Source organism: Dermochelys coriacea, chromosome 5 (genome assembly GCF_009764565.3).
Source record: "Dermochelys coriacea isolate rDerCor1 chromosome 5, rDerCor1.pri.v4, whole genome shotgun sequence".
Lineage (NCBI taxonomy): Eukaryota > Metazoa > Chordata > Testudines > Dermochelyidae > Dermochelys > Dermochelys coriacea.
This window is the reverse complement of record NC_050072.1, coordinates 74,292,850-74,364,938: the sequence shown is the minus strand read 5'-3', so window position 1 is coordinate 74,364,938 and position 72,089 is coordinate 74,292,850. Positions and strand designations below refer to the sequence as shown.

The 72,089-nt window shown below is 42.0% G+C and overlaps 2 protein-coding genes and 1 long non-coding RNA gene across 7 annotated transcripts in view; 2 read left to right on the top strand and 1 right to left on the bottom strand.

Moving 5' to 3' along the window:
• The window catches only part of TICAM2 (toll like receptor adaptor molecule 2), an 11,380-nt gene extending 6,059 nt beyond the window's left edge, over positions 1-5,321 (top strand). For 2 of the 4 annotated variants that reach the window (XM_038402219.2, XM_043515440.1), the window contains exon 2: positions 3,882-4,631. In XM_038402219.2, the coding sequence (XP_038258147.1) occupies positions 3,929-4,600 (672 nt within the window). In that variant the 5' untranslated portion in view covers positions 3,882-3,928 and the 3' untranslated portion in view covers positions 4,601-4,631. Of the gene's footprint in view, positions 1-365; positions 917-3,881 lie in introns of those variants that run through there. The other 2 variants (XM_043515441.1, XR_006281767.1) reach the window with 2 other exon arrangements.
• Positions 5,322-23,639: 18,318 nt separating this feature from the next.
• LOC119855854 lies at positions 23,640-29,470 on the bottom strand. Its single transcript, XR_005293048.2, has 3 exons — positions 29,201-29,470; positions 27,174-27,470; positions 23,640-25,781 (listed from the first exon to the last, which is right to left on the bottom strand). It is a non-coding gene; the product is annotated as an uncharacterized LOC119855854 (long non-coding RNA).
• A 109-nt stretch (positions 29,471-29,579) lies between these two features.
• Positions 29,580-60,178, top strand: FEM1C (fem-1 homolog C). Of its 2 annotated transcripts, XR_006281766.1 has the most exons (4): positions 29,600-29,788; positions 30,609-31,325; positions 52,934-57,958; positions 58,092-60,178. XR_006281766.1 is itself a non-coding variant. In XM_038403308.2 (3 exons), the coding sequence occupies exons 2-3, from the start codon at positions 30,782-30,784 to the stop codon at positions 54,241-54,243; spliced, it is 1,854 nt and encodes a 617-aa protein (XP_038259236.1). In that variant the 5' UTR covers positions 29,580-29,788; positions 30,609-30,781; the 3' UTR covers positions 54,244-60,178. The 2 variants fall into 2 exon arrangements, 1 of the variants encoding a protein (XP_038259236.1); XM_038403308.2 differs by having other exon boundaries at positions 29,580-29,788; positions 52,934-60,178.
• Positions 60,179-72,089: the final 11,911 nt, after the last annotated feature.

Here is a 72,089-nt window from a genome sequence, read left to right as displayed (position 1 = left end):
AACTATTTGAATCTCAACGTCTACTGTCATTAAATAAATATCTGATCCCTGTAATTTCTTGCAACTGTGAAAAGTTAAATATTTAAAAATGCTTACAAATAAACATTGATGTTATCCATTGACATTATGAAAAAATATTCTGTCAAGCCTAGCTATAGTTAATTTTTATTGAAACTAAAGGAAACCCTGAAAGGAGGTTTGGTCTGGACACTCAACCCAGTGTGTGTGAGTTGCGGCAAGAGTGGAATGACTCTTTTGTTCTATTAAAATAATTAACAAATTATTAAGCAGCATTAAAAACTAAATACTGATATCTGGTGCAATTCAGAGAAGATATGCACAAAGCCTTCTGAGCCTAGATATATTTTGTAATATGTAACTTGTTTTTTTTCCCCTTCCTGTTACTGAAAAAAGTATGATAGTGTTGTGTAAACCTTCCCCAAATGCTTCTCCATTCTGTAGTTAAAAAGATAAAATGTTATTCTGGCAAAAGTTAAATTACAGAAATTGGGGCCAAATTGGCACTGTGTTCTTACTTAAAAAGTTTTAATTTTATTAAAAAAAAATCATGTGGGAGAATAAGAAATTACATCGATACATTCTCCCTGTGAAGAAACACTCATTATTGGTCTCTGCCAACAAAAATACATATTTGCCAAAGAGTGACTCGTAATAATCAGACCCTTCATGTTATAAGAATCTGGATAAAATCATCCTCTCCTCAGGGATACTGCTGGCTGAGTCTCAGCCCTACCTCTTCCCACTCTTGCTCAGTGGAGCACTGCCCCGTCCAGAACTCCAGGACAGTAGTTTCCTTCAGGTCCAACGGAAGAAGAAAATACCCAGAGCTGTAGCCTCACATCATCTGGACCTGATTCTGCTAATACCAGTGTAAATCAAGAGAAACTCCACTGAGGTCAGTGGAATTATACCACTGTAAAAACAGTGTTAAAACAGAATCAGGCCCTTATGTCTTAGGTGAGGATCTGCTGGATCTCAGACTCTTCTGCTCATTGAAATGGAATGGATCATTTTGGCCAAGTATTAATTCTGTAAAACATGGTGACATTTATTTAATATAGGTTTCAGAGTAGCAGCCGTGTTAGTCTGAATTCACTAAAAGAAAAGGAGTACTTGTGGCACCTTAGAGACTAACAAATTTATTTGAGCATAAGCTTTCGTGAGCTACATCTCACTTCATCGGATGCATCCGATGAAGTGAGCTGTAGCTCATAAAAGCTTATGCTCAAATTTGTTAGTCTCTAAGGTGCCACAAGTACTCCTTTTCTTTTTATATTTAATATAAAGGATGATGTACATGCTGATGCTGTGTTGTAAGTATGTGTCACAAGGTGGCGCTGTTCCAACTAAAATAAAATCTGTTCCACTATTGCAAAGAAAAGAAACTGAATACAAGCACTTAAAAAAAATTACAGCAGGTACGGGCAATGCAAGGGCAAACTGCTTTTCATTTAGGTATTTGCATGGTGGATCGGCCAAAATATTGGTTTAACTTTTTTTCTTATACTGTATCTGTTTGCAAAATTTGTGCAATTTTCATGCAACTTTTCAAAAACAATTTATTTACTCAGCACTGAGCAACGTTAACAACTCTGTATGTGTGCTGTGGAGGACAAATAAATTGTCATGGCAACAAAAGCTAGGTTAAAGCTTCTAGGGCATGTTAATAAACAGGAATAAATATCCTTTGAAATGTCAGTTTTTTAAGAATATTTTTCATTAATTTGAAATCAGTGGGGCTATTCACATGGTAAATGTTTATAGGATTGAAGCTATATGATCCTTGGTGAAATGATCCATTTCACAATATTACTTTCTAAAAAGCAAACATAAGATGACAATATAGCTCATCTATTTAATACAAGGTAGTGTTGTATTATTGCAGAAATGTGTGTGCTTTATGATGCTTTTGTCAATACGAGCATTCACTTATCAAAATAAATAGGAAAGCATTTTAATCAATAGATATACAAACCAGTAGTCCACCTTGGATGAATTTAATTTTATTAAAATCCCAGAAAAGGTATTAAGGTTTTTAGACACTAATCTACATATAAAGAGAAGTGTTACAGAACAATTCAGTAATTGACATATACCCCTTAATTTTCATTAGTGCTATATTATTAACAGATAATAATCACTTTAAAGTAGAAGTAAGTCTATAGCTTATGGCTGTGACATTTTTAATAGCTGATCGAATTCTGGTTACATGATAAAGCAGACCAAGTTTTAGTTAAAAGTATGCTGCTATCATGGGTCAGTGGTTTTAATGGGAAACACAAATCATCTTAGAGTGATGTACTAAAATAGAAAGTTAGCAATGTTCTCTTTCGGGAAAGAACTGCATATGAAAAAAACCAGATACTAAAATCCCACTACAATGATTTGGTTTGTTAGCTCAGGTCATCGTTTCATGAGGAATTACGAAATCGTTCATCTGTTTTTTTTCAGTGTATGTATAGATTTCTTGATCCCCTTCACTGTCATTCTGCTAGGGCTCTGTTAAAGCAGTCACTCTATCGTTAGTAGAACATCATGACTTATATGTCACTCAAGAAATATGGATGCCCCTTTATTGGAGCACACAGAAATTGAATCACATTCCTTGTCATGTTCCAAATGAATAGCTAACCCTTTGTACAACACTTTAAAAATATTCTGCACAATATCTGTTTTTTTAATTATTTATTCACTTGCGTCGATGATGAAAACTTAATCTTTTTTAAAAGTACAAAAAGGTTACCAGTTTCCCATTGCTTTCATTGTGCCATTTCATATAGGTTAGAGATGGGGAAGATCTATTACATTAAATAGTAAAATGTTAGCCAATACAGGATGGATCCCAAACAATTCATAGTGCTTTATCTAATTCAGTTTTAAAATGAGACTAGCAAAGAGTCCACCATCACTTCCTTCCAGAGACTATTTCATAACTTAATAGTTTTCACAACCAGAAGGGTTTTTTTCTGATATCCAGCCTAAATTGTTCTTTTCTTAATTTCATTTAATCACTGGGCATCATACCATTTTTACCCATTCTAAAAACAATTCCACTCCCTCCTTGTTTTTTACACTTATCATCATATGTTTATAAATTGTTATGATGTCTCCTTCAATTATTGTTTCACCAGTCTGTGCATACTTGCATCTTTCCTCCTCGGTCACTTCTTCTAGTTCTTTAAACATTTTTATAGCTCTTCTATAAGGCCGTATGTATAATACAAGTATGTGGCTATGTGGGTCTAATCCAACTTCCATAGACGTCTATTGGAAGCTTTTCATTGACTTCTGTGGGAAGGGAACCAGACTCTCCATTTGCATTGTATGAATCTACAGAAATAGAACTTTGTGGGAATATTTTTGGAATTTCAATAAAATTGAAGGTTATCAAATGGCTTTATAATCAACTAACCATTGTTGCATATAAATCCTGGTTTTCTGCAGAATTCAGTACATTTATGGGGGGAGCCTTGTTGCATAATTTAGATCTAATGGGCTCTTGCTCTTCTATGAATTTACTCCAATTTGCTGACATCTTTTTGGTGAACATCTTTAAGGTGAACACAGTATACAAGGTGTAATCTTACCAGAGATCTATATAGGTGGACAGTTAACTCCCTGTTCCATGACATGCTGCTACTGTAGCCTAAAAACACTTTGTTCTTTGCTGAAATATCGTATTGCTCGCTCATATAATTTATTGTCCACTTTTGCCACCAGGTCCCTTTCAGCATTTTTGCTATCTTTCATTAAGATGTATAATAGCCCAATTCAGACAGTTCAGGTTATTTCTGGATTGCTATGAATGCCTTTTTTAGGTTGTCATAAGATTCAACAGCTTTTTACTTTCTGTTTTTTAGAATGAAATGAGTAGATGTTAACCACGTGAACTCATCTTCTGACGTGTATGTTTATCATAATGGGCAACACTAAGTCCAAAAGAAATCCTCCCCCTCTACCAAATAACATAGAAAAGGATACCAATGTGAGTGCAGGCGAGAGAGACTTCAAGCAAAATCATGAATTGTGTGGCCTCTCTCTTGACATAGAAGGGATCTCTACAAATGTTCCAGAAATTCTCAGCAGTGATGAGGATCCTGAGGATGTGTTTTACAAGTTTGTGATTCTGCATGCTCAGAATGATGCAGATGAAGCCAGCCGACTCCAGCATCTGCTACAAAATAATTTTTGTATTAAACCTGGAATAATCTTTGCTGAAATGCCTAGTGGTAGACATTTCTTACAAAATTTAAATGATGCTGTGAATAGGTCAGCATGGACTATTATTCTGTTGACAGAACATTTCTTGAGTGAGGCTTGGTGTGAGTTCCAGTCTTATGCCTCCGTGATGAACGCTCTTAACAAACAGCATAAATATAACTCTGTCATACCACTGAGGCCACTGAATAATCCACTTCCAAGGGAGAAGACTCCTTGTGTCCTGCAAGCCATTAATGCACTGGAAGAAGATAGTCCTGGCTTTGCTAAACAAGTGGAGAAGATTTTCCAGGAGTCTAAATATAGGCAACAGCAAGCAATGTGGATGGAAGAAAGAAAGAAAGAAAGAAAGAATAAATGAGACACACTAGAGCTATTGGAATGATGAAAGACATGCATAAAGACAGTTAAATCGACAATTAAATTGAAGGAGGTAAATTAGTTGTCTTACTCATCTCAAGTATGAGAGAAACACCTTCTTTTGAGAAACCAACCCACAGAAAAGATGGTGGTAAGAGTTTCCCATAAAGACATTATTTTTATTACTTAACATCTGTATGTTTTCAGCAGTATTATCAAGATGTGGCCAATCATCACCTTGACCCCTTTATTTATGATATGCCACTTCCCCTACCCATATCTGTTTGTTTGGCTTCTCTTTATATTGTACGCTCTACTGGGCAGATACCGTATCTTCCTTTAAGTTTGTACAGCTCCTCTCATGTTGTAGCTGCTACTGGAAACAAATAATAAATAGGGTAGTACTAAACAGTGGCTGCTACTGAGAGCCAACAGAAGCGGCACAGGATGACATCCTGTAAGGAAGCTATTCTATTAATAACTATCTTTAGATCAGAAATATAAATATATGAAAAATACTTATGAGTGTTACAAAACCAGGGAAATACATTTGGCGCCCTACAAAATATATGCTCCTATTTTAAGAAGTAAGAATCTCAAAATATGTGTGCACTACTTTTGTCATGTTTGCAATTGTTAAAAAGCATATATTTTCTAATTATGCATCTTGACCAAATGGGTAGGTGCATTTTACAAATTAAAATAAACACACTCTCAATTTCTTTTGACTAAACTTGTTTTTTTTTCAAATCTTAAAGAAAAAACTGACAAAGTGATGCATAGAGAAATGGAATTTGGGAAATTGTGTGAAGATCTTAGAGATAAGATGTACCTGAAGAAGAGCTCTCTGTAGCTCAAAAGCTTGTCTCTTTCATCAACAGAAGTTAGCGAAAAGATATTACCTCACCCACCTGGTCTCTCTTAAAGATAAGAGTCATGCATTCATGTTGGAAAAGAAGGAAGGGAGAAATTTTAGAAGTTAAATCATTTTGAGTTATTTAAGTTTAAAACACTACCAGTATCCCAATTCTTAGACATATTTCCCCAGATTTATTAAAATGGATCTACAGTGGTATGTGTTTTTCCTGTACATGATAGGATTAACGCCTATGATTCAATTGTTTAAGTCAGATTTAAGTGCACTTGTGTAATGTTGATGAGGAGCGAAGGAAGTATTAATCCAGTAGTAAAGTCTTTGCTGTTTCTAGTGAAAGGGGAAGCATAACATTTGGGTATTTTAATATTTTTTAATACCCATTTCTGTGTCAGTGTTTCATTCTCTGAAATCACTTGTTCTGTGCAAGTGGTGACCATGAACTTCTGATCAAAACCTGTTATCCTTTGCTGAGGAGAAAAGACAGTAGGATTTGATCCTTGGCACAATATCTGTTCAATAGCAGTTGGACATTAGGAGATCCTGTGTTCTAATCCTGACTTGCTGCATGACCTCAGAGAAGCAATTTCTCCCGCTGCCTCAATTTCCTTCTCTGTAAAATGAGACTAATACTTCCATACTTTCCTGACAAAGGTGTTATGGAATTAGTTATGTCTGTACAGTGCTTTGAACATAATATATATAAATGCTGTTCACAATCAGGCCACATCAGCCTATCGTGGTAAAACCAAAGAGAGGTGAAATTGGGGAGGAAATCTCCATATGCATTCCTGCACGTAGCTCCCTTGCAACATCATCTTGCTGAGAAGGGGATTTGCCCCCATGAGGAGGAGGAGGAGGTATATCCACTCTAAACCCATCAGATCCCCATAGGGCCCTCTGCCCCTACACCATCTGTAGTTCTGGTGGCCCCATTAGCTAGTTTTACGCTTCCCCAATCCTAGGCCTTTGCCACAGACAGACCAAGAGCACCTATATTAAAGCAGCCTTCAGTTTGCTCTAAAATATAGCCAATACAATAACTTTCAGGGGCTGTTATGGCAGCTAGGAATCACCAAGACAATGGGAAGCTCTGGCTATGCACCCTACATCAACCAACTAGCAGGCTGTGATGTAGGAGCTGCTACAGTGGTTTTGTAGCACACTAGCTTTGGGCTGCTTTGCACCAATAGAGTTACACAAGGTGTCCCTAGTACAGCTGAGGATCAGGGCCTGTTTATTCATTATGTGATATTTATGATGTCAGGGACTCTTGACAACAGGGTGAAACTTCTTATTGGCTATGAATCTCTTGTCATTTATACTGTGTACCAAAACAAACGCCTGCTGGGAGACTCCTGCTGACTGACCAGGTACTAAATCTGTATGGAGGCTGATACTCAGCTTTGCTGAGTAAATGAATAAATACTATTGTCTAAGATTGAAATGTTGTCAGTCAGGCCTCTTAAGGTCTGGTAAGGTCTCCAGAAGAAGTCTTGCTCCACTTGGGATTTTCCTAGCCACTGAAGAACCCCTGAAATTCCTTAGTGACCTAGTACAGTGTCCAACGCAGACAATGTTGACTACAGCTGCTCAGCAACAACTAGAGCAACTGGCAGCATCAGATAGACAGCTAAGAGGAGAGTATGTAAAGACTGGATTTAGGATTATAAAACAAAACTGTGATCAGCATGAACAGCTTTCATCAACAAAACAGTGGCGTACACATTGAAATGCTCATCTGACCACGTAACTTCCCTGCTATGCTGACAAAATAAAACCACCTTGACAAGAGGCACAGATCTTTTTGCAATGTAGTTTGAGTGACACAGTAACAGTGTAGATACTATGCTTGTTTATGTCACCCTAATTGGCCTTCAGATGGTGTCCCACAATGCCCATCATGACCTCTCTGGTGAGCAGCTTGAACTCTGCTGCCCTGCATGCAATTCTCCCCCGTTTAAAGGCCCACAAATTTTGAAATTCCTCTTTTCATTTGCTCAGCCTGGACTGTTCATACAACATCTTCACAGCTGATCCTGCTGGCTTTCCACAACAGACGCACTCCTTCATGGAGTACACTGGAGCTGTTGGATCTGCTGGGTCTGTGGGGAGAGGAGACTATGCAGTTGCAGCTTTGCTCAAGCTGTAGGAACTTTTATATCTATGGGCAGGTTGCTCGTGGTATGTAGGAGAAGGGACATGAGAGGGACATGCTAAGATCAAGGAGCTGAGGTGGGCGTACCAGAAGGAAAGGGACATCAACTATTGTTCTGGTGCAGCACTAAAGATATGCTGCTTCTACAAGGAGCTGCACACCATCCTGGGCAATGGCCCCATGGATACTTCGGGGGATTGAAGACAGCGACCAGTGGAGTCTAGCCAATTTTTGACTCCAAAGGCGTCTAGCCAATACCAGCATTCCATGAAGCAGTGTAGTTGTAGCTGTATCAGTCCCTGAATATTAGACGGACAAGGTGAATGAAGTAATACCTTTTACTGGACCAACTTCTGTTGGTTAGAGAATGTCCTCTGACTGCAGAGGTGGTAATACGCCACTCTACCTTGAAGGTCCCTTAGAGTATGTACTAACTACTTATGCTAAACAATCTGTTCCACCTTGCATTTAGCTGTGATGCTGGAGAACCTTTTCCAGACCTGAGTAAGAGCTGTGTGTGGCTCAAAAGCTTGTCTCTCACTAAGAGAAGTTGGTCCAATAGAAGATACTACTTCACCCACCTTGTTCCTGACACTTAAGTGAATGTCTGGCTGGGAGTTAGTGTTACTGACTTCAGCCAAATCAAACTTCTGTTGTCTGTCATAAGCTGAAATTCTGTCATGATTCCTGTTCGGCACCACTTTCGGGTTGGACACATTCTAATGCCAGTATAATGCTATAAGATGCTCAAAGAGAAAAGGAGTACTTGTAGCACCTTAGAGACTAACAAATTTATTTGAGCATAAGATGCTCAGACACCCTAGTGATGAGTGTGGTATTAGAAAGGTACATAGAGATTTTTATGACAGGGAGATGAAAGTAGTATTTGTATGAAGACAAGCCCAACAAAGACCCATATTATCCAACTGTAATTATATTGTATGTATAATTATATATTTTGACTGACTATATTATAGATTATAAGTGATGTATTTTAATTTTCCTAAAGGCCTAACAAAGTGCTAAGGCTATAATTAACATAACTAGGCTATTTAGTTGGTAGTTTCTTTTCTAAAAATGTACCCATTACAAAACTTCTGGGAGCATGTAGAAAATACCTATCAACCAAACCAACAAATGGCATAACATGAACTGTCCTCATTACTATCTCACCTCAGCCCCCATTCATCTCTAAGACAAAGGGCAGAGTAAATACATAAGCCTTCCAGTGCTCCCTGAATATCAACAGACTCTAGCTCTGAAGGAACAGGAACAGGAAAGAATCCACTGATTGTCCTTCATGTGGGAACAAATGATACAGCTAGAGTCTCGCTGGAACGTATCAAGGGAAACTATGCCAGGCTGGGGAAGACACTTAAGGAAATCAAGGCTCAGGTGATCTTCAGTGGGATTCTGCCTGTTCCTAGAGAAGGGCAACAAAGGTGTGACAAGATTATGATGCTCAACAGATGGCTCAGGCACTGGTGCTATAAGGAGGGCTTTGGGATGTGTGACCACTGGGAAGCATTCATGGACAAAGGACTGCTCTCGGGATGGACTTCACCTGAGTAAGGAGGGAAATAGACTTCTAGGATGGAGGATGGTACAACTGATCAAGAGAGCTTTAAACTAGGAATCTGGGGAAGATGGTTGGGAGAGGTCCAGGTAATCTCCATGCCGGATTTTTACATTGAGAAGGAAGAAAACGAAGTAAGAAAGGATACAGCCGTGGGTAGGAGAATGGACATAAGGAGGAAGGGTAGTGTACATACCAGTCTAATAGGTGATACTGGCGGTAGAATGTCTGTGCCTTATCGGGAAAAGAATGTGAGCGATGTCAAACAGCAAAAATTAACATGTTTGTACACTAATGCGAGGAGCCTAGGTAACAAAATGGAGGAACTAGAGCTACTGATGCAGGAGGTGAAACCAGATATTATAGGGATAACAGAAACATGGTGGAATAGTAGTCATGACTGGACTACAGGTATTGAAGGGTATGTGCTGTTTAGGAAAGACAGAAATAAAGGCAAAGGTGGTGGTGTAGCATTGTATATCAATGATGGGTAGACTGTAAAGAAATTAAAAGTGATGGAATGGATAAGAGAGTCTGTCTGGGCAAAAATCACATTGGGGAAGAAAGCTACTAGAGTCTCCCTTGGGGTAGTGGTTGGGATGTGCTATAGACCGCCAGGATCCAATGTGGATATGGATAGAGACCTCTTTAATGTTTTTAATGAAGTAAATACTAATGGAAACTGCGTGATTATGGGAGACTTTAACTTCCCAGATATAGACTGGAGGACAAGTGCTAGTAATAATAATAGGGCTCAGATTTTCCTCGATACGATAGCTGATGGATTCCTTCACCAAGTTGTTGCTGAACCAACAAGAGGGGATGCCATTTTAGATTTGATTTTGGTGAGTAGTGAGGACCTCATAGAAGAAATGGTTGTAGGGGACAACCTTGGTTCGAGCTATCATGAGCTAATTCAGTTCAGACTAAATGGAAGGATAAACAAAAATAGATCTGTGACTAGGTTTTTGATTTCAAAAGAGCTAACTTTAATAAATTAAGGAAATTAGTTTGGGAAGTGGATTGGACTGAAGAACTTGTGGATCTAAAGGTGGAGGAGGCCTGGAATTACTTCAAGTCAAAGTTGCAGAAACTATCGGAAGCCTGCATCCCAAGAAAGGGGAAAAAATTCATAGGCAGGAGTTGTAGACCAAGCTGGATGAGCAAGCACCTTAGAGAGGTGATTAAGAAAAAGCAGAAAGCCTACAAGGAGTGAAAGATGGGAGGGATTAGCAAGGAAAGCTACCCTATCGAGGTCAGAACATGTAGGGATAAAGTGAGAAAGGCCAAAAGCCATGTAGAATTGGACCTTGCAAAGGGAATTAAAACCAATAGTAAAAGGTTCTATAGCCATATAAATAAGAAGAAAGAAAAGAAAGACAAAAAAAGAAGCAGTGGGACCGCTAAACACAAGATGGAGTGGAGGTTAAGGATAATCTAGGCATGGCCCAATCTCTAAACAAATACTTTGCCTCAGTCTTTAATGAGGCTAATGAGGAGCTTATGGATAATGGTAGGACGACAAATGGGAAGGAGGATATGGAGGTAGATATTACCAATCCGAGGTAGAAGCCAAACTTGAACAGCTTAATGGGACTAAAACGGGGGGCCCAGATAATCTTCATTCAAGAATATTAAAGGAGCTGGCACATGAAATTTCAAGCCCATTAGCAAAAATTTGTAATGAATCTGTAAACTCAGGGGTTGTACCGTATGACAGTAGAATTGCTAATATAGTTCCTATTTTTAAGAAAGAGAAAAAATGTGTTTTGGGTAACTACAGGCCTGTTAGTTTGACATTTGTAGTATGCAAGGTCTTGGAAAAAATTTTGAAGGAGAAAGTAGTTAAGGACATTGAGGTCAATGATAATTGGGACAAAATACAACATGGTTTTACAAAAGGTAGATCATGTCAAACCAACCTGATCTTCTTCTTTGAGAAGGTAACAGATTTTTTAGACAAAGGAAACGCAGTGGATCTAATTTACCTCGATTTCAGTGAGGCATGTGATACAGTTCCACATTGGAGAATTGGAGTTCCACATTGGAGAATTATTAGCTAAATTAGAAAAGATGGGAATCAATATGAAAATTGAAAGGTGGATAAGGAACTGGTTAAAGGGAAGACTACAACAGGTCACACTGAAAGGTGAACTGTCACACTGGAAGGAGGTTACTAGTGGAGTTCCTCAGGGATCGGTTTTGGGACCAATCTTATTTAATCTTTTAATTACTGACCTTGGCATAAAAAGTGGGAGTGTGCTAATAAAGTTTGCGGATGACACAAAGCTGGGAGGTATTGCCAATACAGAAAAGGACTGGGATATCATACAGGAAGATCTGGATGACCTTGTAAACTGGAGTAATAGTAATTGGATGGGTTTCAGAGTAGCACCCGTGTTAGTCTGTATTTGCAAAAAGAAAAGGAGTACTTGTTGCATCTGATGAAGTAAGCTGTAGCTCACGAAAGCTTATGCTCAAATAAATTTGTTAGTTTCTATGGTGCCACAAGTAATTGGATGAAATTTAATTGTGAAAAGTGCAAGGTCATGCATTTAGGGATTAATAACAAGAATTTTTGTTACAAACTGGGGACACATCACTTGGAAGTAACAGAGGAGGAGGACGACCTCGGGGTATTGATTGATCACAGGATGACTATGAGCCGCCAATGTGATATGCCTGTGAAAAAAGCTAATGCAGTCTTGGGATGCATCAGGTGAGGTATTTCCAGGAGTGATAAGGAAGTGTTAGTACCTTTATACAAGGCACCGGTGAGACCTCATCTGGAATATTGTGTGCAGTTCTGGTCTCCCACGTTTAAGAAGGATGAATTCAAATTGGAACAGATACAGAGAAGGATTACTAGGATGATCTGAGGAATGGAAAATCTGTCTTATAAAAGGAGACTTAAGGAGCTTGGCTTGTTTAGTCTAACCAAAAGAAGGCTGAGGGGAGATCTGATTGCTCTCTGTAAATATATCAGAGGGATAAATATCATGGAGGGAGAGGAATTATTTAAACTCAGTACCAATGTAGACACAAGAACAAATGGATATAAAGTGGTCATCAGGAAGTTTAGACTTAAAATTAGATGAAGGTTTCTAACCGTCAGAGGAGTAAAGTTCTGGAACAGCCTTCCAAGGGAAGCAGTGGGGGCAAAAGACATATCTGACTTCAAGACTAAGCTTGATATGTTTATGGAAGGGAAGATATGATGAATAGCCTAATTTTGGCAATTAATTGATCTTCAGCTCTTAGCAGTAGATATGCTCAATGGCCTGTGATGGGGTAGGATCTGAGTTACTACGGAGAATTCTTTCCTGGATGTCTGGCTGGTGAGTCTTGCCCACATACTCAGGGTTTAGCTGACTGCCGTATTTGGGGTCAGGAAGGAATTTTCCTCCAGGGCAGATTGGCAGAGACCCTGGGGTTTTTTTTGCCTTCCTCTGCAGCGTTGGGCACAGGTCACTTGCTGGAGGATTCTCTGCACCTCAAAGTCTTTAAACCACGATTTGAGGACTACACAAGCTCAGATATAGGTTAGAGCAGGGACGGGCAAACTTTTTGGCCAAAGGGACACATCGGGTTTTGGAAATTGTATGGCGGGCCGGTTAGGGGAGGCTGTTCCCCCTATCCGCCCCCCCCTTGCTTCTCGCCCCGATGCCCCCCCCGGGACTCCTGCCCCATCCAACCCCCCTGTTCCCTGATGGCCCCCCCAGACTCTTGCCCCATCCAACCCCCATTCCCAGATGGCCCCCCCAGGACCCCTGCCCCATCCACTCCCTCCCCCCACTCCCTGACCCCTGACTGCCCCCCACTGTCCCATCCAATCCCCCCTCCTTCCTGACTGCCCCCGCAGGACCCCTGCCCCCATTCAACCCCCATCCCCTGTGCCCTGTCTTCTTACCCCCCCAATCCCAGCCACACCCCCGCTCCCTGACCATCACCCCAAACTCCCCTGCCCTCTATCCAACCTCCCCTGCTCCCTGCCCCCTTACTGGTGTTCCAGGCAGCACAGTAAGGGGGCAGGGAGCAGGGGGGATTGGATAGAGGCAGGGGAGTTCAGGGTGGTGGTCTGGGAGCGGGGGTGTGGATAGAGGTTGGAGCAGTCAGCGGGCATGGAACAGGGGGGTTGAATGGGGGCAGAGGTCCCAGGGGGGCAGGTAGGAAAGGGAGGGTTGGATGGGGCGGCAAGGGGCAATCAGGGCAGGGGTTCCTGGGGCAGTAGGGGATAGGGAGAAAGGGTCGTTGGATGGTGCAGGGGTCCCGGGGGGGCAGGATGGGGCAGTCAGGGGCAGGGGTTCCGGGGGCAGTCAGGGGACAGGGAGCGGGGGGAGGGGGTAGATGGGGAAGGGGTCCTGGGGGAGGCTGTCAGGGAACAGGGGGGTTGGATAGGGCAGGAGTTCCGGGGGGGACATCAGGGAGCGAGAAGCAAGGGTGGGGCGGATAGGGGGCAGGGGCACAGCCTGGCACAGCCTCCCCTAACTGGCCCTCCATACAATTTCCAAAACCCGATGTGGCCCTCAGGCCAAAAAGTTTGCCTGCCCCTGCACTAGTCCCTCAGAACGCAACTCTGAGCCTGTTAGTAGGAGCACCTCATCTGACGTATATTGTCAGGATGATACATAAGGAAAGAGGTAATCTCTGAATAGCCAGCACCCAAGGGATTTATAGATATAAAATGAGAGCCAATGTAATCTATGGGGCTAATAAGCTCCCTACAGGTAGCACTACAAAGCAAGCAAACAGCTGCAATCTGCTGTAACTAAAGCTTCTGAGGGGTCTTCATGAGTAGCCCTATATAGAGTTTATTTTAGTAATCCAATTTGGAGAGCACACAGTAGGCATTCACACACTACATCAATGGGGGCGTAACTTAGATAAAGGGGGAAGTTGACTAAATTAATAACTACTGCAAGGCCTAAATAAGAGTAAAAGTTGTAACTCCTTAGTCAAATGTAGCTAGCAAAAGGTATTTATGGACACCACTGCCACCCAAGAATGCTAGAGAAGATAGAGATCCAGGAGGATTTCCCAGAGTACAACACTCTTTGACAAAGGATAGGCACAACTCCTCAATAGGCAGTTAAGTCAGAACGAGAATGACATCAGCATCTCTGATGATTCCTACTGTTGGAGAAGAAACTAGGCCAACCTGCCTCAGGCACCCAGATAGGTGAGACAGAGGGGTGGGATAGAAACTGGGAGAGAGAGGAATGGTATAAACAGGATGTTGAAAGTCCTCTCTATATTCCTTCACTCATTCCAGATGGCCTGTTGGGCTTTTGACAAACTGATGCCAGCACAACTTCCTCTATGGTGAGAGGAACTCTCATTCTCCCTACTCTACAGCAGCATATTTGGCCTCTGAGGACCAACCAGAATATCAGTATTTGGACCACATAACACCTACAAACACTGGGGTTGCTGATGCTTCTCAAGCCAGAATGCAGCTATGCTTCTGAACAAAGCTATCCTATCTGCGCCTACTCTGTTTCTCTAGGGCAGGGGTTCTCAAACTTTTTTGCTGGGACCCCCTCTGAAAATATTTCAGGCTGTGATGATCCCCACCCCTCAAAAATTCCATACCATGTTACCCTTACTTTTATGCAGCTGCTGGTGTCGGTGCTGCTTTCAGAGCTCTCTGCCCACCCAGCTCTGAAGGCAGTGCCACCATGAGCAGCAGCGCAAAAGTAAGGGTGGCAATACCATACCATCTCATGACCACTCCCCACCCTCATCCATCACAATAGCCTTGCAACCCCCTTCTGGGTCAGAACACCCATTTTGAAAAATGCTGCTCTAGAGACAGGTTTAAGTCATCACACAGTCAGAGCAGATTAACAGGCAAGCTTTTATTAATAATTTAACAGGAAGCTACTCCCAGACGGGTTCATAGGCTAACTGGTCATATGCTCACCTCCAGCTAGCTACTCCAGATGATTCAAAACAGGAAATGTGAGCAGAAAACTAAACAGTAAACAGAAATGAGCCAAAACAGCCCATTGCATGTGAGCTCTGAACACACACTGCATTTCCATATATGCTACTACCCACCTTGGTGCGTGCGCACACATGCGCACACACACACACACACAACCAACTGCTGTGAATTTTAATTTTTCGCTAAGAATATGAGACACACTAGTAAGTATGACAGTTTGAGAGGTCATGACTAGTATAAATTACTCAGCACTTGTGTTTTTGCAAACTTCCAATGACAGTTACAGCTGCAGATGTCTAAAATATAAAGACACTTACAGCAATCTGCATCTGAAGCCAAGGACTGAAATACTATCACAATGTTCTCAGTCAGTTGTTGACTTCTACAGGAACTGCAGTGTTTCAATCCAGATCGTTGCCTAGCAGTTGTATTCTGTTTTCTTTGCTCACTATGTTCATACTATGTGGTTCTTACGCTAAATGGAACATTTCTTTGATATTGTCCTCCTCCCCCAGCTTTTTTCTTCTTCGAATGATGTTTATTTCAGGAAAATTAAACTAAAACAGAATAACACTGCATGGGTGCTAGTTTTCAACTACAATGTACCCTATAGAGCATTTAAAGCTCTTTACCAGTTTACTGTGCTCCCTGAATAATCAGCTATGTAATTACTTTCTGTGGTGGAATTAATTTAGGGGTCTGTACCGATGCCAAGGGGGTTAGGTGTGTATATTCACATGCATCACAACTAATCTGGTAGATTCTATTGTAAGTGAAATGTCTGTTCTGTATTTAGAAAGCAGGAGGTGTTGGGTGTGGTTCTTTACCCACTATGAAAATCTTACATTTAACATGAAGATTTAATGCCTAGAGCTTTGTATATCTATATTTACATTATGGGGTATATCCCTTCACTGTGCTGGAGAGCAAGGAGGGGAGAAGGTGTAGGAGGGTGTTGCATATCAAGTAAGTGGTGGGAGGCAGAGGGAATCTGACATGGTGTACAAGACTGCTCAGACAGCTACGCTTCTGTAATTCACCAAGGACCATATCACAGTCAGTAGGAGAGTCTTTTGAAGGTAAAAGAATGTGTCTAGGATGCAAACATAGCAGAAAATTAGTCAAAAAACCAGGGGTGCTGGAACAATTTATATAGTGGGGTGCCAAAAGCCATTGAACCAACCGTGAACCTGGTATATAATGAAAACCACTTCAAGCCAGGCGGTGCAGCAGCACCCTAGTTCCAGTGCCTATGCAAACAACTTACGTGGTTCCTGCTTAGAGAAGCAGCAACACATGCTGAACAAGACAGTTTGGTAGTCCACCATAAACAATCCTGCCTTACTATGGCAAAATACCTCTTGCGCTTGATGTGGCAAGCAACATGAAAATATCACCCTGTGCTGCTGTCTGCCTCCAATAAGGGCACTATTTTATTTTAAAAAATTACTTTTTCAATATTAAAATTTGCTGCATTAAAACTGCACGTTGAGTTGCTAGACATATACTATAGTTGATATTTTCATAGCAATCTAGGGCAGCATTGCACAAAGAATGGGACTGCAAAGGAGTAGTTCAGGGGGTATCAAAAATGTACAAATTAAGATGAGTAAGCCTTTCACATTACATGTTTAGGGTTACTAGGTGGGGGAAGGTGGAGAATTGATTTCATTTTATCATAGTGGGGGCTCAGCTTTCAAAAGACAAGTCCTGGTCTAGAGAAGCCATTAATTTTATAGGTAGATATATGTCTAAATCCCCTAGCTTGCTTTGAAAATCTCAATTTATGTTAATAAACCTTCCAGGATTTTGAATAATTACTCCAGAAAAAAAAATACTGATCTTATGCAGTTTGACTACAGACCATAAGAATAGTAAGCGGAAATGTAGATTTATTAGACAATTTCAACACTCTGGAGTTTCTCTTTTAGAGTATCAATGTATCTGCCCTATTTGTACCTTCACGGAAACATCCATTTTACATGGAGCAGCATCAGTTTCACATGGTATATTTGAACAACCCAACAATGTGTATTACACAAGCCTTCTGCTACTAAACAAGTGTATGCCTTTTGGGGAAGTTCATCATCACTCCCACAACTGCATTGGTCATTGGGGCACCATCATTGATGAGTAATCAACCAATTGTCTCCACCCCGACGATTGTGTGTCAGTGCTTGGGTCTCCATGAAGTCCATTCCTGTCCACTCTTTTATGTTGTCAGTTCATCTCTTCTTCCGTCTACCTCTTCTTCTCTTCCCCTATACTGTACCTTGGAGAATGATCTTGAATAGGCCAGATGATCTTGTTACATGGCCATACCACTTCAGCTTGCGCTTCTTCATTGTCGTCAAGAGGTCTTCATATGACCCACCTCATTGGGTGATGATGTTGCGGACCTCTTCATTAGTGACGTGGTCGAAGTAGGAGATGTTCAGGATTTTATGGAAATATCTCATCTCTACTACCTGTATTTTCCATTCAAATTCTGCTGTAAGGGTCCATGTCTCACACGCATACAGAAAAATGGAGCTGACTAGTGCATGCAGCAGTTTCAGTTTGGATTCCAGGGAGATCATAGAATCATAGAATATCAGGGTTGGAAGGGACCTCAGGACGTCATCTAGTCCAACCCCCTGCTCAAAGCAGGACCAATCCCCAACTAAATCATCCCAGCCAGGGCTTTGTCAAGCCTGACCTTAAAAACTTCTAAGGAAGGAGTTTCCACCACCTTCCTAGGTAACACATTCCAGTGTTTCACCACCCTCCTAGTGAAATAGTTTTTCCTAATATCCAACCTAAACCTCCCCCACTGCAACTTGCGACCTTTACTCCTTGTTCTGGCATCTGCTACCACTGAGAACAGTCTAGATCCATCCTCTTTGGAACCCCCTTTCAGGTAATTGAAAGCAGCTGTTCTGGGCCACGGTGCTCGAAGCACCACAGGTCCGGCAGGAGTACTTTGAGAAAAACGAGGCTTACACACAGCTGTGAGTTATTGGCTTTACTGAAGGTTACTGACCCACTTGCAATGGGGACTTCAAGCTTTGCAGTCACGAAGGCGGGGAACCCAGCACACCGGAGCTCTGCCTGGGACGGAGTCCGACGGAGGGACAGACAGTCAGCATTAATAAGCATTACACAAAAACAGCTCATGAATATAAAGTTAGGTGCTTTTTAAAGGGGGGCTTTCTACTACTTGGCGAAGGGCCATGCAAAGCAGCTGTGTCCTTCAAGAACTATCTCCTACAATAACAAAGCAGCTGTGTCCTTTAAAAACTAACTTTATTCCAAAATAATGAAGCAGCTATCTATGTTCCACATTTTGGCTTGAGTAAGCAGAAGTTCCCTGGCTAGGCCGTAACAAAGTCTTCCGCAGTCCCTTACACTCCTTCCCTTGCTTTTTTGAGCAACGCTAAGACCATGAGGATGCAGTGCGGAGGAAAAACCGCACACAGCACTGGGAGACTAGGCCACGACCGCAAAGGCAGCAAAAAATACAAGCCAAGAAGACGGAATGAATACATAGATGCATTTACATTGTATTGGGCGGGACCCAAAGCAAACAAATCCGTATATGTAATAGTCTTATTAATTGTTTTCAGTAAGGAATAGTGCTGGACGAGGGTCAGGTCTGTGCAGACGCCGATGAAACAGGTCTCCATCACGGCACCCATGGCATACATACGCGGTAAGCAAAACGATGTCGCATTAATAGCACTTTGGGCTAACTCCAACCAGGTATTTACGGAGGAGGTGCTAGCTCTTGCAGCGGTGATTCTCAGAAGGAGCGCCACGACAAACAGGAGAGCGAGACCATGCGGGAATAGTCTTCCCCTTCCGGGAGTATGTATGCCCATCCTTCCCTGGTGGTGAGGACTACGGCAGCCTGCGATTTTCGCTGCGGTACCGTTCACCACACGTTAGCCAATACGTGCCACTCGGTCTCGCTCGGGGTGCTGGTTTCTAGACCTACGGGAGGTAAAGGGAACAGATTACACCAGACCTCCCCTCGCTCCCATTGCATTGGCCGCTGCATTCCAGTGGGCCTTGGAGGTTTTAGCCTTTGTGTGGGCGTCTACATGTCGCACGGCCAGAGGGGCTTGTCGGGCATAGCGCAGGAGTTGCTGCCAGAGCGCCGCTCCCCACAGGGGCCGGCCTGCAAGTTCTCAACCCTTGGCCTTCCACGCAGTTATTTAGGTCCGGAGGCCCTTGTATAATACCCAGCTGGCCATATCTATCAATGCCAACACATGTTGGACTCCTCCTCTCGGCCAGTGAATTGCTAGGGGTACATAGGGGCGTCGGTCCCCGTGTGTGGCCGCCACAACACACGGAACGGCGGACCTGCCACGCCCTCAATATGTGCGCGGCAGTTTCCACTTGGCTGGAGGAGCAAAGGGCTCCGCTGGCTTGGTTTGCTTCACACTTTTCTCCCCTTTTCCTTCGGCACTACGTTTGGTAGGGGGCAGCTGCATCCACCCCTTATATAAATTCGCCGTTGGCTTTCCATTGATTTCCTTGCGAGAGACACCAGCCTGCAAGAGATTTAGCCACAAGGTTTTTTGGGGTACCCGCAACTCCCCTTTCTCCTGTCCCCCACCTTGCTGCTCCTTTGCAGCCCATATGGCTCTTGGCCTAGCACCCGCCAAGCCGGCCTTCAATTGCATAAGGGTGGCTGCCAAGTCTTCCACGCGCCCATTTTCTGCCATGACAACTGCAAGGAGGGAAGGTTTTAACTTATCAGGGGCCAAGTGTAACACTGTGGCTTTAATCGATTTTGTCACCGGTACATTGTCCGGCCCCATCTCCCCACCCGTGGAGACAGCCCAGGCCATTCCCAATTGACGGAGGGCTTGCACCCCTTTTGGAATGGTCTTCCAGGGGCGCGCCTGTGCTTCCAATTGCCCCACCGAGGGGTAGGCCGCCTCCACTGCAGCCGCCAGCCAGCGGTACAAAGGGGCTTTCAACGTCTTGCCCCCCAGCCTGCGGCCACGGCGAGTTCGCCAATTGGGCACGTACCTGAGAGTTTTGCGATAGGACCCCCCAACTGTTGAAATTCATAAGAAAGCAACAAAACCGTGTTACCTGCATTGTCCTAGGCCCTCACGAGCCACTGCAGGACGCTCTCCCCGGGCTCCTGTCGGAACGTCTTCACAATTTTCTGCAACTCAGTTGTTTTAAACGTGCGGACAACTTCTGGTTGTAGGGTGCCTTTTTGCACCTGTAACTCCCGGACCAGGCTCGCCAGAGCCACAGCAGGGGACTCCCCCGCCCCCATCACCCGCCTCTCCGCCCCAGAGCGCCGGTTCGCTCGTAACCATTGTAACCTCTCTACCAGCTGCACAGGCATAACCCCCGCAGCCTGTTGAAACTCTGGCCAATCCGCTGGGGCAGCCCACTCGGCCATAATCCGCGCTACTGGCCCCCAGCACTCCGTCAGGGGCCATCCTGGTATGCGCTGTAGGGACAGCGACGGCTTCCCCACTTTCCCTACCTTTGGCCAAAGTAGCATCGCTTCTCAGGGTACCCTGCTCGCTGCGCCAAATGTTCTGGGCCACAGTGCTCGAAGCACCACAAGTCCGGCAGAAGTACTCTGAGAAAAACGAGGCTTACACACAGCTGTGAGTTACTGGCTTTACTGAAGGTTACTGACCCACCCGCAACGGGGACTCCAAGCATTGCAGTCACGAAGGCGGGGAACCCAGCACACCGGAGCTCTGCCTGGGACGGAGTCCAACGGAGGGGCAGACAGTCAGCATTAATAAGCATTACACAAAAACAGCTCATGAATATAAAGTTAGGTGCTTCTTAAAGGGGGACTTTCTACTACCTGGCGAAGGGCCATGCAAAGCAGCTGTGTCCTTCAAGAACTATCTCCTACAATAACAAAGCAGCTGTGTCCTTTAAAAACTAACTCTATCCCAAAATAACGAAGCAGCTATCTATGTCACACAGTAACCTCTCGGCTCGAGAAAGCGGAAGTTCCCTGGCTAGGCCATAACAAAGTCTTCCACAGTCCCTTACAGCAGCTATCAAATCCCCCCTCATTCTTCTCTTCCGCAGACTAAACAATCCCAGTTCCCTCAGCCTCTCCTCATAAGTCATGTGTTCCAGTCCCCTAATCATTTTTGTTGCCCTCCACTGGACTCTTTCCAATTTTTCCACATCCTTCTTGTAGTGTGGGGCCCAAACTGGACACAGTACTCCAGATGAGGCCTCACCAATGTCGAATAGAGGGGACGATCACGTCCCTCGATCTGCTGGCAATGCCCCTACTTATACATCCCAAAATGCCATTGGCCTTCTTGGCAACAAGGGCACACTGTTGACTCATATCCAGCTTCTCGTCCACTGTAACCCCTAGATCCTTTTCTGCAGAACTGCTGCCGAATCATTCAGTCCCTAGTCTGTAGCGGTGCATGGGATTCTTCTGTCCTAAGTGCAGAACTCTGCACTTGTCCTTGTTGAACCTCATCAGATTTCTTTTGGCCCAATCCTCTAATTTGTCAAGGGCCCTCTGTATCCTATCCCTACCCTCCAGTGTATCTACCTCTCCTCCCAGTTTAGTGTCATCTGCAAACTTGCTGAGGGTGCAATCCACACCATCCTCCAGATCATTTATGAAGATATTGAACAAAACCGCCCGAGGACTGACCCTTGGGGCACTCCACTTGATACCGGCTGCCAACTAGACATGGAGCCATGGATCACTACCTGTTGAGCCCGATAATCTAGCCAACTTTCTATCCACCTTATAGTCCATTCATCCAGCCCATACTTCTTTAACTTGCTGGCAAGAATACTGTGGGAGACCGTGTCAAAAGCTTTGCTAAAGTCAAGGAACAACACGTCCACTGCTTTCCCCTCATCCACAGAGCCAGTTATCTCATCATAGAAGGCACAGATGTTCTTGTTCCTCCAGATTGGCTTTAGCTTTTCCACAGTTGCTGTTGTTTGCGCAGTTCTTGCCAGAATTTCTACCTTTGATCCTTCATCAGTGATGATTGCCCCCAAATACTTGAACTGTCTCCGGTTCTCGTCCACTGACAGTGATATGTGAGCTGATCCCGTCACGTTTGTTTGTCTTCAGATTGGTTTTCTCTGCACTGATTTCCATGCCGTATTTTGCGGAGGTTTCATCCAATCGTTTCACAAGGTTGGCTAGTTCATCTTTGCTACCTGCCAAGCCGTCAATGTCATCAGCAAACCAAACATTTGAGATTGCTCCCCCCCCCCAATGCTGACTGTGAATATGTGATCTTCTAGGGCATCAGTCACTAGGCACTCCAAATAGATGTTGAACAGTACAGACGAAAGAAGGCAGACTTGCCGGACTGCAACAGTGGTGCAAAACCACTCTCCTATTGTGTCATTGACGATAACTGCACTGCTGGCCTTGGCATACAGTTGTTTAAAGGTAAGAATAAGCTTATGACCAACATTGTACTTCTTCATGGTTGTCCAGAGAGCATCATGCCTTACTCTGTCAAATGCTTTCTTCAAGTCAACAAAGATATGGTAGATGTCCTGCTGGTGTTGTAAGTACTTCTCACATAGAACACAAAGGTTGAAAATCTGTTCTGTGATACTTCTTCCAGCACGAAAGCCAGTCTGTTCTTCAGCGATGATAGTCTCCGCTTGTGGCTTCAATCTGTTCAATACAACTTTCAACATCACTTTGCTGGGATGGCTAATCAAGCTTATGGTCCAGTAATTTTGACACAATTGCAGGTTGCCTTTCTTTGGCAGAGTGATGATTAGTGACTGTGTCCACGTGGAGGGCCACTCACTGGTCTGCCAGATCTTGTTGCAGATCTTGGTGAGTACATCTATTACTATTTCTCCTCCAAATTTCATCAGTTTGGCTGGGATGTTGTCAATACCTGTAGCCTTTCCATTCTTGAGTGATCTGACAGCTGTCTCCACTTCTTCACGCAGTATTGGAAAACCCTCCTCCTCTGTTGAATCTGGGCTTTCTAGGACACTAGGGTCTCCATTTGTCTGGTGGTTGTATAGATCAGAGCAGTAGTTTGTCCACCTATTGATGATGTCCCTTTCTTCTGTAAGACTGTTCCTTTCCTTGTCATCAATTGCGTTAGCTTTGGTCCATCTTTCCTTCGTCAGATCTTTTACAATGTGGAAGGCTCATTTGCTATTTTTATTATTCATACACTCTTAAATTTTAGAGATTGTTTTTCGATCCATATCTCCTTAGCCACCTTCATTCCTTTCTTGATCTTTCTGCCAATCGCTCTGTATTTATCAGCTCACTCAATTTTGTTCTTGTCTTTCTTGAGTTCTCTTCTAATGTCACACATTTGTAGTGTTTCATTTGTGACCCAAGATTTTGTCTTCTTATGGTGTTTCCCAAGCATGTCCATTGCTGCCTCATTCATTACTGCATTGAAATTGTTGATCATTGTTTCTAAGTTAATCATACTTATCTGTAAAACTGGTTTAATGTGTAAAATTGTAGCATTAAACAAACAGATTGTAGGTTTTCTCCCAACCTCCCCCCACCCATTTTAAATATAAAGTACAACAGCATGAAATCAGACAGCAATATATTGTTATAACTTCCAAGCAGGCTGGAAGAATTTGGGCAGAAAGTGGTCAAAGAGAGCCAGTGAAGAATTTCCCTTATGCAGAGGAACTCTCAGCTGTTATAAAACTAGCAGAGAGGACTCCACTGACTCCTGTGTTATTTGTGCCCTTATCCCTAGGGGCAACTGTTTAATAATATAGGTGGTATAAAAACATATAGCTTCTTTTACATTTCACATGTGCCCAAACCTAACAGTGTTTGCATTTTTTGATCTGCTTTAAAAATTACTTCAGGCACAAACAGATAAGAGAATAGAAGATTCTGCTTGCTGTAGCTAGGACATATCCAGCATCTACTTCAGGTGGTGGTGGCACAAAATATATAGTCTGTAATTTACCCATGGTTTTCACAGGTGAGTGTGTTAATTAGTGAAGTTAGAATCTCCAGTAGCTAGACATGGAACTAACTCTCTTAGTCTCCTGGGACAAGGAGGATTACTTCACCCAGGTCTCTATGTCCTTTGGGCTCTGACTAGCATCCACTAGGACTGAAGAAATGGCAGCAAATAAGAAAGGATATTAAATTCCAGTTTCTGCCCCCCTGCCATCACAATTGCTCTCCCAAAAAGTTTTCAAAAATATACTCTTGAAGAGCTCTCCCACTGATTCATGCATTTCAGAGCCTGGCACCTCATCAGTTGTAGTACTATGGCCTAAGTTTTTGTTCTTACATTATTATTATTTCTGGGGAAACAAACAATCAAAAAATAAAAAACCTCCACCTTCTTTAAGCTGGAATTAAGGTTATAGGTACAAACTTACTTTCAGCTGCTAACTCACATTAAAAGAAGCTAAAAATACCTTAAGTATTTTCCTTTATCATTACTTTTCATGTAACCGATTGCTGTAGTTGCCACAGGGATAATATACAATCATAAATGGTAGACAAGATGTCTGGCAATTGAAAACAGAACAGTACGTATCTACAAGGCACACTCTATTAATATGTAGAACATGTTATCAGGGACCCCCTGATTTAGAGAATGAATAAATGCGAGACCAAGAATAACTCAGGGTGAGAAGGAACCCAGTGGCAGTGATGGAAATTATCACTTCACATGCTCTTGCTAACACCTATCTACAGCAAGAATACTGGGAGCATATCAGAGGAAAGAACACAGTGTGTCTCATAAAACTTTAAATTGAGGTCTTGAAGGGTGAAGTGGTAACCCCTGAATCTGTTCGTAGGATGGCTTGAGGTACAATAGACTAATACATTAGTCTGGAGAACAGCAAAATACATTAGATACAGCAAAATGGCTTTGGTAGATCCATTCTAGGTCCTAGTGGATCCAGATCACAGTAACTTTAATACAATTTGGCATGATTACTGGTCTCTGTTTTCTAGAAACAGAAGGCCACGCATTGCAAGTCAGGTACAATCTCAAAGGAATAGTGTGAAAGCTCAGGAATGGAATATCAGGGGATGATACAGGTCAGTATTTAGCAGGATTCTGAGAAATATACCTACAGCCCTATAAATTCTTCACTTTCATGAATACTACATTTATAAAGGTATTGAAAGAATTTAAAAAGATATATGGATGCTTACCTATGGAAAAGAACTATGCATGGGAGAAAAGGATAGCAGAAGGACTCCACACAGGTTGCCACTGCCATTTTCTTTCTTTCTTTCATTCATTCATTCATTCATTCATTCAAAGTCTGCACTCAGGATTTTTCAATTATTTTCTAAATTGTCAAGACAAATCCATTATTTCCCTCAGAAACTCGCTGCAACATTCCTCCAGTCTTATTTATACAATGACAGTTCTGTGTCTACAGTTTCTTACAATCCAGTGAAGCAATGCTGGGTGTAGTACTTACTACCATTATTATTCCCTCAGACGTCAACGGGACCACTTAAAGCAGTGTACAATGGCTCAGTCCTACAATGAGTTTCATGCAAGCACCGAGGTCTTCCCAAGCAGGGTTCATTACTGGATCAGGGCCTCTGAGGAGTAGGATGTGTGTGAAAGATGATGTCCTTCATTTTCTCCAGGTGATCATGTGGAATACTCTAAAAATTAGAAGACAAGACCTACTAGTTTCAGAGTAGCAGCCGTGTTAGTCTGTATTCGCAAAAAGAAAAGGAGTACTTGTGGCACCTTAGAGACTAACAAATTTATTAGAGCATAAGCTTTCGTGAGCTACAGCTCACTTCATCGGATCCGATGAAGTGAGCTGTAGCTCACGAAAGCTTATGCTCTAATAAATTTGTTAGTCTCTAAGGTGCCACAAGTACTCCTTTTCTTTTTGCGAAGACCTACTAGGTTACCTTATCTATCTCCCTGCCAGCACAGAACTGTTCCCTACAGTATATTCTTTGTATACACAATCTACAATCTAGACTGTACAGTATACAGTCTAACTTTAAATGAATAAAGCTGTAGACTTCCACAAACTTAGACGATTATTCCAATTCAATCGAACCTCATTACCAAAAGATCGTTGTTGATATTAAGCATATATTTTCCTTTGCTTAATTTCATCCCATTACTGCTCATGAAAACCCCTGAACCACCTTAAATATTCCTTCCCTCTCTTTCAATATTGTAGACAGTTCTATATTCCCCGTACTCCTACTTAGGCCTAATTTAGCAATTAGCCAAGCTATAGATATTTACTTCTTTTAATCTTGCCTCATACATTAATACAACTAGGCCCTTAATAATTTTAATTGTTCTTCTCTGAATTCCCTCCAATTTGTTTTAATCTTTCTGGTTCCAGGGTTCACAGAAATGTAATCAGAATTATAGGTGTGGTCTCACAAGTGCTGTTTACAAAGGAACTAACACCAGCCTGGTCTATGATATGTTGCCTTCTTTATTGCCACTATATTGCATTACAAACTGATATCTACATTACGTCCGTTGTCTCCCATAGGTCTTTTTTTGGTTTCACTACCATGTATCTATCCCCATCCCTTCTGTGGCTTACAGATAACACATTGGGTTATTACCTGGGTTGCCCCTATTCCCTTGTTCAAATGCAACCTTGTATCTTGAATAGGCCTGATTCTATTCCCACTGAAGCTAATGGAAGCAGCATTGGTCCTGTATCTGCTCCTGTCCCTCTTCTGTTTCCTTACCTCCGCCCTAGCCCCATGTCCCTCTCAGATTCTTAAAGGGGATCAACCGGCCACCCTAATCCTACCCTTCTCAATGCGCTCAAAAGAAAGTACTTCCACACCTTGAGTGAGGAGAGTATCTTGTTCCCTGCCCACTCTACCTCACCCAATTGCTGGACAATCTACATGGAGCCATTGTGGCCTCTGTTCTACTTCTGATCCACCCAATGGCTTGACACAATCCCCTGCTGCTTCTTGGTGTGAGAAAATGCAACAGGGTGAGATTGGCAGGAGGGGAGGTTCTCGGTGTGTTCACGAGAGCGATGACTATCTCTTTCTTACCTAGCATTGCATTCTTCAGAAGTCCCAGGTTAGCCGGCCATTTCTGATGGAGCAAACAAATCAGGCTAGCCATTATCCTCAAGGCTAACAAGCATTTCTGAATTCTGAGGATCCAAGTTTGCCATTTTTCGGGATTTATCTGGTGGAACAAATTCCACTGTGTCATAGCATTACCTCATGATGGTTACCTCATCCTGGGTGATTCCCTATCCACGATAAATTCAGAATTTGTAAATGTCCTTCAAGTGGATCTCCAAGATATGGGACAGACCTGCACAATTCAGAACAGGTAGTAGCCTATCAACAAAATAGACAATATTGAGAAAGAGAATGTGTAAATGCAAATGTTTCTACATGTATCAGAGATGCCAACCCTCCCTTATTTTTAGTAATCCTCTCAATTTTTTTACATGTTATTATAAAATTACTAACAGGATTAAATCTACTAATTTTGCAAGCACACACATATTTTATATATGTAATAGGTGTACTGGTCACTCGTCACCACTCAGGTCCAATGAACTCAGCAAACAGCGCTGCAGCTGCAAGGTTGTTTTTCTCTGCCGCCCCTGTGGCACATGTACAGACTGTGCAGTGAGGGTCTGATGGGAAGCAAGCTGTGCCAAATGGGTTGGGGCACTGCTTGATTCACCATCCAAGCCACAGGCTGCTCTCTTAACTACCCCATGTAGACCGTGCTGAACTATGTTAACACGCTCTCGGTAGCTAGAGCATGCCAGCAGGGGAAGCTGGGGTGCAGGAGAAGGAAAGAGGGAACATGATAGGAAGAACAGAGGAGAATCATCTCAGGAAGGGGGTCCAAGCCTGTGACTGGTCAAGGTAATTAAGGGCTCTAGGCAGCATAAAAAAGCAGCTTTCCTAGCGCTGATTCTCCCCTTCTCCTTGTTTGGGGGTGAGGGTCAGGTGCACACAAGGGGGCAGCTGGGAAGGAGCCAAGACCCCACTTGGCCATAGACAGGGATGCGGGGAGGTCCTGGTTTCTGTGGGAAGAGGGGAGGAAAGGGGTGGGTGTGGTCTAAGCAGCCTCCAATTCCCTCCCTACTTTTTTCATAAATATCCCTAAGTCTCAGAACAAGGCTGGCATTGTAGCATCCACTTGGAATTACAACAGAGCCTCACTATTTAAATAAATTTGTTAGTCTCTAAGGTGCCACAAGTACTCCTTTTATTTTTACTTTTTAAAGTGTAGTTAATTCTATGAAAGGTGCCAGATTGATAGCCCCAGAAGCTGCAGAGGCAAGTGTATGGATAGCAGCAGTGCAAACTTCCCCATGTTGCCCCACACTAACATTCTCCAATCATGATGTGAAAAGACCACTTCTAGGGCTAAGAAGAGAGTTTACTTTCTATGCTCTTTCAAATCCAGCCTCCTGCAAAGGCTGCTAACAAAGCTGACAGTCAGCACCTCCCCAGTTCCGTGAGCCATCCAGTCCCCTCACTGCATGCAGGCTTGCTTGAGTGCAATCCTGGATTCACATAGTGGCTAAACACACTGATAGTCACTACGCAAAATTCCAGAGGAACAGTCCAACACGATTAGGGTGACCATATATCCCATTTTGGCTGAGACAGTCCCTTTTTAAAGGCCTGTACCAGCTGTCCTGACTTTTTTGGCAAAACTGGCATTTGTCCCATTTGTGCTTGCCAACTGATTTTCAGTTGGCAAGAGCAAACGACAAATACACAGGTGGGTGGCGGGGGATCTTGGACCTGGGTCCCGCATGCGGAACGGAGGAGAGGGAGGCCTTAGGCTGGTCCTGTGAATGCAGGAGGCGAGTGGGGGCGGAGGGGGGAGGGGCTTGGGCCAGCCCTGTGCAGTGTTTCGTTTTCCCTTTGGGAAAATATGGTCACCCTAAACCCAATGCTCAGCTCCTACATTTCTGTTGCCTCTGTAGCTCTCAAAGCACTTTACAAAGGTGGAAAATCATCATTTTTCAGAAGGGGGAAACTGAGGCAGAGAGGGCTTAGGATGGAGCATGGCCTTGTCAGACCCCTCTCGTCCTTACCACACAGGGGTGCTGGAACAATTTGTATAGTGGGGGGTGCTGAGAGCCATTGACTCAAACTGTGGTTTGATGATCACCACTTCGAGCGGGGGTTGCTGCAGCCCCCGCTCCCTTGGCTCTAGCACCTCCGCTACCACAGGTCGGCTTCTGTATCCAGCGAGGGAGGCAGCACACGCGGCTCCACTGGACGCCCATTAGCCCCCTGGCGAGCTGCGGCTACGCGGGGAAGGCTCAGGCCGGCTGTAGCGAAACTTAAGCACCCTCGGCTCACAGCGAAACAACTCCCCACCTCTCTGCGCGCTCTCAGCCTAGCTTGAGCCAGGCTAAGCCCCGCCCCCCACGCGGCAGTCCGCCGCTCTTAGTGGCTGGCTGGGCAGTGGCCCCTTCCCTATTGGGGCTCCTGACAGAGGACACGAGACAGCGCGTTCGGCTGCGCCTGGGCGCTGGGCTGGGCGCTCGCCGAGACTCGTTGCTGTGGGGACTCGCCTGTCATGGAGGAGCTGGATGGGGCGCAGGTCGCGGCGGAGGCTTCCCGGTGAAGGCGGCTCCGGGGAGAGGGAGCCGGCGGGGCGTCCGCGCCTGGGGAAGGTAGCTCGGAGCCTGTTCTGGGCGGGCGGGGTCCCCGGGCCCCAGCCGACAGGGAGGCAGGTCCGGGGGCGCTGGCGCGGGGCTGGGAACCTGCCTGGGAAGGGGCGACGCGGGGCCAGGACGGGGGGCGGCGGGACTGCCTGCCCCGGGCGGGTGCGGAACCGAGGTCGGTCTCGTTCCCCTTGCCTGGTCCCAGCAGTGCCCCCGCGGGCGGTGAGCCGGGTGCATCGGCTCGGTCCGGGGGCTGCTTGGCGGAGGAGCCAGGCCAGAGAGAGAGGTCGGCGGCTCCTTGCCCGGGCTCGCTCCGGCAGAAGTTGGTGGAGCTGCCGCGGCTCCTTATACAGGCGGCGCAGAGGGGGGTTTTCCTGCAACCCGTGTGAATGAGACAGGGGGAGGATCGGCGCTCACTCCCGCCAGCCTCCCGAGAGGGGGCGCTCCCCAAAGCCCGGGGAAGCCCCCGAAGGTGGCACTTCCTTTCCTCGCGGGAGAATTGGTGCCGTGTACAGCACAGGCAGTGGGCGGTCATTTAGTGCAGTGGTTTTTCAGGCTTTTTTCCTTTGCGGATTACTACAAAAAACTCGAATGGAGGCCTGGGCCCCTTTGGGAATCTTAGACGGTCTGGGGACCCCCAGGGGTCTGCGGAGCACAGATTGGAAATCACTGTTCGACCTCTTTTCTCGGCCCCCTTAGTCATAGTCCACGGACCCTCCCAGGGTTGAAACCCGCTGATGTAGTGTATTAAAGAGGTTAAAAAAGAAAAAAAAAAAAAAAAAAAAAAAAAACTAAACGCCAGCCATTTCAGTTTTCTTTTCTCTTACAGATTGTTGAGCACAGTCTGTGCTCTGAATTGTTAGGACCGAAGATCAGAGTCTTCATGTTTGTTCACAGAGATAACACAGATCTAAGAAAAGGGTGTGGGTCTTCTGTTTGGACTCTGTAGTTCCAGTAGTCCCATTATCTGTGACACTGAAGGATAAAAGCGGCACAGACTAAATGGATCTAAAGACAGCAGTGTTCAATGCAGCTCGCGATGGCAAACTGCGGCTCCTTGCAAAGTTACTGGCAAACAAAACCAAAGAAGAGGTGGCCTTGCTGATGTCTGAAAAAACTAGTGGTGCTACACCACTTTTAATGGCAGCCCGTTATGGACATCTTGATATGGTGGAATACTTGCTGGAGCATTGCTGTGCTTCTATAGAAGTTGGTGGCTCTGTGAATTTTGATGGTGAAACCATTGAGGGGGCTCCTCCATTATGGGCAGCTTCTGCTGCTGGTCATTTGAAGGTAGTCCAATGTCTGTTGGATCATGGCGCATCTGTGAACAACACAACACTGACAAATTCAACCCCACTTAGGGCAGCCTGTTTTGATGGGCACCTGGAAATAGTAAAGTACCTTGTGGAGCATAAAGCTGATTTGGAAGTATCAAACCGACATGGGCACACATGCCTGATGATCTCATGTTACAAAGGACACAAAGAAATTGCTCAGTACTTGCTTGAAAAAGGTGCTGATGTTAATAGAAAAAGTGTTAAAGGTAAGCTCAATATCCTATTTTTCTTGTAGCAAAGTTCCTGAGACTAGTTGTTACTTTTTTTTTTTTTTTTTTTTTTTTTTTTTTTTTTTTTTGGTAGGAGACCCAAAATGTTCATCTGACTTCATAATGTAAATTGTTCAAAGTGCTATCAAGAAGTTTAAATTATAGTGTTATGTTTATAGTTTGTATGTAGTTTTGAAAGTTTTTCAGTTTGATCTTCCAGTGTACCTGCTAGTTCACTACTTAAAAAGAACAAGTTATTAAATTTCATTCTAAATCAACAAGTTTTAATTTATAAACCCCAGTTGTTAAAAGATCTTGCTACATAGAGTCATACTCCTGCCTAAAGTGTGTATGTAAAAAAACTAACCGGCTTTTTGCTGAAAAGGTAATGGATCATGTGATAACTTTTTTTAAATAGATAAACTTGTATTGGCAAAACAAATATATTGTGCATTGAATAACATTCACTGGCCTGCACTGTTAAGATCAGAATAGGGAAATGGAGGAAGTCTTTTCTATCTTTAAAATTTCCACCCCGATTCTTCAATTCTTCAGTTGATCTATTAGCTACAGTAACTAAGAAATGGAAATCAGCGTAAAAAATAAGGACCAGTGTGAGTGTGATCATGCCAAAAAAGAGAGTTTCGGTAAACTGGTGCTGTTATCGCAACAGATGTCTTTTTGCTTCTGTTTACAATGGTCCTGGCACTATTGTTCAAAGTGAAGACTTCTGCCTTTTTGCTTCGATCATAGTTGCATGGACCTCTTGTTCTAACTTGGGCATGTTGCTGCTTTTTAATTGCATCACCAGCGCATGTACTAATGTTGTATTGACTCACAAGGTGTATTGGTTAGTGCAGACTGCCACACATTTTTAACCACGGAAAGATGGTCTGTGTTTGGACATTCTGATATATGTCAAGGGTATTTCCCCTCAAAGCCTGTGTATGACATAGCCAGAAACAGGAATTAGAAGTACTACTTTTATTGTTAACAGTTTCCCAAACATGAAATATAATTTGACAATTTATACCTTTCTAGTTTATAGTTTATGGTGTGATATCTTTAGTACTTGTTAGCAGAAAAAAAGATGAACACCTAAATGACACTTTAACTGAAACAATGTGGGTGAGGTAATATCTTTTATTGAACCAACTTCTGTTCATGAAGGAGACAAGTTTTCGAGCTTCCCAGAGCTCTTCTTCAGATCTGGAGAAGGTAACCAGAGTGTCACAGCTAAGTATAAGGTGGGACAGATTGGTAAGCATAATGACTTAACACATGTTGCAAGAAACCACTTCAAATGAAGTGGGAATTAACACCTCTGCTTATCTGTTCTGCCAACACAAGTTGATGCACTAAAAGATATTACCTCACTACCTTGTCTCTCATATCCTGGGACCAACATGGATGCAAGAGCACTGCAAATATTCGTTAACTTAAAAACATGCTGTAGAACTGAAAATATGTAGGGAGTAATATAAAGAAAGCTAAATGCTAATTGGTGATAGAAATATGAGATAGATATATATAGTGGGCAGAATGTAATAACTTACTTCTGCTTCTAAGAAGAATAACTTCCAAGCCCCACTCATGAGTCACCATGGACTTGTGTATTGTTCCAATTATTTACTGGGAGTGATTACCACACAGCTGCGTAAAGGCCTGATGTATCATAAAAGCACCTATTTAGGCCACCCCTTTTTCTCTCTCTGCCAGTGGACTGTTAATGGTCTCAAATTTACTGGTTTCAGAGTAGCAGCCGTGTTAGTCTGTATTCGCAAAAAGAAAAGGAGTACTTGTGGCACCTTAGAGACTAACAAATTTATTAGAGCATAAGCTTTCGTGAGCTACAGCTCACTTCATCGGATGCATTTGGTGGAAAAAACAGAGGAGAGATTTATATACACACACACAGAGAACATGAAACAATGGGTTTATCATACACACTGTAAGGAGAGTGATCACTTAAGATAAGCCATCACCAACAGCGGGGGGGGAAGGAGGAAAACCTTTCATGGTGACAAGCAGGTAGGCTAATTCCAGCAGTTAACAAGAATATCAGAGGAACAGTGGGGGGTGGGGTGGGAGGGAGAAATACCATGGGGAAATTGTTTTACTTTGTGTAATGACTCATCCATTCCCAGTCTCTATTCAAGCCTAAGTTAATTGTATCCAGTTTGCAAATTAATTCCAATTCAGCAGTCTCTCGTTGGAGTCTGTTTTTGAAGCTTTTTTGTTGAAGGATAGCCACTCTTAGGTCTGTGATCGAGTGACCAGAGAGATTGAAGTGTTCTCCAACTGGTTTTTGAATGTTATAATTCTTGACGTCTGATTTGTGTCCATTCATTCTTTTACGTAGAGACTGTCCAGTTTGGCCAATGTACATGGCAGAGGGGCATTGCTGGCACATGATGGCATATATCACATTGGTAGATGCGCAGGTGAACGAGCCTCTGATAGTGTGGCTGATGTGATTAGGCCCTATGATGGTATCCCCTGAATAGATATGTGGACAGAGTTGGCAACGGGCTTTGTTGCAAGGATAGGTTCCTGGGTTAGTGGTTCTGTTGTGTGGTGTGTGGTTGCTGGTGAGTATTTGCTTCAGATTGGGGGGCTGTCTGTAAGCAAGGACTGGTCTGTCTCCCAAGATCTGAGAGAGCGATGGCTCGTCCTTCAGGATAGGTTGTAGATCCTTGATGATGCGTTGGAGGGGTTTTAGTTGGGGGCTGAAGGTGATGGCTAGTGGCGTTCTGTTGTTTTCTTTGTTGGGCCTGTCCTGTAGTAGGTGACTTCTGGGTACTCTTCTGGCTCTGTCAATCTGTTTCTTCACTTCAGCAGGTGGGTATTGTAGTTGTAGGAATGCATGATAGAGATCTTGTAGGTGTTTGTCTCTGTCTGAGGGGTTGGAGCAAATGCGGTTATATCGTAGCGCTTGGCTGTAGACAATGGATCGAGTGGTATGATCTGGATGAAAGCTAGAGGCATGTAGGTAGGAATAGCGGTCAGTAGGTTTCCGATATAGGGTGGTGTTTATGTGACCATCGCTTATTAGCACCGTAGTGTCCAGGAAGTGGATCTCTTGTGTGGACTGGTCCAGGCTGAGGTTGATGGTGGGATGGAAATTGTTGAAATCATGGTGGAATTCCTCAAGAGCTTCTTTTCCATGGGTCCAGATGATGAAGATGTCATCAATGTAGCGCAAGTAGAGTAGGGGCATTAGGGGACGAGAGCTGAGGAAGCGTTGTTCTAAGTCAGCCATAAAAATGTTGGCATACTGTGGGGCCATGCGGGTACCCATCGCAGTGCCGCTGATTTGAAGGTATACATTGTCACCAAATGTGAAATAGTTATGGGTGAGGACAAAGTCACAAAGTTCTGCCACCAGGTTAGCCGTGACAGTATCGGGGATACTGTTCCTGACGGCTTGTAGTCCATCTTTGTGTGGAATGTTGGTGTAGAGGGCTTCTACATCCATAGTGGCTAGGATGGTGTTTTTAGGAAGATCACCAATGGACTGTAGTTTCCTCAGGAAATCGGTGGTGTCTCGAAGATAGCTGGGAGTGCTGGTAACGAAGGGCCTGAGGAGGGAGTCTACATAGCCAGACAATCCTGCTGTCAGGGTGCCAATGCCTGAGATGATGGGGCGTCCAGGATTTCCAGGTTTATGGATCTTGGGTAGCAGATATATCATCTTTTTTTTTACCAGTATGCAGATATTATTTGTTCTTTGCTCTATTTAAACAACCATCCTACAGACCCCTACCTATAAGCATTTTTTTTCTCTCTGGTCTCAGCTCCTCTATCATTTTAATTTCTTCTCTTCTTCACTTTATTCAGTTCCTGCATGACTCATGACTTAAGCACAACAGTACAAGTCTCACCCCTTCAGCAACACCTAAGAGAGAGAATATTTTGTGAACAGGTGAAGCACACTGCTGGCAAAGGCACTTGGTATCAGAACTCTCTCTATTATGCCAAGTATTCACTTTTCCTATAGTATTGTGTCTCAACCATAATCTAAAGATGAGCGCTTTTAAAGCGATTTTTAAAGTGCTACAGCATAGCTGATCCTTGTGTTATGAAAAAAGTGAGTGTCAGATTGGACTTGTTATTACCCAGTAAAGGCTATTACATTTTTTTTTAAAAAAGTCTGTGTATACATATATAGTGTATTTTTATGTAGTATGCCCTGCCTTTTTTTGCTCTTTGGAAATACTCTACCCATTGCTGATGACATCAAATGGAGACTCTGCTCTCAGCTGTCTACACTGTTCAATATGTCTGTTGAAACAGTATTACATTAACATGCATTAGGGAATTTTTAGTGTGCAACAAAAGGGTCTACATGGGCCAGTTTTTGACCAAACTGTTGGTGAGCTTTAGAATTCACATCCCTCTAGGGCTCAGTGCCATGCTGTGTAGATGAGTCCACAGAATTTTGTAGCTTTCCGAAATTCCTTATTCTGAGTAGAGCTGGAGGGAAGAGAGAATCTGGTCAGGCACATCTTTGGTTCTTTCTCTGATTATATAAGAAAGGGTCAGCTTGATGGTGAGTAGAGAGGCCTCATAGTGGGAGGGAGAGAAAGAAAAGTCCAGTTTGCTGCTTTTTACGGACAAAGAAACCAGTTACTATAGACGTCCCTGTTGCTCTTCTTACAACTACTATGTTCTTTGGATATGTTAATGTTTACTTGTCTCTGCTCACAGGAGGGAGATGTTTAAGGGAGTGTACCTATGAGGGCCTTGTCTACGGGGGGAGATCGATCTAAGTTACGCAATGTCAGCTATTTGAATAACATAGCTGAAGTCGACATACTTAGATCTACTTAATGCGGGGTCCACGCTACGCGATGTCAATTGGAGACGCTCTCCCATTGACTCCCCTTGTGCTTCTTGTTCAGGTGGAGTACAAAAGTTGACGGGAGAACGATTGACAGTCAATTTAGTGGGACTTCATTAGACCCGCTAAATCGACTGCTGGTGAATCGATCTGGGAGCATTGATTCTGGCTGTAGTGTAGATGTAGCCTAAGACTCCTAAATATTATATCTTTGTTAAATGGGGTACCTCTAGAAAGCTGCTGTTATAAGGAGCACTAGAGGCTATCTTTCAGATATTTTCTTGATAACAGGAAGGTGGGGGGCATTTAAATGAACAATTTAAATATATAATTGTGAGTTATAATGTACCATGCATGATTGTCCATTTACCCCTAGGCCCTCACATCTAGAAAAATGACTATGCACTTGTTAGAAAAGAGTATTTTAGGGCTGGGGAAGTTGGGGTGGGTTATAGGATAGGTTCTTAAAGCTCCAAAAATCAGGATGGCAAAAAGTTTCAATGTAAAGATGGATACAGAAGCAGTTAAAAATGATGGATTTCACTGGAATGTGTGAGTAGTCTAGCAATAGCATTCTGGATTACTGAAGCTTAGAAAGTAGAGATTTGGGAAGAGCATATGATGAAGTGCAGTAGTAAAGATAGTAGTAAGTGATTAAGACGTGAGGATTTCTGCTGAATCAAGATCAAGGTAAGAGAAAATGATAACAGTGCCTCATAGGTGGTGATGGCAGTGGGCGAGAAGAAAAAGTTTAAAATGCATGACAGTGCTGTACTATAGAAGATGGCCTATAACTCCGAAATTGAAATTATCCGAGTATTGAATCATCTTGGTTCAAGATGTATTCAGCTTTCACTACTTACCACCATTTTCCAGAATCCTCTTCTACAGTTTCTACAGATTCTTACGGAGGGTAGAGGCAAGAATTCAAATAGTCACAAAGAAACTTGTTTAGAAAGTAAGGGACTATTTTAAAATATTTTATTTAGATCACGCACAAAGTATAGATGAGGGAAAAAATGACAAATAGGACTTGAAAAACCTTTTTGCTCACTCAGTATTGTGTATGGATGAGGGAATATCTACAATTTCTGTAGAACTGAAGTTTTAATTTGAAAAGCAAAACTTCCAAATGTGAACCAATTCAGCACTGTCTTCCTAATTCTGTAGACTGTTCCAGCATAACTACTCTTTGCTTTAGCAGCAACAGGTTGAAATTAACAATACTGTGGTAAGTTTCAGTGGTGTTACATAGAAGCTCCTGGACAGTAGAGGAACTGTCAAGAATCATGTTGCTTGCATTCTGTTGCTTGGGTAAGCTATGAGTAGTAGCACTGGCGTTTTCGTGGTGAGGACCACAAAATCAGGCCCTAAGTGAAGGACAGATCTCCTGGATTTTTCAGGACTGTCCTGCAATTTTGGATGAATTCAGCTGACTTTTCCACTCCGCTGGGAAGAGTGGCAGTGTTTATGTACGCACTAGGCAGCACTCCCTTTCCGGAGTCAGAAACTGGACTCAAGAATCTTGATCCAAACATTTTGCTATTGAATAGTTGTGTAACCCCCTGGCAAAATGTGTGTGGCATGCCTTTCTAGTAGCTGATTAACTACAAGAGTAAACATTTTTTATGCTGAAGTGCTAGTGGTCTCTGCTGATCTCTGAAGGCTGAAGATTCAAATCCTGATGATCCATGTGGGTTCTTTTTAAAACACTAGTTTATTTAATTCTCACAGTAAGAAAACCTTCTGTAAAATATTTTTAATGTTAAAAATATTATAATTGGTCAATTATAAGAACACTCAACAAGGTGTTATATTTTGGTCATTTGTCAATGTTATAGATTGACACGAATAAAGGATGAGGGGGTAGGGTAGTGGAAATTCCACCATCCCTTTTCATTGGCCAGGATATTGGGGTACAGTTGATAGACCCTGTCTAACAGCCATGAGGCTCTGTATGGTGGTTGGGTTGGGAGGGAAAGAGAGCTGCTTCTTCCAAAGGATATGAAAGGTAGTCTGAGAGGAGTCCAGGAACAGCATTCTTACATTTCTCAACAGCTGGGAGTAAGGAGTCTCTTTAACTAAGGCATTGTTCCTGGACCTTACTGGTGGCCTTCCTTTCCGTGTCTCCTCTTTTCCTTCACACCCTTTAATCTCTGGTGAATAGGTGTTTGACAAACTTTTCCCGTCTTACGGGAAAGGGTCATAGAAGAAAGTATAATAATAATAATATATAATTATTAAATTATAATAATAGTAGTGGGTCTGCCAACATGAGAGATTTTTGGGGAAAATCACGTTTTGAAAGCTGTAAATTCTATTATGGCTGCAAATAAGACCTGTAGCATAAGAATGGACCTACTAGGTCAGATCAAAGGTCCATCTAGCCCAGTATCCTGTGTTCCAACTGTGGCCAATGCCAGGTGCCCCAGAGGGAATGAACAGAACAGGTAATCATCAAGTGATCATCCCCTGTCGCCCATTCCCAGCTTCTAGCAAAATCCACAAGATATCAATGATGTAAAATCCAATATAGCAACTGTCTAAATTAACAGAGAGCTGCAGACCTTGTTCAGTTTATTTTCTCCTATGGATATGTATACAGACTTGAATCTTTGGCTAAGTATGAAGACTATATTAAGGTTTTAATTTAGATGGAGACTGAAATGTGTTTAATATTCTCTAACCTGGGGGAAAAAGCAAAATCGCTGTCTCTAAATACCTGTTAGTTCCAGAAATGATGAACTAGGGTAGAGCCACTCTGGTTTCTTCAAAATCAGCATGTGGTGTATTATGTATTAAAAATAATTAACCTAATAGTAAACATCAAGAAGTCTGACAGGTTTGTTTCTCTTCGGGGTTTTCTATCTTGCCTGCTTGCCAAGGTTCATTTTGAAAAACAAGGCTCTGCTTCCTGGGAATAAAGGCCTTGCTCTAAATGTGTTCTGTTTCTTTTTCTTGGTTGTGTTACATGACGCATTGCATTACATTTGTGAGGATATTTTGAGCATGAAGGCTATGTGAAACTAAACCATAGCAGGAATGCATATTAGCCAGCCTAATAAATAGTGAAAGAAGATGCAGTTAAAAGAAGGAAAATGTTTTAATTTGCATTGTGGGGGAAAAAATAATGTTGAAACTAAGTGATTCAAATACTTTTATCTTTCATAAATGTTGAGACAGCAATAATCTTGAAAATACAATTTAGAGAGAGCTGAATCTGTGAACAGGGAGATCTTTGTTCCATAGCATTTCTTTTAGTGGTCTGAGAAATTAGATTAAAACATAATCATGAAGACTTGTTGATTTTAGTAACTTGTCTATTTCATTATCCCCATTTGATTTTTTTTTAAGCTTATTCGTGAGGGCACAGCGTTAGTTTTCTTCCTGCAATACCATACTGTAAAAATTCTTAAAGTTTATTTATGGTGGTTCAGTTGAGTATCTTCCAGATAAAGCCATAATCAGTAATGAATGGGGGCACCAATTACTTAGATGGTTGCATTATTTTATTTGTTTTATATTTATATTTTTATTTTTATAATTCTGTATATAAGGCAGTAAGCGTAGAGGATAAGTACACCTCAATAAAACTGAGGTCTAGATCCACAAAGGAACTTAGGCATTGTAACACTTAATTTTTAGGCCAGATCTGTACTAAAAAGAGAGGCTGGACTCAGCTGCATTGCTCAGGGCTAAGAAAAATTCACAAACCTGAACGATTGTAGCTAAGATTAGCTAAGCCATCCCCACCGTGTGTAAACGTTGCTGGGTTGATTGGAATAATTATTTCCTTAACCTAGATGCCACCTCTTGGGGAGGTGGATTAACTACAGTGACAGGAGAATCCTTCCCCTCGCTGTAGTAAGTGTCTACACTGCAGTATTACAGTGGCCCAATTGCAGCATTGTAGCTGTACCAGTGTAGCAGTTTAAATGTAGATATAGCCATAAATGCCCAGCCATAAGTGCCCAGCCGCATAACGTAATCCACAGACCCAAATCACGTGTTCAGACTCACTATACAATGCTTGGGGAGAGTTAGGTGCTTGAGAATGGGCTTCCTGGGAGTCAGGCAGCTGAGCTGGGAGCCAGCTAGGATAGCCAATAGAATATGTAGAAGTGAGGAGCTTAGGTGCCTAATTCTGGGCTACAGGGAGGTACTTCCCTCCGTTGGGATTCACAGCTGTGAACCCTCCACTATGTTAGGGGCCTAAGATGGGTCAGTCCATGAAGAAGGTGGTGGTTTTTCTCCTTATACACTATAGCAGGGGTGGCCAAACTGTGGCTCGCAAGCTGCATGCGGCCCTTTTACAGTAAGGGTATGTCTATACTACTCGCCGGATTGGCAGGCAGCAATCGATCTGGCGGGGATCGATTTATCGTGTCTAGTCTAGACGTGATAGATCGACCCCCTGAGCGCTCTCCCATAGACTCCTGTACTCCGGCGCCACGAGAGGAGCAGGCAGAGTCGACGGGGGAGCGGCAGCAGTCGACTCACTGCAGCAAAGACACCGCAGTGAGTAGGTCTAAGTACGTCGACTTCAGCTACGTTATTCACGTAGCTGAAGTTGCGTAACTTAGATTGATTCTCTCCCCCCTCCTCCTCCACCTCCCCCAGCAGTGTAGACCAGGCCTGAGTGTGCCTCCCCATTCTCCACCTACCAGATTGGGGAGAGCTTGGGGATCATGCCCTGTGGTGGGGCTAGGGGCTTCTGCCAGAGATGACTGGTGCCTGCTGAGAGTTGGGGGGCATAGTTTAAAGGTTCGCTCCCCACAACAGCTTGAATCACACATCCCCCAGGTATTCCCACCCTCTTACCGTAAGTGGCCCCTCCCTCAGGCTCCCAGGTGTTAGCTCCACATGGACAGGTAATGGCAAAGAGCCTGGAGCTGCAGGAAGGGGCCACTGCTTTAACTCTGTAAAGAGAGGAAACCACAAAAGCAGCAGCTCTCCCTGCAGCTCCCAGCTGTTTGTCACTGCCTCTCCCCGTGGCCGCAGCTCCCAGTTTGTCAGCTCCAGCAGTTGCCTTGCAGGGAGTGGGCCCGGCTGCACCATGTGACAGAGTGGGGCCAGAAAACCCTGGAAAAAATTGCGGGGGGTGAGGGGAGAAGGTAGTGTGTGGTCAAGTGCCCCCACCCCCATGTGTCACCTCTGGCTTTTGCCCATCAGGGAGGGATTCTTGGAACTTCAACCCCGCAGGGTGTGCCTGCTGGGGCTCAGGGCTTCAGCAGGAGTAGGGCTGAAGCCCCGAGCCCCAGTAGGCACCTCCTGTGTGGCTGAAGCCCTGGCAGACGCCCCAGCTCTCAAGCTTCTGAAGATTGTCATATGTGGCTCGGAACGTCAGTAAGTTTGGCCACCTCTGCACTAGCCTGGTGGTTTGGGCATTCACGTGGTATGTGGGAGACCCATGTTTCAGTCCCACTGCTTCAATTAATATTTCCTTGTACAATTGGAAGAGTTTCAATATGAGAGATTGAGAGACCTGTCCCAAAATATCCCACAGCTCAGTAGTTAGGACACTCTTCCTGAGAGATGGGTTCAGATTTCTGTTTCATATCAGCCAGAGGAGGTATTTGCTCCCACCTCCCAGATGAGTCCCTAACCACTGGGCTGTTTGGGTATAAGAGGAGCACCATCTCCGCCATCCATGAGGTTAAGCACACTCTGAGAACACCTACTAGATTGACCCCCTGCAAGTGAGATAGATGGGGGAATGCCTAGATTGGAATTCCCCTGGAGTTCAGGCGTGAACTAGAGTGCCAAGCCACTCAGTGGCATTGGGACCTAGGCAGCTTTGTTCACTGGCAAAAGTTTAGGTACCATGCAACTTAGGCACATCCAGAATTAGGTGGCAGCTGAGAGAGGGTTTGGAGGAACTCAGTGTTGGATTTAGGTGCCTAAAGTGGTAAAAATTCCTTTGTGGCTCTACCCCTGAATGTTTATATACATATCAATATGTTTATATAATCGGTCTTTAAAACTAAAGTAATAAATACATTTACTAGATGATTGATTTCCTTTATGTGCGTTGCTTGAAGTTAGTGCAATATAAAAACTTAATCTTTAAATCAAGAAGATCAGTAATTTTATTGGGTCCTGAACCTGTGAAGATTTATGCATGTGCCTAACTTTACACATTTTGAATAATTCTGTTGAACTTAATATGACTACAAGTGTGTGATGTTAAGCATCTGAACCAAGTATTTTCAGGAGTGGGCCTTGCATGTGAAATGGTAAGAATGACTTCCTTTTAATTTTCTAATATTGTTTTACTAATCCAGAAACATGATCAAGCTTTAACTAAATCTACTTAATATATTTACAAAATGTTCATTCAAGTCCAGCCAAATCACTGTGTGTCACTGCTTCTCTTCTTTTCCCTTCCCTGTCACAGGCAAATTATTTATTTTGGAATGATTTGCCTCTGATAGTGACCTGGATGGGTGGAGAAAAATAGTTTAATTATAAATGTGAATCTCCAGATGTACTTTGGTAGCACTGGAGAGTTAAAGAATTAGATGCACTGACATATGTAGCATTTGTGTAGTGCTTTTTCATTTTTTTGGCTATTTTAAAAAGGGGCTCTAATATAACTGTAAAATGTAAAGGCCCAAAGCCAACTGAGATTTACTCTCTATGATTATCAATTCTGGTTGCATTCTGTTCCTTATGGTACTTTGAGGAGAGCATATATGTCCTTCAGAATGGTGCATGCTCATGTTCGTTGTCATACTGATCCACGTGAATATCCAGAATCTAGATGAGTGGTCAGATTCCATAATTCTAAGAAGGAAAAGGAATTAGAAATGGGGTAAAAAAACTAATTTGTAAAAGAGAAGACACTGATTTGAATAGAGATTTCACTTTGAGCCTTCTAAGGTGGTGATAGTATCATAACTAAATTTTTTTTAGTAAGATTTTTTAAAATGTTTGACACCATTTCTTTAACATACATTAACAACTGTTGTATGTTGTTTCCCTTGGAAAAGTGGTGTATGGAAACTACTTATCAAAAGAAACTACTTATCATTCACATAGGCTTTTCCTGTCTTGCCAGCTATCTCCTCATTTGATCTAGCAATAGTGTTATAATGCTGAATTTACAAATTATTTTTGTGGCAACAAACTAATATCCTGCTTGTGACTTAACTGCAGTCTCAGGCTGAAAGAATGCTTATTTTAAACATGAACCTATAACGGGACAGAGAATTATTAGCAATATAATTAGCCTTTTGTATTAATATTTTTCTGAACAAACCGTCCTCTCCTCCACTCTAACCCCTATACTCCCCATTGTGAAAATTCTTCACAGATGCTAACCAGAGCAGTTTGCTAATTATCCACTTAGTGGCTGTTTGTCATACTGATATTTGAGCCACTTTAATATTAATATTTATTAACATTAATAATTATTAATATTTAACATTTGTACTCTTTATTAATAGGTGTTTTTGTGATACTTTCAAAATTCTTTGGTAATGCAGGGAATATCTGCCTTAAGGATAGAACTAGTCCTTACAGCCTTGTAGCCAGTCTTTCAAATTCCCCCTCAAATTGACAGTTGATGATTACTAGATAGATCATGGATAGACTTTGTTAGGCTGTTGCCCCTTTTGACCGGAGCAGCTATTCAAAGTTTGGGGCCCTGGGGATGTTCCAGTTGGAAGTAGAAATTGGTGATGATCAGGTATTTCTTTTTTTACAGTTCTATTTATTTACAATGTCCTGTGTTTCTGAATCCAGAAGGAACCAAGAACAAAAGGAGCAGTTTCTTTAGCCAACCCCAGACCCAAAAGTTCTATGTCTAGCTTTTTCCATGGTGTCACTGTTCTTACTGGCTCCTATGTCCTACTAGGCTTTTTGTTTTCCCCTGCCTTTTCTTGCTGTTCTTGTCTGTGAGTGGCCTTAGTATCTGTGTTCTCTATCACTCCCGCACACACACCTACCCAAAACAGTACTCATCCCAAAAGCTCCTGGGCAGGTACACACCCCTTTTGGTTTAGGTTTGACTTATATTTACAGTTACGTTAATTGAAGAGTAAGTTCATACTTCTCAACCTCAAAGAGGCTTTAACCCAACCCATAACAAGGTTTCACCAAGTTCATAATATATTATTTCTGAAAAGTAGCCAAACCAAAGCCATCTCTCTGTGCGTGTATTTGGTCAATATAAATGTGTATTCTTATAATCTTTCCCCTATCCTCTCCTTGTGTCTCTTCTGATCGTTACGAACACTTGTTGCATTTCATCTTAATTCAGTTTAAAGTTTAGGGCTGGTCTATCCTGAAAACTTACATCAGCATTGCTACGTCTCTCGGGTGTGAAAAATCCACACCCCTAAAGCATGTAACCATGCTGACCTAACCCCAGTGTAGACCGCGCTAAGTCGATGGAAGAATTCTTTGGTTGACCTAGCTACTGACTCTCAGGGAGGTGGACTTACTACAGCAATGGGAGAACCCCTCCCCTTGTTATAGTGAATGTCTAAACTGAAGCACTATCATGATCTGTGCTATAGAGCCCTGCAAATCTGTGGATATCTGCTGAATATCTGCAGATATCCGCATCCGTGGATTATTTTTGTGGATTGCGGATACAAATTTTGTATCCGTGCAGGCCTCTACTGTGCTGTTCTAGTGTTTTAAGAGTAGATGTAGCCTTAGAGGCAGAGACTCTCTCTTACTGTGCTTATACTGTTCTCTGTACAGTTGAGTTCTGTAAATACTATTGTAATACAAATAATTAAAAAACAAAACCCAACTACTTCTGGTAGTTCCAGCCTGATAACTGGTAGAACAATGGTTTCTTTCAGCATAGGTAAAAAGGAAAATTATCTGTTTGTAGATGGAAGTCTAGTTTGAGAGGGCAGTGAGATTCTCTGTGGAATATTTTACTTTTTTTCATGGTTCTCTGTGTGTCCATTTATGGTAAATTCACGAGATTGTAAAGATGTTTGATTTAGAGTTGAATCTATTCAGCTAAGTGCTAATTTTAGTTTTGAGTGTTTTTGAGGGTTTTTGCAATGTGTCATGACAATTTCTCTTGCAATGTTGTAGCCGTGCTCTCGCCCCCTCTGTGCCCCACCTCTCCACTTCCCCCTCCTCCAGTCAAGCTGGAAGCTGGAGGGGGCCTTGGGAGCCTGGACCCCTCCACCTGCCTGGGGTGGAAGGGCCCAAGAGCAGCCCCAATGTAAGACCCTATTTTTAGTTACTTAAACCTTAGCCATACTTTAACCATTCAGGCTGAAACATTCTATGCTGGGAGTCTGCCTTCAGCAGAATTTTATTTTGGAAAGTATCAGTGAAAACAGTTTTAACCATTTTCAAGAAAGAGGTTAAGGAAAAATGTTGTTTGGCCAATATTCAAACGTTCTTACACTTGTTCTCTTGAGAAGCTTTAGTGTTTCCATTCCTTGGAGGAGGGACTTGAAATCCTGGAGAAGGGAATCAACTTGGGGTTAGAGGTGCATTTTGCTGTTCTTGTGAAAACTCACAAGAATTTGGCTCAGTTGTAAGCCTCTAGAAAAACATTTTCACATCTTCAGTAGATCTTTGTTAGAGGCCGGTAGCTAAATTCTCCTAACTTTCCATCTACAGTGAGCGTACCCCACTCCAGGGCTGAGCATGATTTTCCCTGGAGTTGCTCCTCCCCATTGCTGGGGCCACAATGGTCTGGGCCACTGGCATTGAGCAGTGAGATTCTGTCACGTGTGGTCTCAATTCTCCTCCTGCTGGTGCACAAACAGTTTGGAAGAAGAATCAGCAACCTGATTGAAATGCAGAGGAGCAGGAACAGATTGAAGCAAGAGCAGAGATTAAAGAGGGAGCAGGCTCTGGAGATCAGGGCAGAAGGGTCTGAAACTCCTAGACACGCTTCCTTCCAGAAATAGAACTTGAGATATCTGAGTATCTTTGTTCTCTGCTGTCTGATAAATGCATGTAAAACCCACTGGCTAAAAGTGGCCCATCCTTCCTCTAGTGGCTGGTCCACATAGAGTATACCAGCCTACTACTTCTGTTGGTTACTCCATTAGCTCAAATGGTAGAGAACTGTGATTTGGGTCGAATGTTTCCAATGCTGCTGATGACTCATATGGACAGTGAGAATGATTCTACATGATGACATTTTGTTTTTTCAGTTTGCTTTTTAAAAAACCTGTGAAATTATCATTTAAAAAAGAAAGCTACAATAAACTGATGTTAAAATTGCCAAGTCAAGTACTGAAAAGTTAGGAAATGCCAGAATTAGTTACTTGTGCCACCTTAAATTGGCCTCCTTATGCATATGCATTACACTTTAATTATATACTATTTTTTTCTAAAGGCTCCCTGCCTCATTCAGTGCCCAAGTTGAATGGTGCTCACTGAATAGGTAGCCATTAAATATTTTTTTTTTTAAACCCTTATTCATGCCTCTTAAGAATAGGTAGTAAAGAAGAGCGACTGGAGGGAGTCTACCCTGCTTGTTGTTTTTGGTCATAAAAGACTCTCTTCCATAAGATATCACTACCATGGCTATGGTCCTAATGATGCAAGGAAAGTTCTTCCTGCTAAGCGTATAGTGGGCACTGCTGGAAACAAATACAAAGAAGAGAAACTATGCTGCCTGTGACAGAGTAGCCTGCCCCTTAAAGGCAGTAGTCCCTAGAGGTCAACCATCCTCACCAAGAGGCATGGCCCTTTAAGGATTTGAAAGGTTCAATATAAGGACCTTAGGGGGATATGGCTAGAAAGGAAGAGGTCCTGGGAATGAATGGTGCTTGGGAGGAAATCCTGCCACTGTATCTTTAAGGGGCTTAGGGGAGGACCCTAGCAAAGATGGAGTGGCAAAGCTCCCTTCCTCACCCAATCAACCAGTTGGGAATTAGCTGGGAGATGGGGAGTAGCATATATGCTGCCTTTTACCACCTCATTACAAGGCAGACGCCAGCAGTAGAAGATGAGCTACTGACCCCCTGAGCCTGAGGACTAATTAGGGAAAATGCCAGCTGAGAGAGGGACTGGCTAAGGCCCTCCAGAGCACTAAATTACAACCCAGGTCCAGGAGAGCTGGGAATTTCTTGTTTAAAGAGAGGGATAATAAGTGGTTGAATTTCCCAACTCCAGAAAGAGGGCTGGGGCTCCTGTTGTAAGGAGAGAGACAAAGACTGAACAAAGAAAAGGAGTACTTGTGGCACCTTAGACTAACAAATTTATTAGAGCATAAGCTTTCGTGAGCTACAGCTCACTTCATCGGATGCCTTTCCGCAGTTTCTTTGAGAGCGTGCGGCACAAGCTGTCAGCATAGTCTGTGTGGTATGTAGATTGTAATGGATTTTTTACCTTCAGTCCTTTCGGTATGATGTCCATCTGTTTGCATTTGGAGAGGAAGATGATGTCTGTCTGTATCTGTACGAGTTTTTTCATGAAGTTGACAGATTTCCACTCTATACGGCTAAATTCAGTGCCTTGCATAATGACAGGTTTCTGTAGCTCACGAAAGCTTATGCTCAAATAAATTTGTTAGTCTCTAAGGTGCCACAAGTACTCCTTTTCTTTTTGCGAATACAGACTAACACAGCTGCTACTCTGAAAGACTGAACAGTAACTGAGGGGATTGGGAACAGAGTTCAGAGGGTGGGCTTCAGAGGAAACCCTCAAAGCCAGAAGAACCTTTTCATTTGCGACTTTTGTTATGGACTGTTTTCACAAGGTTTTATAATAAACCAGCCCAGGGAGGGTATTACTGAGTCAAGAGACCTTGATGTTGAGTTACTGGGTTGTTGAGAGGGAAAACTGAGGAGAGAGCACCTTAAATGCCACCCTTTGCCTAAGGGGGCAGTGCAGGGAAGTAATGTCCTGGGACACTCCTGTCAAGTTGGCATGACTCCAGTGGGTTCCAGTCTGGTAAGGGACATAACTTGGTAGTAAACATAGTTATCCACATAAACTAAATAGCAAAAAGACAAGATATTCTCAAGAATGTTTGACATTTTTGACCTGTGCAAGATGCCCTGGGGGGGAAAAGTACTTATGACAATTTTAATTACAAGTGGAGTTGTGGGGGGGGGGATTTTTGTTCCTCTTGTGAAATAAAATTTGAAAATTGAATACCAGTTATGAAAGTCTTTTTTCATGTATGTGTATAAATACATAACACCAAATATATTTTATACATAATAAAACCTACAAAACTATCTCTAACCCCCCCCCCCCCCTTTTGTCTCCATGTCTGTATAAAGTAAATGATCAGAAAGTAAGAGTTACTATAAAACTAATACCTCAGTCCTGGTCTTAGTTTGTTATTCCCCATATATTGTTCCATTTTCTAAATATGTTTGGCACATCTTAGCGTTTGACTTCAGTTGCAGTAAATAAATGCTTTGCAATTCTAAAAGGCTAAAATTAAGGAAAAAATGAACAAAAATTGTAAGGTAAATTGAATGTGTTTGTGTTTAGACTGGTAGGACATACATTTTACAGGAAATATCCTTGTCTCTGAATTCATGTGGAGGTTGCAAGACTGTCACTTTGATTTCAATCCTATTTTGGTACAATTAGCTTGTTTGAAATATTGTGGCAGAGCTCCCATCAGAAGGCACAGCTGAGAACCTGCCAAAAAGGAAAACGGGGAGGTTTTGAACAGTGGGAGAATGACACCTCCTTATAAACTATACAAGTAAAATCAGTTTAAAATGAATAGATAGAGAACATTAGGAAAAAAAACACGTTGTGAGGATACGGATATTTGGTTGACAGTGCAACCAAAATGAATATTAAAATTTATGTTTAACACTTTTTGAAAGACAACTTACTGGACTGGACAAGTGTTGAAATGAGAGAGATTTTTTTCATAGTTTTTGATAAATTACAGGCCTGAACCTGAAAACGCTGTCAAGTATAGTACTTCTGCTGCTGGAAATCAATAGTGCAACTTCTGGTAGTAAGTGTTGACAAGACCAGGATCTAGGTTGTTTTTGTCCATGAAAAGTTTAACATTTTGATAAGCTTTATGGCCATTGCCAATTTCTAGTAGAATAGTTATTGTCACAGAAGAGTCCTCTGTTTTTTTTTTTGGACTAAACCATTTACAGAATGATCAGTAACATTTGAGCATTTTCCATCCTTATGTTTTATAGACTCTTGTATAAGAGAGAGAGTTTTATTATTTATATTTCCCACCCAATGTTCTAATCTCTTCTCCACTCCATTGCTTGGTTTTCAAACTATTTTATTTTGTGCACCACCAAGAAAGGATCTGAAGACTGCAAGTGGTCCACAAAACATTACATTATTTTCTGAAGTGACATCTTGTACTAAGCTATGGATAATACCAGTTGTTGTTTTGGTCTCAGTGTCATGTATTCCCTGTTCATTCCTAATGAAGTCTTAGGGCATTCATCAAGGAGGGATCCTCTGGACCCATACATGGTTGCAATAAATGGAAGAGAGATGTCTGTTAAAATAAAAGTCCCATAATCCCATCTACTTTTGAGACATGTCACTGGAGTTTGGAAATCCCTGGCAAATTGGGTATGCTAACTGGGGACAAACAATTTTTTCCATATACTCAAGACAGTAGGGATGGTGTGACTAAATTAATTTCCTAGAGTGATGAGAAGTCAAGTTAGGACACTGCAAATGTATCTTGGTGAACTATAGTTTATTCAAGATTAACTGTAGATTAGGAAAGTCATGTAAAGGTTTATAGATTCTGTAAATGACTATCTGAAACAATAGAGACAAGGTGGGTGAGGCAATATCTTTTATTGAACTAACTTCTGTTGATGAGAGAAACAATAAAAGATATTACCTCACCCACCTTCTTGCTCTCTTATCCTGGGACCGATGCAGCTACAACACTGCATACAATGATATTTGATACTATATCATAAGTAGGTGTAATTTGAAAATGTTTGTCATGAGAGCTGTTCAAATTATGGATGAAACTAATTGGATGGGATCTTGTGAAGTCAATAGAAATTGAGGACACTTATCAAGTGGCAATTGAGAGCACTCAGCATCTTCCAGCATTAGGCCCATAGTTTTTGCCTAAATGTTCCTTTAACATGGTTCACAATATTGCAGAAAAATTGAAGAAGGGGAGACAATCTGTAATGAATCCTTAAATATAGTAGTATTGACCTCCAACACAGACAAGACTCTAGTTAGTAAACACACAATATATCTTTGCTACCCATGGAAAAATCATTGTATTTGAATGTTTATGTAAATTTTAAGAGTTTTTTGCTGTCCCTAAAGGTATTTCTTTCAGCAAGATCTGAGACACCAGTTCGCTAATGGCCATACAATAGCTGTGAAGTTTTTGGACTACATTCATGGCTAATAAGAATGAAGACCAGAAATGAACTTTTGGAAATAAAACCATAATATGTGTAATTCTGTATTTACCTTTATCCCCAGCCATTCTTGTTCAGCTGTATGCATTTTGATCATTTATATTTGACTCCATTGTTTTGTTTGGTATGTCCTTCTCTTAAACAGGTATGATGTAGGAATGTTAGAACAAAAGCCTTCTACAGACAAAGAAGATTGCTGTCTAAATTAGTTGATCAAGAAATAAATATAGCAGTTGGGCCTCGGTTTCAACTCAACCAGTTAAATTGAGCTACAAGATGTTACCTTGTATCAATATTAGAAAAAGGTTGAGGGTACTTTAGGTTTGGCTAAGACATGCTACCTGAGCCAGATCTAATTTTGACCACTTTTTCTAATCCAGACAAAGCCAGAGACACTGTGGCCCAGATTCTCTGCTGTGCTAAGGAAAAGGAGGGTCTGTCAGAGAAATGTGTTCACCACCCTCTGATTACTGGGATTGGTCTACAATCTAATGTAGAGTGGGCTGTGCAACAATGACAGCTGGCTGTAGTTCTAAGAGACTGTACACCAATTGAGCATAGCTGGAGCATAGCATATGCCAACTATACCTACTCTCGACCCTGATACACCACCTACGTTTGGGTTGAATATGAGTGAGTGGTGCCGGAGGCAGGTATATTGGCTTTGTATCAGCTGGGACCTCCCCCACACCAGAGAATTTCCTAGCTGGCCAAATTTAGTCTCTTTGTGATCTCGGGGGGCACAAAGCCATTAGAATGCAACTGAGCATCTGCCCCAGAGAGTACATGAACAATATGGAGCAGGAGAACATGGTGAAGTGGCTGGTTAGAGCAACAATAATCAAAGCTGCAGAAGCTGTAAATAGTAGGTTCTAGTGGAAAACTGACTGACAAGATATTATACACACTTTCCTGTGGAGTGATAGTTTTCCACCAAAAATGTTGACCAGCTAGCAAGGAAATAATAATTCTAATTGGTTATATGATCCTCAGTTGACTTCCAGTTAATTCTGATGCTGTAGGAAATGTACTGTTTGCTAGAATTTTCACTGCATTGTAGCTGGATTTTTGTGTGAACTTTGATACTTCTCTAATTAGTGTCTTGTTAATGCAGTAGGAGTCCTGTGTTTAAAATGCATGCATCAGATGAAGAGCTAAAGAACAGCTTGTATTAAATTGTGGACTTTTTAAAGAAATCAGCTGCATTAGACATTGTTCGGTTATCTTTTTTTCGCTGGTGAAATGTGAATATTTAAACTAAGACATTCAGCTACAGTACTTCCGGAGTATATGAAAGATTTGGTGGATTGTAGCTTCTAATGTTTCCTTTAAGCTTTGCTGCAGACGTGGCTTTCGGTGAAATGCCATTAATGCTTGCTGTCATTTTTCTGGATTCTTTCCACGCACTGCGTTTAGAACACTTAGTACATTTTACAAGATACATACACTTGGAGTGTGGTACTGATGGGAAATAATCCATAGTCAAAAATACATTCTTCAGGTGTGTTTTACAATTTACACTCTCTTGTATAGACGACACCCATGATATTTTCAAGAAACAATGTACTAATTTTTTCTTCTATTAACTTATTCTTGGCTTTGGGAATCCTAACCAGAATAGCCGAGGGATAAAGCTTGGGACTTTAGGATAAAGACTAGGTGGACAAAATATGCTGTATGCATTTTACTTCATCAACCCAGTGTCTGTAGAATAATTTAATCAAATACAAAGGCGAGAGTGTTTGAACTTATGTAGATTAGACAAATGAAATAGCCATATTTCCTAGATCATTTAAATGTTATGACAGCATCAGAAAGCCCCCGTTGGGATTGGAGCCCCATTATGCTAGTGTTATACAAATACAGAAAGAAAAATCCCTGCCCTGAAAGGCTTACTATCTAAAGACCCAGATGAAAGGTAGGGGATGAGCGTACCGTGTGCAAGTAAACGAACCTGCTGAAGAGTTGGCATAAGTTTATATGTATTGGGTTGTTTGGTGTTCGTTTTTTTTTGTTTTGTTTTGTTTTTTGTTTTTTAAATCAGGTAGTGGAAGGGAGGAAGGATATATGAAAAGTCTAGAAGGATAGAGGTAGCGTGTTTAGAGCTAATGTTTTATCCTTAAAAGCAAATATGAAATTACCACAGAATGAAGGATTCAGGATTTGGGTGTTTTTTTTTTTGTTTTGGAGTAATGAGACAAAAGTTTACTTGAAACATCTTTAATTTTATCAAGTAACTTTGCACTTGTATAGCTGCTTGACAACCTTGGTATTTTAATCAAGTCCAGTGTATTCCAGGTATTAACTTGCGGCTTGCCTGTTTTGACATGTATGCATGAAGTATTTCTCCTTTAGCTATTAGTATAGCTCTGTAAATATACCATGATTTTTGTGCACTTATGATTTCCTTTTCTTGTCAGGAAATACTGCATTACATGACTGTGCGGAATCTGGAAGCTTGGACATCATGAAGATGCTTCTTAAATACTGTGCAAAGATGGAAAAAGATGGCTATGGAATGACTCCCCTTCTGTCAGCCAGCGTGACAGGTCATACAAATATTGTGGACTTCCTGACGCAGCATGTACAGACCAGTAAGGCAGAACGTATCAATGCTTTGGAGCTTTTAGGAGCAACATTTGTGGACAAAAAAAGAGATCTTCTCGGTGCTTTGAAATACTGGAAAAGAGCTATGGACATGAGGTACAGTGACAGGACTAATATCCTCAGCAAACCTGTGCCACAAACACTAATTATGGCTTATGACTATGCCAAGGAGGTGAATAGTGCAGAAGAGCTAGAAAATCTTATTGCAGACCCTGATGAGATGAGAATGCAAGCACTGTTAATTAGAGAACGTATTCTTGGTCCTTCTCACCCAGATACATCTTATTATATTAGGTACAGAGGTGCAGTCTATGCAGACTCTGGAAACTTTAAACGATGCATCAACCTATGGAAATATGCTTTGGACATGCAGCAAAGCAATTTAGACCCACTGAGCCCTATGACAGCCAGCAGTTTACTGTCATTTGCTGAACTCTTTTCCTTCATGCTACAGGATAGGGCAAAAGGCCTCCTAGGCACCACCGTTACATTTGATGATCTTATGGGAATACTGTGCAAAAGTGTCCTCGAAATAGATCGGGCTATCAAACAAACTCAGTGTCCACCTGACCAAATACAGCTGAATAAAGCCCTTTCTATCATTTTGCATTTAATTTGCTTGCTGGAAAAAGTTCCTTGCAGTCCAGAACAGGACCATTTTAAAAAGCAGACTATTTACAGGTTTCTTAAACTGCAGCCTAGAGGGAAGAATAACTTCAGCCCACTTCATCTTGCTGTTGATAAGAATACTACATGTGTGGGTCGTTACCCTGTTTGCAAATTCCCCTCTCTACAAGTTACTGCTATACTGGTGGAATGTGGTGCCGATGTAAATGTTAGAGACTCTGATGATAACAGCCCCTTGCACATTGCTGCACTGAACAACCATCCAGACATCATGAATCTTCTTATCAAGTCAGGTTCACACTTTGACACCACAAACTTGCATAAACAAACTGCTAGTGACTTGCTGGATGAGAAGGAAATGGCAAAAAATTTGATCCAGCCCATAAATCATACTACGCTGCAGTGTCTTGCTGCTCGTGTTATAGTGAATCATAGCATATGTTATAAAGGGCACATCCCTGAAAAGCTAGAGAACTTTGTGTTGCTCCATAGATGATAGTATGACAACTGTTGAAGCACGAGTTGGTGACATTAATTGTTGCTTTCTCAAGCACTGTTGTGATACACCAGCATTCGTTTAGCTTGACCTATCGTGTTCTCATTGGCTAAAGCATCATTAGCATCAAATCTGCAGAATTGGCTACCCAGTATTTAATATGAATATGCCATATAATATATTTTGTGGATTATTTAGAAATGTAATGCCATATTTAGACTCTCTTAAAATTGTCCACCAAAGGCTTGTCTACTCTGGTTTTATTTGCCTGTTGGGTGTTTGGGACTGAGATGAATATTTTTCACTGGTGTCTTTTTACCATTACTGGTATGTGGATTTTATACAGTTGGAAGGTCATCTTTTTTGTTTTTGCTTGCGCATTTCTACTCAAATTCTGTTTTTTCTATGAACTCATTGCTAAACTGAACAAGTTATATGGACTTGTTAACATTTGCAATTACCATAAGTGCTTTATCTTCTCTATGCACTGGCTTAAACATGACTGTTGTGTGTTAGCATATTTCTATGCAGCAGTTGGCCAACTTCAGCTCAAACAGCATTTTTTGCAGTTTTATGGAGCTTTTTCTGAGAACACTTCCTTCACAGCATGACAATTTTTGGAGCTACGTGTCAATTGTCCAAACTTTTTGGTTTGACTTTTATTCTAGCTGTATCTGAGGTTGCTTTCTTAGTCCTCTTGAAATATGTGCTAAATTTGGGAGAAAAATCTGTTCTTGTTCTCTTGGTAATCCAGTTGAAATTTAAGTCTAAGTCATTCTGATGCATCATGCAGCAAGGGGAAGAGTCCTTATCATGTACATCTATCTCTTTCCTTCTGCACTAATGTCTTGTTTGTGCTGACTGTGTGACTTATTTAGAGATTTTGCTCAAATTTTTAACCTCAAACTTAATAATACACTTGAATAAGAAATTAATTGAATGTATGCAGTAGTCTGAAATTACAAATCAACTTCTTTACCTACAAAAGGAACTAAAGCATGTTGGTGGCATGATGCTTGTCAAACCAGCTTTAGACATCTAGTATAATTATATTACCTTGGCAGAGAGCCACTCACTATAATGTATCAAAAATTCCATAGCAGTGTCCCTTTTCTTAATTTTAAATATACCCTTTTAGATAATTTGCATGCATTTTTCATCTCTCGTATTGTCAGCCATACTTAAACACCAGAGGTTGTGGTGTGTACATAGCATCTATTGAAAGTTACCTATTTTTATAATATTTGCACAACAGCTTGGCTATCTCAGCAAAAAGGGCTTTTTCAACTTGATTAGAAATCCGCAAGTGAAGATTCTAAATGAGTAAGATTCAGGTAATTAATATAATTCAGCACTTTATTATTGATTCAGAGTAAAACTTATTCAGGCACATTAGCCCTACAAATGTTTTTAAATTTTTCTCAAGAGAAAAAATTCTTTTGGGTTGAGTAAAGTACAACTTACTGCCAGGTCAGTGGTCAAGCACAGTGGACATCATTTGACTTGGCATTTCTTTTCAGTGATGGTCAGTAAACATACCTAATGTGGTGTGTTTTTTTTTTTTTTTTTTTAAACTACAGAAATTCAGTGGGTTTTTCTGGACTTTCATCAGATTATGAACTTGCAAAGGTGATAGCAGAGGAATTTCAAAAGCCAAATTAATGATACTGAGGTGACTTGAACTTAGTGGTTTTTGTTTTGTTTTTTTTATTTGATTTTAAAATATTTTTGTCTTTGTTTCTGAATTGCATTGGTGATGAGCACATCCTTGACAGTGAGTAAAAAGGCAGTGCTTTCCTTACCTTTTGGCTGTTTAGGTATTCTTTCTCTCCTTCTTCTCTTAGCTTCTGAAGGAAAGTGAAGCTGAGTGGCTGGGTCACCCTCAGATCATGATGACTTTTAAACAGCCAGCAGTCATGTCAGAAGCACTGTTTATACATATTTCAAAGTTTGAAAACTGCATTAAAATATATTGAAACAAATTTCTGTTTTGTCCCATGGCACATTTGCATTGTTTGTATGAAAAGCAAAGTTGAGTTAATCTCACAAGCATACAGTAGTACATTTTGATTCAATTATCTGAATTTTTGATTTATAATTATTAAAACACATGCAACACCAATTGTTGATTGTAAGAACAAGTTTCATTACTTCAGTTTCTTATTTTCAACATTCTTCCTCTTTCACTTTCCATTCTTCAAGAAGATTTAATTAATAATCAACACCACGCTGTACGAATGAGCCACAACGTGGTTGGAACTCCAACATGGATAATACAAAAAGAGATTCTAGAACATTATTTTTTGTATTCTAGAATCTGTGCTGCTCTTCATTAATAGTTTACATTTCTAACTTTAAATGGGATAATGGATAGCTATAGTTATTTTCTCCAAGAGTTTTGCCTTTGAGACTCCAGAACCATGATTTTTAAAAACAGGAATACTGTGCTGCTATTCAGGTGCTAACAAAATTTCTGAATTAGAAAACATACCCATGAGTTTTCTGGTTACAAAAACTTTAGGGAACACATTATTTTTTTTTTAATATATAGTGATCCAATGAAAGTTGCCAAGTCTTAGTATGAAAGTTTATTCTACTGTTTGTTTTTAAAGAAATGTATGCAAATATCCTAAAGTATGGGAGGGACTAATCTCCTGTGCATGTTTTCCCTGTATATCTACCAATGTACCTCTATCCTGACCTACAGCAAATCTGTTGTTTCAAATTTTGCATGAGGCCACCTAATGAACTTTTGTGATCTCTGGGTATTTAAACCTAGCTTCCAGAGGGTAATGGCTGGCACATTTAAACCTGTCTGCCGTTTAGCCGCCAACGTTCACATTATCTTCCTTAATTTTTATTTCACTTTCAAATTAAAGCAGTCCAGACTCCGTTGGAAGGTAGTAAGTTAGGGTGCTGTGGGCTTTTATTGAGCTTGTAAATAAGGCTCTAAACTTAGTTGTCCACCAACTGAAACAAGGTTCTGATTACTTTTTGTTCTTGGTCATGTTACTCCTTTAATACTGGGAATGTAGTTATCCTAGTGCAACGCAGTGATGCAAAAATGCAGCAGCACTGTTTGCTGGAATTGAGGCATGCTAAGGAACTAAAGGACCTTCAGAACATGATGATTTATTTTCTCTTCTCCTTTCTGTCATTATTTACTTAACACCCTCTTTCCCCTTCCCTCTGTTATCTTCCTGTTACATATTTCTGTAACTGGAATGTACTGTTCCAGAGGTACCAACCCAGTGCCACGTGTATGTCAAGGACATTACATACAATCTTATGCATTTTTGGGGTACAACACATTTTAAAGTATTTAAATAGTCTACAGCATGTTCCTAAGAAGATGGGATACCGATACCCCTAAGGGGCCTGCTTGTTGAGAGATGTGAAGGTGGATTTTTTTATACATATATGCGCGCGCGCGCGCACACACACTCAAAGGATTTTTTTTGTTCTTCATCCCACTCAGTTTTCATTGGAATACTTCAGCCAGGGAGATGAAAATTACAGTGGTGTAAAATGAAGCTTTCTTCTTCCCCCCTCGGAATGTTACAGTTAAATTTATATTTTTCTCTGTTGTTCCCATCCTAATAGCAAGTACTCTCAATATATTTATGCGATCTTTGGTGGTTCTGACTGCTGTAGTACACAAAGTAAAGATACTTCTTAAAGTATCAGTGTGATGGTGTTTCAGCAAATGCAAAAGGTAGGCTTTCTGACATTCAGATGCTAATTTTAAGTCAATATAGCGTCTGTGAAAGGGGCTGAACTGAAAGTCATCTGTTTATCTGCAGATTGTGTACAGCAGTACTAATGTAAGTTTTCCCTCTCTATTCTAGCACTAAACATCTTCCCTGAACTGGAGGACCAAAACATTTGAGGGATAGGGTAATTTTTTAGTCTTCATCCTTACTCAATTCTTAGTGTCTCAGATAGCATTTTAAATGGTTTTGTTGTGATACAGACATCCATTCTCTAGCCACTTAAATGAGACAGTGGAGTCATTTCATGTAGGTCACCAAATAGCTGACAGATGTTAAATTCCAACCTGGTTTTGAGATATCAATCCCAATCTCTCAGCCATCCAGTCTCATTCCAAACCCAATCTGCAACAGCTCTTGGTAGAAAATATAGGTAAATATTTCCTAGCTTCCAAAACAATCCTCTGTTGAGAACTGCTTTTAAAACTGGTTGAATGTTGTGGCAGACATTCTACAAAAGGATAAAATCCTTATTAGGAAAAACATCTGTATCACTTCAGTTTTCATATCAATTGCAAAGTAATAGTGGCTGTGTATGTGACTACTTTATGATACAAATTTACTAAATGATTTTTCAAATGTAAGGAGTAGAATGCTGACTGGATTATGTAATTTTGACAAGTGAATATGAAGACATTGTACTAATGTTGATCTTCTTTACTGTAAAGTCAATTGACAGGGCATGGTAATTGGTATTACAAAGTAATTTTGTGGGAGAAGAGTTGATGGCAGTACATTGTAAATGAGGGGAAGAGATAATCTGATCTAGTTTGAAGGACACTATTTTATACTGTACAAATCCCTTGGCTTCTGTAAATGTGAAAATAACTGTTGTATGGATTTGGACCCTTCGCTGATGGCAAAGTGGAAAAGTGATCGTTTACCTGATTTTTAACTCATTTTGTATAAATGTCCCATCATGTCACAGACTTCCTATGCAGGCCTAGCTCAGTGTATTGAAATACTGCAATTTCTTTTTTACGTGAAGTAATTAAGCTTTAATATAAATGTAAAAAGGGAATAAACTTTTCTCTGCTCTTAATCTCTTTAGGCTCCAAAATGCAAATTAAATTAAAATTGTTTTGGAGAACAATTGGCTGAGTCTATATCTGTTTTCTTTAAGGGCTACTATAGCATCCCTAAGAAGGAGGGCATTTTCTATCAAGATAAGAATGGCTAAACACTGATGCTACAGCTTTTGACATTTCCTCCTGCTGCTATTTAATGAGTGTATCCAAAAGGAAACTAAACATGACTGCTGTCTGTAATGGAACTGTTTGAGTTCAGAATACAGGCAGCGTGGGGAAAAAATAACTTCAAGTTTCCAAAAGACATTGTAGCTGATGGAGAGAAAGTACACAAAATTAACAGACGGTTAATAGTGCCACTTTAAATGTTAAATATTACATCTGCTTATGTTTACAGCATAACCAAACCTAATTAGCAGTTTTCAGAACAAACTTTTTAGGAAAACTCATAATATGTCACCAAAATCTCGCACCCTAAACATAAACTGGAATGAAAACATAGATTTGTTTTTCTGTTGCTTGTGATTGGTTGTCATTTCTTACCATTGGCACAAAAGTCTTTGTTTATGCTTTCAGCCATGTTCAGTGCACCATCTATCTAAGTCATGTCCATCCTCCTCTGATGGTTTTTCCTTTAGCATTTCCCCCTCTCCACTCCACCCCTTGCCCGCCCCGGGAAAATAAAACATGGTTTTAACATGAGCCAAATAGGAAATATTGAAGTGGAAAATAAAACAAATGTTTATATAAACTTGTATTCTTAGCTAGATTGATGATTAGTCTTATGGTCTGATGGATAATGAGAGAACTTATATTAGTAGAAAGAATCTGGAAGTGGGACCTTGCTGCTGCTGGGCCGTGTTTAGGGGTGGAGAGCAGTTTTTGAGCAACTTGCCACTTCCAGCCTTGCTACAGCAGACTTTTAGATGGCTGTGCTAATTTGTACAAATCAAAGTTAGAGTTGAAAAATTAGAATTGGATCATGCTGTCAATTCCTTCTGCCAGCGTAGCATGTAGTTACTGATTGGAGGATGTATCAGATATACTGAACATGTCTATCCTGTGACTTCACTGTAAGACCAGGCTTCCTCAATCTATAAATTTACTTCATTAATTTCACATGCATAGTCTCTTGGGGGGGGGGAACAGGGACAAGTATTAATTTTGTTGTTGTTTAGTTCTTATACTGTGCCTGTCACTGTGGTATCTGAACTGGGGCAGTAGCACTTTTACAGATCATTTTTCTCATGCTGTTGACTCCCAAGTTACTGTGCTCAACTGTGTTCTATTTATGCCATTGAATGTAATTGGAAACATGAAATCTGCAGCAACACAAACTCTCCAGAACCACACAATGAGGTTTATCTGCCTGTTTTCCTAAATAAGGTGAAAGAACAATGTATGTCAAGTTTGTCTAGAAATTAATAGTTGCAGACAAGTTACAAAAGCCTGCTAATCAGGTTGGGGAGAAACAGTGAATTCAAATTTAACTCTGTGAGCTCTGATACTGTTGACACTTGCGTTGATGACAACTTCAGTAGGAGTTAGGTTCAGGGAAACACTATGTAATCAGATTTGTATGGAGTGATACAAATAAAATGTCTGACCTACTCAAGGATGACAACTCTTCCTTCCTTTAACATGCTTAAAGTTATGAAATGGGGCTTGGGAGAGGAAACTCCTCAGTGGTGACAAAGGTTAAGACTTTGAAGGGTTATGGCTTGAGGAAAAAATACCTGGCACCTACCATTCTGAAAACTAATCATACTAGTCAACGTGGAAAAATCCCTGTACCATCACACTCAGTCCCAATCCTTGGTCCAGAATGTTCTCCTCCTGCCCCTTCGGAGAGCACTACCTCTACCCAGGGCTCAGCCCATTTGCAGTATCCAAGAGCTACAACCCATGTTCCCTCTTAATTTATTTTTCTGTGTATGGAATGAATGAATCCCGCTAAGGAAACTTAAAATGGGGGAGCCCAGTTGCTCCTATACCTCATCCCTCTCTATTCCCTCCCCCAAGCTTTTCTGCTGCTTATTTCCCACTTTCCACATTCTTCCCTGCCCCTTCTGTCTTTTACCATTTCCCTCCTTTTCCTCTCTCCCTTCTGTCACCATGCTTTTTTCACAGCTGCTGCCTGCTCTGGTTGACGTTGAAATGGGAATTGAGGGCATCAGCAGGATTGGGCCCTTGCTAAATCTTAAACTTCTTGTACTCTTGCTCCTTACAAGTATACAGGGTTTTTGTTTTTTTTTTAATTTAAACAAAACTGTATTGGGGAAAAGGGTGTGTCAGAAGAAATGTGGGCTTCAACATGATCCTTATCACCCTAAGGAATAACTTAGCTACACTTTCTCTCTTAAGCCATTCTCCAGCTACTGAGCAGAAAAATAACTTGTCAGCTGCTTAACATCACTGGAATTAGTATATGGTTGGGTTTGCCTGACTAGCTGTCTTGTTCATCACGGTTTACCTTGCACGGTTTAGTGCAAGACTCTAGATGGGTACTGGGCAAGATCATGCCCTTAGTGAATTGTTATAAATCCATAAACAAAGCACTTGGAGAGCACTTACAGTGGATTCCTGTACTTGAATGGAGGAAGGTACTTAGAAGCTCGGCCCTCTGTTTAAAAGCCTGTGATGTGGTAGTTCTAAGACACTGCACACTTTGGGACTTCTGAGGAACGGTCCTAAACGTGTCCATTTTTCAATGTATTTTAAAAGTTTCACTAGTTTTATCTATGCAGGAAGTTCCAGGTCCTTTATTTTGTGACCCTCTGTTCTTTTGTACTGCAGAAGTATGTGATAAGAATGTGCCATTTATCTACTTCTTTTAAAATTGTGTCTGCTATGCAAAAGTGGGGACCTTGTTAAAACCAACCTTTGCTATGTATCGTGCTTGACTTTGCCTTACTGTTGATAAGGCAAGTTTCACCTGGTTGAGAGGTAGGTTCCAGAATAACGTGAAGGAATCAGTTCCAACTGGTGGATAGCAAAAAATTTTCAATAAAGACTATCTGAAAGTCAGTTTCAGAGGCTGAAGCAAACAATAACTTCTTTATTTACCAAAGAGAAGAGTGCCCTATTTCTTAAAAAGTGAAAGTGGTGTCACAATTTATAAGAAAATCTAGATAACTGGGCATACTGCTCTAACCACAAGGGGCAAGGAGCAACCCAGCATCCCAATGCAATTTCCCAACACTCCTTCACTTGAGTCATGCTTCTTGCTTCTCTTTCTGACATGAACAATGTCAGATGGATTTTTTTTTTCCAGTAGCTGAAAACATCCAGTAAGATGCACGTCTGCACAAGTCCTCGATGATGTGGCTGACAGTTACTGTAATCTTCGTAGTAGGTGTTCTTATACAGACTTCTGTGGACAAGGCCTTGCAGTACAAATTCTCTGCCTCGGACAATTTGTCTGCACGGTTTATTCTAGACTCTAACTTTTAGCCTAACAAGTATAGGAAAGCCAAAGAGCAACTGAATATTAAATTAGTTCATGATGAAAACAGCATCTTGTGGTGTTTAGATGCTGCTTGTAATTATCAGAACTAGGAGCACTGACTGTTGGGAGTCTGAAAGGACAGGAAACAGGAAGTGTGGGGGGGGGGGGGGGAGTTGAGAAGGCAGAGTGAGAGCTACCGAGGGTGCAGCAGCTTCGTAAAGAGGTTTCCACTTCAAAAATAAAGTCCTGTTGAAGTTTGTTAGTGCCTTGCCTGGCTGCTACAACATGAGTGACTGAAAGTTCATGGTGAAAACAGCATCTGTAGGCATTCAGGAGGAATGTCCCTACAGCCAGGAACTTTAGGGGTATGTCTAAACTGCATGTGGGAGTATACTAGTGGCGCTTATACTAACCCTCTAAAAGTAGCCGATTTCATGTTGTGGGTTGGGCTTTGGAGCCGGAGCTGTGGCCTGTTGCAGCTATTTTTAGAGCACCAGTGTGAGTCCTGCGAGGTAGCCTGAGTTTAGGGAGTTGGGCTGGGAGGCTTGTTTCTGCCTGCAATGTAGACATTCCATAGGCAACAGGGACCATTTCCTTATACTATTTGTAAAAAATCTAATCTGGTGGAGCAAAATAAAAAATAGCACTTTCTAAAATCCATTTTTCAATGCCTGTGGGAGGGAGATTTCCTCTGCAGAAGGACCTCATACCATTTGGTGCTAGCTGGGCAATCAGATGGCTGAGTTTTTGGAATTTTCCTGTGTAATCCTAATCTGAGGAAGTGTTTGATTCTGAAAATGAGAAAAACAGAAGAGGTTATTCTTTATTTGAGTTTTACAAGACTTTTTAAAAACTTCTAGGACTCCCCAATCTCTAACTACTCCCTGCCTCATTCCTTACACACACTGTAGTCTGCTGAAAGATGCTATGAAATTCTTGGATTTAGCACCAGCCATAACTGTCTGTACCAAACAGTCTTTAATACCATTAGGAATTATTTCTTAAGTTTCATTTTTAGCTCTTCTCAGGGGAGGGACCAGCACCTATGGCTTGAGTTGTATAAATCACCAGGAAAATGGATTGTTTTATACATGGGTTGGTGTTCACTTTTCATATGCCTTTAGTCCAAAAGTGGCATGCCTGAAAGCCAAAAGGTGACTTCAAAAAAAGAAAAAGGCCCAACACCATGGCTAGAAAGTCCAAGAGCTGAGAAGAAGCAATGGTATCAAAGCTCCGTGTCCTATTAGTTCACCTGCTTTCCAGTTATTGGCTGCATAGGAAGCCCAGGTGTTCAGACAGGAGTATTCTCTTAAGTAGAAAGGGTTTACAAAGATTAACATTTTCAATAACATGACCCTTAAAACTGCACATCTAAACACTATTTTGTCTAGTGATATTGGATACTCTTAGTTGTCAAGACTGAACATAATGGAAATAAAAATTAACTTCAACCTTTGCTAGTCTGTGTTAATGATCTTACACGCTGAAGGAATTTACTGTGCTTTACAAACTGATGTGCAAAGCTCATGCATCAAGTTTGGTCACCACTACTGTACAGATATATCTGATGTAAAACACAGCCGCTATTGTACAGAGCATAGCTATGGCTCTATGACTGTTTAACTACATATACACAATGGAACAGCTTCAACAGGAGACATTTTGAGAAACCTGCCCTACAATATCCTATAGTCTAGGGGTTAGAGCTCCCTCCTGAGAAGAGACTCAAGTTCAAATCTCTACATCAGGAAAAGGGGCACTTTAAAGCTGGGTCTCCCCCATCCTGAGTGTAGGTTCTAGCCACTGGGCTAAAAGTTACACATGTAGGAGTGGGCAGCACCATCACCTTCTTTTCCTCTGGTGACAGGTTTCAGAGTGGTAGTCTCTAAGGTGCTACAAGTACTCCTCATTCTTTTCCTCTGGTGTTTCTTGCAAAAACCAGTTTCAATGCCTAACTCCAGGAAAGGGTTCATGGCTGAGAATCCCAAGAAGTGATAGGTGCCTTCCTCCAGCCCAGATTTAGTGTCTAGTTCCCTGAGAGGGCAGGGCTTACATCACCCCCTTCTGCTCCTCAGCGTTTCTAATAGCTATTTCAAGTGGCTTCCTTCTCAGCTTGCTGGCTTTTGTGAATCTCTCTCTCTGTCTCTATGCAGTGTACAGGGTGCATAGGTACCTAACGCAGGACTGTAGATTCCCCTGGGTGGCAAAACACCTAAAAGTTAGTCCCTTTGTGGATCTAGCCCTTTGTTCCTTTCCTCAAGTGGAGTAATTGTACATAAATGAGGAACTACTTGGATGCGACCTTGTCTTTACATCATAATGGTCACGCTTGTTGAAAAGTGGAAGTGTGGTTTTCTTAGTAAAATAGCTCACTTGCAAAATAGCACAACCATTAGAATATTTGCTTAATTTTCCACAGAAAGTGAGGTCAGTAATTTTTCAGTTTATCTCCAGTATCTGAGAAAATTCAATACCTGTAAAATCTGCACGCCACATAGTAGAAAGTATAGGTAGAATAGGTGCTACTGTGTTTGGTGGGTATTTGTAATGTTTGATTACTACTATTAAATGTTGCAGTGAAGATATTGTAGGCTGGAAAATATTAGAGGGTGAGAGATGGTTCTTAAATAAATGGGGATTTAATGGTTATAACACAAGTGCAGGAATTAACAATAGCCAGCAATTGAGATAGCAGCTCACAGTGTTGGTACTTTTTCTCTTCTGCTTGCATCTTATCTTTTATTTAAAAGTAAATTAAAACTCTAATCTTTATGGTTGAGAAGACAACTTTCAAAAGGGAATTGGTGGCAAATCAATGCTTCCCTGGCTGCAGCATGCCTGAAACAATATCTCTGAGAGGTGGGCAGTCTTCCAATCCTTTCAGTGGGAAAGTTAACTGTGAAACCCAATCATGAATATTTATGTCAACTCAGTTAACTATTTTGCTGCTGGCCAAAGCATTCAAGAGAGGAGAGGAAAGATTAGAAAATGTGTGTAAACTATAGAATAGCCACTCCCAAGGGTGTCATAAGTGGGTAGAGCACAGGAGACTACCATCACTCCCCCCCCCCCCTCTGGCTTCTAATAATAACTCCTGCAGAACATTATTTCTTCTTAAATTAATCCTTATGTTGTGGATAGTTCCAAATTCCCAGGTGCTGAGGTACTATCCCATCACTATAAATTCAGTTCATACCCATTCCCTCTTCCAAATTTCTGTGGACCCTTTTATAACTTCCACACTTATTATGGATCAGATATGGGGCAAGCTCCTCCTCTAGCTGGGTACCTGTGCTGCTATCTGCTTTGCTATTTGAGAAATCATTGCTTCACTTGTAATAACATAGGCCTGGTCTACACTAGGGACTTACATTGGGATAGCTATGTCTCTCGGATTGTGAAAAATCCACACCCCTGAGAGACAAAGTTGTACCGACCTAATCCCCAGTGTAGACTGTGCTAACTCAACAGAAGAATTCTTCCACCTAACAGAGTCTATACTGGGGTTAGGTTGACTTAACTATGTCTCTGAATGTTTCACACCTCTGAGTGATGTCACTAGGTTCACCTAAGTTTTAGGTGTAGACCAGGTCAAAGTCTATTGGCTACTTCCAAGGAATCATCACGAGAAGGAGAGATGAATATAGCACCACAGCGCAAAAAGCTCCCTTTCCTAACCTCAAGCCCACTTAAAGGAGTAGCAGCTGCTGTAGCAATTTTCGTTAAAGCAAAACAAGGAACAAATAAAATATTAAAACTTACTGGGCCTGATTCTTCTCTGCCTTGCCCCCTTCTAATCATTTATACCTATGCAAGAGGCTGTGATACTGCCAAATCAATCGTAATGGTTTACGTCCACTTTATACAGGAAGAGATGGGTGTAGAAGCAATATGGCCAGCCCCAATCGTTCAACAGTCACAAGTCAGACTTCAAAAGATCATGAGATTGGCTTAAAAATTATGAAATGTTTTTAAAATAATAAATGTTACGTTCAGTTTGTCTTCTGGTTCCTGAGGTGCTAAGGTGCTCTTGGGTCAGGTTTCCAAGCTTTTCTGCACAATCTGAGGGCTAGAAGATTTCTATTAAGAAAAAAAAAAAAGTTCAGAGAATCTCACCTAATTGCTAGGCTTCAGGAACTGAGAGTTTAAGAAAAACCCAAATATCATGAGAATTGGTGTGACGGAATGCACTCCTGCATGCACACCCTATACACCAGTGGTGGGCAACCTGCAGCCCATGGGGGTAATCCGCTTGCAGGCCGCGAGACAGTTTGTTTACATGGCACAGCTGCCCGCAGCTCCCAGTGGCCGCAGTTCGCCATTCCCTGCCAATGGGAGCTGTGGGAAGTGGTATGGGCCGCAGGAATGTGCTGGCTGCCGCTTCCCGCAGCTTCCATGGGCCGGGATCGGTGAACCACAGACACTGGGAGCTGCGGGCAGCTGTGTCTGCGGACGGTCAATGTAAACAAATTGTCTCGCGGTCTGCCAGTTGCCCACCACTGCTATACACCATTGTAATTATCTTTTTACAAAATATGCCATGTAAGGTATCATTTGTAAACTAATAACTTGCTGGTCAATAATATCATGGTGAAATGTAGCAACATTATATGTAAAGTTATGAACATAAGTTGAAATCATGAGTGAAGTGTGTTTACCAGACAAGTCTGGGGATTGGGTAAGATAAAGGACAAGGGGATGCCTCTGGTCAGGTGTCATCAAAGCTGTTGGGCAATCACCTATCAAGTGGCCATTCTTTGGCAAGGAAGGGGAGGAAGAACAAACAGATCTGCATCTTAGCAAACAGTAGCATGAATCTCTTTCACCACCAGACTCCTTGTTTCCATCCACATAGTGGGAATAAACTTTATCTAGGGGTAACCTCAGGAAACTATAAAAGTGAGGGGCAAAAACTCCCAAAGTTCTCTCTCCCTATTCAGCTCTCTCTTTTTCACCTAAGAAAACAAAAGAGACAGCCCTTGGATTTTGAGAGCAGATCCTGACCTGAAATTTTGTCAGCCCTGTTGCTGGGAGCATCTGGTAAGAACTGTATCTTGAGCAAAATCTAGCTTGTTAAGTTTTAGTCCTAGGAAGTGTTTTATCTTTATTTCTCTTGTACCCGTTTCTGATTTTAATGCCTTGTACTTGTGCTCAAAACCTATTGCCCTGCAGTTAAATAAAATTGTTTTATTCTTTAACACTAATCCAGTGTTGTGGATTGTTTGGGTAACTCCATTAAGATACCAGACTGTTGTATAGTGATCCCCTTAGAGAGGCAAAAAACCTAGATATCTCTAGACTGTCAAGGAGAGGGCTGCACAGTACAGAACACACGGTTTGGAGGGAAAATTCAGGACTGGGAGTGTGTTGGGGTCACCCTGCAAGTAGTAAACAAGGCTGCTAGAAGTCAGAATGTGGCTGGTATTTGCTGACAGGCAGCTAGGGTCAGACTTGCTGGACAAGGGCTGTGGCTGTACACAGATACTCAGGGTGTGACTTGCAGGCTGTTTGTGAGCAGTCCAGGTGGGAGCTACGAAGCAAAGCATTGTGAGGCACCCAAAATTGCAGGGCAAGGGTGACACAGCTTCTCATTGATTTGGATTTCACCCCAGAATGTCATAGTTGGTTACACTGCAGAAGGTGCAAAACTGGAGAATCAGACCCTTTAGGTGTAAAAATAGGAGTAAAGCTGAGCACAGCCTCAGAGTAGCCTCCTGGAGTATTCTGTCTGGCAACTTGCCTTACAGGCCACTTAGACGGCGCTCTGCTTTAAGATATGCCCTTTTTTTAAAACAAGAGTCATATCTACAAACCGAAAGAGAGAGAGAAGAGCTGCTTTCCTGTTGTGTCCTTAAATAGTTTAGATTCTTCTAGATCCTTAATATACATGTTGCTACATATGACAGTAAGTCCAGGGCTATAAGGGAGCTTCAGTGATTCTCCAAGTCCTTTTCACTGCACCCTCAGAGTTGTGTGCTTTCCTCCATCTGGCTGGGAAGAAGCTAGTGGAACTGGTGAGGGGCTAAGGTAGGGAGAAGAGGCAATTGTTCCAGCCATAAATTCCCTTCCCCCTGAGCCTTCAAAAAGTACTCTGCCTCAAATCAGTGGGATTAGGGTTGTCTGGGTCAGCAGAGATCGTGCCAGCAAATCAGATGAAGTTCAGAGCATGGTCCCCTTCTGAGCTGACAGATACCCACACAGGCTTTAAGGGGGCTGGAAGAAGCATCAGCTTTGCTCTGTACCTGCTCATACACATCCAACTCAGCTTGCAAGGGAGGAGCCACACAGGTGAAGTGTGGAGAACCAGTATTGCTGCTATGGGTGGGGCAAGGCAAGCCCTCACTAAAGAGCACCGATTGCCGTAGAGAGCTGTTTCCCTTTTCTTGTAGATCCTAGTCAAGTCTGGTGGCCTATCCTTTCCAGGCTCTCTATGGTCAACTCTGTCACTTTTGTGTGGGTTTCATTACAGGATGGTAGGATATAGTCCCTAATTTTTTTATATGTTCAGTCTGTGTTAGAATTAGGAATGCTGTATAATGTTCTGTGCAAAGGGAATCTTACCAGCTACTAGTATATAAAGTGACTTAATAGTACAAAGATAGTATCTATGGCAGCTTATAAAATGCTCAGACAAAATCCCTTTGTAGCTATGCATTTGCAGACACATAAATATTTTTCAAAAGGTATTTGCAGCATTGCTATTGTCAAGCAAATTTGCACCATCTGATTTCTCTTTTGGATGGTCTCAGTATATTAAGCCAACTTTTGTTCTCTGCTATACTGGTGCAACTTCACTGACCTTGGCCTCTTGTCTTAAACTTTCTAGTAGTCTGGTAACTGAAGACCTCATTCTGCAAACCTTCCTCACAAGAATAGGTCTGTTGACATCAAGGAGGCTGGAAATACTCACCTGAGTAATATCCAGTATGAATGAGGATTTCAGAATCTGGCCTTGAGTTAATGGCTGTGGTACATGGCATGTTTTGTAGCTGCAGATTCCTCATCAAACTTTAAATTGTATGTATATTTTATGGAATCCTCCAAGTCTACTGCTGGCTTTTATGGGTATTCATGTTTTCTGCACACGGCTGCAGAATTCTGTGTGTGCGTTTGTAAGAGTCAGACTGCGGTAGTCTGGTCTGCGTGGTAATTTCTGCTTCCATCTTGGCTAGTGTGGAATTCGTTGCTATGGTCTGGAGAGTAAGTTCTGGAATCACATTATAAATTGTGTGTACGGTTTAAGATGTTAGTTGTCTACTTTGTTCAATTGATAAGGTTTATTTGATGAGTCACAAACTGCAAGCATCTTCACCGTAGAATTTTCTAATGAATCTGATCTCATCTGAGCTTCTCATTTTTTTCCCCAGCGTCTCTCTAATCTCTCCTTGGCAGCTCCCCATATCTCAGACGCACTTCTACTTTCCTATTGCCTTTCCGATCTCATGCTCCTCCCCTTGGAATCATCAAATCTCTCTGATCTCTTCCTTCACCTGTTTGATCTACACCAAGCAGGTCCTTGATGCGGGTGTGTGTATGATGTTATAACACACAAAAAATTAAGGTCAAGCACTCCAAAGTTAGGTAATGGGAGAATTAAGGCTGCCTGTGCAACTTTAATTCAGGCCCCGTTTGTGTGTCTATTCTGATACAAAAAGAAAAGGAGTACTTGTGGCACCTTAGAGACTAACAAATTTATTAGAGCATAAGCTTTCGTGAGCTACAGCTCACTTCATCGGATGCATTTGGTGGAAAAAACAGAGGGGAGATTGATATACACACATAGAGAACATGAAACAATGGGTTTATCATACACACTGTAAGGAGAATGTTCACTTAAGATAAGCCATCACCAGCAGCGGGGGGGGGGGGGGAGGAGGAAAACCTTTCATGGTGACAAGCAAGGTAGGCTAATTCCAGCAGTTAACAAGAATATCAGAGGAACAGTGGGGGGTGGGGTGGGGTGGAGAAATAACATGGGGAAATAGTTTTACTTTGTGTAATGACTCATCCATTCCCAGTCTCTATTCAAGCCTAAGTTAATTGTATCCAGTTTGCAAATTAATTCCAATTCAGCAGTCTCTCATTGGAGTCTGTTTTTGAAACTTTTTTGATGAAGGATAGCCACTCTTAGGTCTGTAATCGAGTGACCAGAGAGATTGAAGTGTTCTCCAACTGGTTTTTGAATGTTATAATTCTTGACGTCTGATTTGTGTCCATTCATTCCTTTTACATAGAGACTGTCCAGTTTGACCAATGTACATGGCAGAGGGGCATTGCTGGCACATGATGGCATATATCACATTGGTAGATGCGCAGGTGAACGAGCCTCTGATAGTGTGGCTGATGTGATTAGGCCCTATGATGGTGTCCCCTGAATAGATATGTGGACAGAGTTGGCAACGGGCTTTGTTGCAAGGATAGGTTCCTGGGTTGGTGGTTCTGTTGTGTGGTGTGTGGTTGCTGGTGAGTATTTGCTTCAGATTGGGGGGCTGTCTGTAAGCAAGGACAGGCCTGTCTCCCAAGATCTCTGAGAGTGATGGGTCGTCCTTTCACATTGTCCCCAAATGTGAAATAGTTATGGGTGAGGACAAAGTCACAAAGTTCAGCCACCAGGTTAGCCGTGACATTATCGGGGATACTGTTCCTGACTGCTTGTAGTCCATCTTTGTATCCCCGATAATGTCACGGCTAACCTGGTGGCTGAACTTTGTGACTTTGTCCTCACCCATAACTATTTCACATTTGGGGATAATATATACCTTCAAGTCAGCGGCACTGCGATGGGTACCTGCATGGCCCCACAGTATGCCAACATTTTTATGGCTGACTTAGAACAACGCTTCCTCAGCTCTTGTTTCCTAGTGCTCTTACTCTACTTGCGCTACATTGATGACATCTTCATCATCTGGACCCATGGAAAAGAAGCCTTTGAGGAATTCCACCAGGATTTCAACAATTTCCATCCCACCATCAACCTCAGCCTGGACCAGTCCACACAAGAGATCCACTTCCTGGACACTACGGTGCTAATAAGCGATGATCACATAAACACCACCCTATATCGGAAACCTACTGACCGCTATTCCTACCTACATGCCTCTAGCTTTCATCCAGATCATACCACACGATCCATTGTCTACAGCCAAGCTCTACGATATAACCGCATTTGCTCCAACCCCTCAGACAGAGACAAACACCTACAAGATCTCTATCATGCATTCCTACAACTACAGTACCCACTTGCTGAAGTGAAGAAACAGATTGACAGAGCCAGAAGAGTACCCAGAAGTCACCTACTACAGGACAAGCCCAACAAAGAAAATAACAGAACGCCACTAGCCATCACCTTCAGCCCCAACTAAAACCTCTCCAACGCATCATCAAGGATCTACAACCTATCCTGAAGGACGACCCATCACTCTCACAGATCTTGGGAGACAGGCCAGTCCTTTCTTACAGACAGCCCCCCAATCTGAAGCAAATACAAACCAGCAACCACACACCACACAACAGAACCACCAACCCAGGAACCTATCCTTGCAACAAAGCCCATTGCCAACTCTGTCCACATATCTATTCAGGGGACACCATCATAGGGCC

Excerpts from the sequence above, each read along its gene's own strand:
- FEM1C (XM_038403308.2), top strand. The coding sequence starts at position 30,782 with ATGGATCTAAAGACAGCAGTGTTCAATGCAGCTCGCGATGGCAAACTG. Across the intron at positions 31,326-52,933 it reads TAATAGAAAAAGTGTTAAAG|GAAATACTGCATTACATGAC; the intron begins GTAAGCTCAATA and ends TTTTCTTGTCAG.